Raw genomic sequence first — 72,089 nt, forward strand, 5'->3', positions numbered from 1 at the left:
TATACGTGTACAACCCTATATACTGTACACCTATACCAGTCCTTAAATGGACCTTTGTGGACCTAATAGTAATAGCTAGTAATCAATACACACCTCAAAATTCACCAACTAAGTGTGTCATCACCGCGCCAGCACCCACCCTCCCCCAGTAATAGCTAGTGATTAAACTGACTATCCCTGCTCCACACAGTGTCCCTTCCCTACACTGACAAAAGACAGATGCAGAATCGGTCAGCAGTACACTCAGCAGCACAGCAGTCAACAGCAGTGCACCAGAATACACTTTGTATATTTGAAAGAAAGTATATTCTAAGTGTATTACAACCCTATATATTGTACACCTATACCAGTCCTTAAAACGACCTTTGTGGACCTAATAGTAATAGCTAGTGATTAAACTGACTGTCCTTGCTCCACACAGCGTCCTGTCCCTACACTGACAAAAGACAGCAGCAGAATCGGTCAGTAGTGCACTCAGCAGCACAGCAGTCAGCAGCAGTGCACCAGAATATACTTTGTATATTTAAAAGAAAGTATATTCTTAGTGTATTACAACCCTATATACTGTACACCTATACCAGTCCTTAAAAGGACTTTTGTGGACCTAATAGTAATAGCTAGTGATTAAACTGACTGTCCCTGCTCCACACAGCGTCCTGTCCCTACACTGACAAAAGACAGAATGTAAAATGGCCGCCAGATCAGGTCTATTTATAAGGTAGGGGGTATGTCCAATTGTCTATGTGCTGAAATGTCTCAATTGGCTGTCCTGTACCCCATGATGGATGTATCATCATGGGTCAAAGTTCTTCACAATGTGAATGCATATGTCCGCCACGCGAACAGCACCAGAAGTCCGCCGGTTTGGCGAATCGCGAACGAGGAAAATTTGCCGCGAACCGACTGCTGGGCTAACCGCAAGGCCATCTCTACAGAAGAACACCATGTCAGAAACCATGAATCAGACTGAGACAGAAGTACAATTCACTCTCTTCATCACTAGATGCACTTGCTCCTCTAACCAGGGGCGGGCTGGGCCGGGGGGCAGGGTGGAAATTTCCCCCCAGGCCGGCACCTACATTATGTTTAAAACGGCCGCTGGCCGTTTGTTCATTTCTTTTTTTTTTTCGCTGTTTCCCTGTCTGCACTAAGGGCTGCTTGCCTGGCTCTGGCTGTCAGTGATACAAAGAGCAGAGGCGGCGCTGGCAGCATCCAATGCCTTCTCTGATCCGGCGCCGCCCACTGACCTGCAGGTTGAACCTGCGGAGTGATGTGCCTGATGGGAGGAGCAGGAGAACGTCAGAACGTCGTGGACTCGTGGTGCTGCTTAATTCCTCCTTCCATCTGGCCTGTGCGGCGCCAGCACCGCCCACTGTTCTCAGTCTTCATGCAGCCAGTCGTAAGGGCATAGGAGAAGTGAACGGCAGCCGTGGAGCAAAGGATTAAGGTGCTGCCTGCAAGCTGTATAACCTCTCTCTCTCCAGTGCAGCCACCCCCCCCCCCTCTCTCTCTCCCCCTCTCCAGTGCAGCCCCCCCCTCTCCCTCTCCAGTGCAGCTCCCCCCCCTCTCTCTCTCTCTCTCTCTCCAGTGCAGCCCCCCTTCTCTCTCTCTCTCTCCAGTGCAGCCCCCTCTCTCTCCAGTGCAGCCCCCCCCCTCTCTCTCTCCAGTGCAGCCCCCTCTCTCTCTCCAGTGCAGCCCCCCCCTCTCTCTCTCCAGTGCAACCCCCCTCTCTCTCTCCAGTGCAACCCCCCTCTCTCTCTCTCTCCAGTGCAGCCCCTCTCTCTCGCTCTCCAGTGCAGCCCCTCTCTCTCGCTCTCCGGTGCAGCCCTTCTCTCTCGCTCTCTCTCTCTCTCTCCAGTGCAGCCCCTCTCTCTCGCTCTCCAGTGCAGCCCCTCTCTCTCGCTCTCCAGTGCAGCCCCTCTCTCTCGCTCTCCAGTGCAGCCCTTCTCTCTCGCTCTCTCTCTCTCTCTCCAGTGCAACCCCCCTCTCTCTCTCCAGTGCAACCCCCCTCTCTCTCTCTCTCCAGTGCAGCCCCTCTCTCTCGCTCTCCAGTGCAGCCCCTCTCTCTCGCTCTCCAGTGCAGCCCCTCTCTCTCGCTCTCCAGTGCAGCCCTTCTCTCTCTCTCTCTCACTCCAGTGCAGCCCCTCTCTCTCTCTCTCTCACTCCAGTGCAGCCCCTCTCTCTCTCCAGTGCAGCCCCCCTCTCTCTCTCTCTCTCTCTCTCTCTCTCCAGTGCAGCCCCCCTTCTCTCTCTCTCTCTCTCTCCAGTGCAGCCCCCCTTCTCTCTCTCTCTCTCCAGTGCAGCCCCCTCTCTCTCCAGTGCAGCCCCCCCCTCTCTCTCTCCAGTGCAGCCCCCCCCTCTCTCTCTCCAGTGCAGCCCCCTCTCTCTCTCCAGTGCAGCCCCCCCTCTCTCTCTCCAGTGCAACCCCCCTCTCTCTCTCCAGTGCAACCCCCCTCTCTCTCTCTCTTCAGTGCAGCCCCTCTCTCTCGCTCTCCAGTGCAGCCCCTCTCTCTCGCTCTCCGGTGCAGCCCTTCTCTCTCGCTCTCTCTCTCTCTCTCCAGTGCAGCCCCTCTCTCTCGCTCTCCAGTGCAGCCCCTCTCTCTCGCTCTCCAGTGCAGCCCCTCTCTCTCGCTCTCCAGTGCAGCCCTTCTCTCTCGCTCTCTCTCTCTCTCTCTCCAGTGCAACCCCCCTCTCTCTCTCCAGTGCAACCCCCCTCTCTCTCTCTCTCCAGTGCAGCCCCTCTCTCTCGCTCTCCAGTGCAGCCCCTCTCTCTCGCTCTCCGGTGCAGCCCCTCTCTCTCGCTCTCCAGTGCAGCCCTTCTCTCTCTCTCTCTCACTCCAGTGCAGCCCCTCTCTCTCTCTCTCTCACTCCAGTGCAGCCCCTCTCTCTCTCCAGTGCAGCCCCCCTCTCTCTCTCTCTCTCCAGTGCAGCCCCCCTTCTCTCTCTCTCTCTCCAGTGCAGCCCCCCTTCTCTCTCTCTCTCTCCAGTGCAGCCCCCTCTCTCTCCAGTGCAGCCCCCCCTCTCTCTCTCCAGTGCAGCCCCCCCCTCTCTCTCTCCAGTGCAGCCCCCTCTCTCTCTCCAGTGCAGCCCCCCCCTCTCTCTCTCCAGTGCAACCCCCCTCTCTCTCTCCAGTGCAACCCCCCTCTCTCTCTCTCTTCAGTGCAGCCCCTCTCTCTCGCTCTCCAGTGCAGCCCCTCTCTCTCGCTCTCCGGTGCAGCCCTTCTCTCTCTCTCTCTCTCTCTCTCTCTCTCTCCAGTGCAGCCCCTCTCTCTCGCTCTCCAGTGCAGCCCCTCTCTCTCGCTCTCCAGTGCAGCCCCTCTCTCTCGCTCTCCAGTGCAGCCCTTCTCTCTCGCTCTCTCTCTCTCTCTCCAGTGCAACCCCCCTCTCTCTCTCCAGTGCAACCCCCCTCTCTCTCTCTCTCCAGTGCAGCCCCTCTCTCTCGCTCTCCAGTGCAGCCCCTCTCTCTCGCTCTCCGGTGCAGCCCCTCTCTCTCGCTCTCCAGTGCAGCCCTTCTCTCTCTCTCTCTCACTCCAGTGCAGCCCCTCTCTCTCTCTCTCTCACTCCAGTGCAGCCCCTCTCTCTCTCCAGTGCAGCCCCCCTCTCTCTCTCTCTCTCTCTCCAGTGCAGCCCCCCTTCTCTCTCTCTCTCTCTCTCTCTCTCTCTCTCCAGTGCAGCCCCCCTCTCTCTCCAGTGCAGCCCCCCTCTCTCTCCAGTGCAGCCCCCCCTCTCTCTCCAGTGCAGCCCCCCCCTCTCTCTCCAGTGCAGCCCCCCTCTCTCTCTCCAGTGCAACCCCCCTCTCTCTCTCCAGTGCAGCCCCCCTCTCTCTCCAGTGCAGCCCCCCCTCTCTCTCCAGTGCAGCCCCCCTCTCTCTCTCCAGTGCAGCCCCCCTCTCTCTCTCTCCAGTGCAGCCTCGCTCGCTCTCCAGGGCAGCCCCTCTCTCTTGCTCTCCAGGGCAGCCCCCCTCTCTCTCTCTCTCCAGTGCAGCCCCCCTCTCTCTCGCTCTCCAGGGCAGCCCCTCTCTCTCGCTCTCCAGGGCAGCCCCTCTCTCTCGCTCTCCAGTGCAGCCCCTCTCTCTCGCTCTCCAGTGCAGCCCTTCTCTCTCTCTCTCTCTCGCTCTCCAGTGCAGCCCCCCTCTCTCTCTCTCTCACTCCAGTGCAGCCCCTCTCTCTCTCTCCAGTGCAGCCTCTCTCTCTCTCTCTCTCCAGTGCATCCCCCCTCTCTCTCTCTCTCCAGTGCAGCCCCCCTCTCTCTCTCGCTCTCCAGTGCAGCCCCCCTCTCTCTCTCGCTCTCCAGTGCAGCCCCCCTCTCTCTCTCTCTCCAGTGCAGCCTCTCTCTCTCTCTCTCTCCAGTGCATCCCCTCTCTCTCTCTCTCTCTCTCTCTCTCTCTCTCTCCAGTGCAGCCCCTCTCTCTCTCTCTCTCTCTCTCTCCAGTGCAGCCCCTCTCTCTCTCTCTCTCTCTCTCTCTCCAGTGTGGCCCCTCTCTCTCTCTCTCCAGTGCAGCCCCTCTCTCTCTCTCTCCAGTGCAGCCCCTCTCTCTCTCTCTCTCTCTCTCTCTCTCTCTCTCTCTCCAATTATGGGCACAGTCAGGCTGCAATTATGGGCACAGTGAGGCTGCATTTGATGCGCACTGGTGAGACTGCATTGATCTCTTGTATCATGTCTGCAGTCTCTGACCATCTCTTGTATCATATCACTGTCCTCTGGAGTTTGGAGAGGAGTCAAGAGTGGAAATGTCGCTAAAATGGGGGTCATGGGAGAAGTCAGACGTGTGTGGACTGTGGAGAGGCCTTTCATGAACAAAAAAATAATGACGTTATGCTGTTGGGCTGGTATAATAATGCTATGGGGCTGGTATAACATTTTTTCCAGGGCTGTTTTTTATTCCCAGTCCGGCCCTGGACGTGAGTCATGCGACCACAGAGAAGGGGATTATTGCTCCGGGTCCCGGATCACTGAGCCGACAGATGTCACTCCACTCGGGTGCTGCTCGCACCTCCCCCCTGCAATGCCACTGCCTTGGGCTCGAGGTATTATGGGTCCTTAGGGGGGTTCTTTACTGTGGGGGGTCCTGCACTGTAGAGGGGGTCTGCACTGTAGAGGGGGTCTGCACTGTAGGGGGGTCCTGCACTGTAGAAGGGGTCCTGCACTGTAGGGGGGTCCTGCACTGTAGAGGGGGTCCTGCACTGTAGGGGGGGTCCTGCACTGTAGGGGGGGGTCCTGCACTGTAGGGGGGGTCCTGCACTGTAGAAGGGGTCCTGCACTGTAGAGGGGTCTGCACTGTAGAAGGGGTCCTGCACTGTAGGAGGGGTCCTGCACTGTATTGGGGTTTGCACTGTAGGGGGAGGAGTCTGTACTGTAGGGGAAGATTCGGTACTGTAGGGGGGTCTGTACTGTAGGGGAGTCTGTACTGTAGGGGGGTCTGCACTGTAGGGTGGAGGGGTCTATACTGTAGGAGGGTCTGCACTGTAGATGGGGGTCTGCATGGTAGGGAGGGGGGTCTGCGCTGTAGGGGGTCTGTGTAACATGCAGGGGGTCCAGAGCTGTGAGGGGCTGTGTAATGTAAAGTGGTGCGGAGTGCTGTGTAATGTAAAGGGGTCCAGAGGTACAAGGGCTGTTTAATGTAAAGGGGTCCAGAGGTTCAGGGTGCTGTGTAATGTAAAAGGGTCCAGAGGTACAAGGGCTGTGTAATGTAAAGGGGTCAGGAGGTAAGGGGTCCAGAGGTACAAGAGCTGTGTAATGTAAAGGGGTCCAGAGGTGCAGGCTGCTGTGTAATGTAAAGGGGTCCTTAGGTGCAAGGTCCTGTGTAATGTAAAGGGGTCCTTAGGTGCAAGGTTCTGTGTAATGTAAAGGGGTCCAGAGGTGCAGGGTGCAGTGTAATTTAAAGGGGTCCAGAGGTACAGTTGTGGAGAGGGGGGGTACACAGTAGTGACAAAAAGATATTGAAGGATGCAGGGGTATGCAGGGGACACAGTGGGTGTTTTTACATTTTATGGTGTGGGGGGGGGTGCCAGATATAGGATCCGCCCCGGGTGCCAAATGCTCTAGGTACGCCCCTGGTGTGAGCACAGCAGACTACAACTCTTACCTCCCAGGAGTCTCAGAGGCAGGCCAGGTGTGTGGCACGCCAGGGGAGGGGACGCCCGGCGTCAAGAACGTCACGTCGCACGTGACCTGCTGGGCTTATGGGGAGCAGTGGCTAGCTGCAGTCTGCAGAGAAGATGAGACCTGTTTCAGGATCATCACCCCCCCCCCCCCCCCCTGAAGAGTGGCAAGGACCTGGCTCAGTGTCTCCAGTCCTCACTCAATCAATGCTCCCCAGCCTGAAGTAAGGCATCTGTGATAACCTTCACAAAATGGAATAGAATGAGAAAATCCGCTTCAGTTGTAAATTTAATTAATAATGCATAGTCATCAAGACAATTTAAAATTTTGGCAGTGGCAGCGTGTGTGTGTTTTTTTTTGTTTTTTTTTTCTAGCACCTCCCCCCCACCAGCGGACTTAACACCCTCCCCCCCACCAGAGGACTTAACACCCTCCCCCCCAGCAGCGGACTTGACACCCTCCCCCCCACCAGCGGACTTAACACCCTCCCCCCCAACCAGCGGACTTGACTCCCTCCCCCCCACCAGCGGCCTTGACACCCTCTCCCCCACCAGAGGACTTGACACCCTCCCCCCCACCAGCGGACTTAACACCCTCCCCCCCACCAGCAGACTTATCTAACACCCTCCCCCCCAACCAGCGGACTTATCTAACACCCTCCCCCCCCAACCAGCGGACTTATCTAACACCCTCCCCCCCCCAACCAGCGGACTTATCTAACACCCTCCCCCCCCAACCAGCGGACTTATCTAACACCCTCCCCCCCCAACCAGCGGAATTATCTAACACCCTCCCCCCCACCAGCGGACTTATCTAACACCCCCCCACCAGCAGACTTATCTAACACCCCCCCCCCACCAGCGGACTTATCTAACACCCTCCCCCCACCAGCGGACTTATCTAACACCCTCCCCCCACCAGCGGACTTATCTAACACCCTCCCCCCACCAGCGGACTTATCTAACACCCTCCCCCCACCAGCGGACTTATCTAAAATGCTCCCCCCACCAGCGGACTTACCTAACACCCTCCGCCCACCAGCGGACTTACCTAACACCCTCTCCCCCCACCAGCGGACTTACCTAACACCCTCCCCCCACCAGCGGACTTATCTAACACCCTCCCCCCACCAGTGGACTCACCTAGCTGATTAAGTGGTTCAATGGGCCACTTGACTGGACTTGCCCCCCAGGCCTAAGGCTGCCAGCCCTCCCCTGCCTCTAACCACACGCAGAATCAGGCCCCGACCATTACAACCCTGGCAAACTGACAACACTAGAAATCTCAAGAGACGTTGCCGTGCTCTTGAACGGCTGTGGCGTAAAACCAAATGCCTCCAAGACTTCATCATATATAAATCTGCCCTTCTAAAATACAATTCCTGCCTCCATGCTGCCAAACAAGCCTACTTTGTATCTCTTATTAATACTTTGTCATCCAATCCTCGTCGGCTCTTCTCAACTTTTAACTCTCTGCTTCGTCCCCCACCCCCTCTACCCACCAACTCACTCACTGCCCAAGAGATTGCCAATCACTTCAAAGACAAGATTGATGCAATTCGCGAGGACACCTCCGCTGTGCGTACATCTTCCCCACCCAACATACCTGGCCCAATAGCACATTCAACACTCTCCTCTTTTGAATTGACTACTACTGAAGAGGTTGCAAAACTTTTCTCAGATGCCCACCTAACCAATTGTCCCTTGGACCCTGTTCCCTCACAACTATTAAGGTCACCCTCTAATTCTATCCTATGCTCCCTCACTCACATCTACAATCTCTCCCTCTCAAGTGGCACCTTCCCCTCCCCTCTAAAACATGCGCAGATCACCCCCATACTTAAAAAACCCTCTCTGGACCCCACCAACCTGAACAACTTAAGACCTATCTCATTGCTCCCATTCACCTCTAAACTTCTAGAACGCTTAGTCTACAACCGCCTTAGCTCCTACCTCAGTGAAAATAACCTTCTTGACCCATTACAGTCTGGCTTTCGCTTTCAGCACTCCACAGAAACTGCCTTACTAAAACTCACTAACGATCTACTAACTGCTAAAACCAACAGCCAGTACTCCATACTCCTACTACTTGACCTCTCTGCTGCCTTTGATACTGTTGACCACCCACTCCTCCTCAATAAACTACATTCCCTTGGCCTCCGAGATTCTGCGCTTTCCTGGTTCTCTGCCTATCTATCACAGCGCTCCTTCAGTGTCACCTACAACTCTGTATCCTCCTCTCCATTGCCCCTTTCTGTGGGGGTCCCCCAAGGCTCTGTTCTTGGACCCCTTCTCTTCTCTATTTATACCTCCTCCCTTGGTCACCTGATAACCGCCCACGGCTTCCAATACCACTTATACGCCGATGACACCCAAATCTATCTGTCTACTCCTCACCTCACTCCTTCAATCTCCTCTCGCATTACTAACCTGCTAACTGACATATCAGCGTGGATGTCACACCATTTCCTTAAACTAAACCTCCCTAAAACTGAGCTATTAATAATCCCCACTGCACATGCCCCCCTCCATGACTTTTCCATCAAAATCAACAATGCAACCATCAGGCCCTCCCCTCACGCCAGGGTACTCGGTGTAACCCTAGACTCTGACTTGTCATTTCAGCCCCAAGTCCAATCGTTGTCAAAAGTTTGTAGATTTCACCTCCGTAACATCTCTAAAATTCGCCCCTTTTTAACAATTAAAACTACTAAGATCCTCATTCACTCCCTTGTTATCTCTCGCCTTGACTATTGCAACTCCCTTCTCATTGGCCTGCCTCTCCATAGGCTATCTCCTCTTCAGTCTATCATGAATGCTGCTGCCAGACTTATCCACCTTATCAACCGCTCAGTGTCTGCCAACCCTCTCCTCCAATCCCTACACTGGCTCCCAATCACCCAGCAAATTAAATTCAAAATACTAACCACCACATACAAAGCCATTCACAACTCTGCCCCGAGCTACATCACCAATCTTGTCTCCAAATATCACCCAAACCGTCCCCTCCGTTCTTCTCAAGACCTCCTACTCTCAAGCTCCCTTGTCTCCTCCTCCCACACTCGTCTCCAGGATTTCTCCAGAGCCTCTCCAATCCTCTGGAACTCGCTACCTCCACCGGTCCGGCTATCCCCTACTCTTGCTACCTTCAGACGATCCCTGAAAACTCATCTATTCAGGGAAGCCTATCACGTCTCAAACTAATCTCCTACCACTTCCATAAACTCATTCCCAACAATTATAACCTTCTGTACCACCTGCCCCACCCTTTTAGATTGTAAGCTCTTCTGAGCAGGGTCCTCTTAATCCTCTTGTATTTAATTGTATTGTAACTGTATTGTCTCCCTTTTATATTGTAAAGCGCTGCGTAAATTGCTGGCGCTATATAAATCCTGAATAATAATAATAATAATAAATCACCCTTGTTTATTAATAAAAATAAAAAGGTAAATAGAAAAAGCGTAGTCAAGCATAGCCAGAGTCCAGTAACGAGATCGGGTAGTCAGCCAGGCCAGAAGTCAGGGATCCAAGTAGAGCAACAGCAAGCAGGATAAGGAGCCAGAAGGGATGTCAGCAAGTCTTTAAACAAACCACATGAGATGGTTTCTAGTGATGTGACCAAGGCAAAGGCAGAGGTGAAGTGAGCTGGAAGGCTTTAAGAAGGCAGGTCAGATGAGCATCATCAGGAACAGCTGGTAACTGTGGAGAGAGAAGAGAGCTGGCAATTAGCCGACAGCTGAGCGGCCAGCCCAGAGAAGGAAGGGCTAAGCCAGCCCTGACACACCAGCAATTGGGGTAGCTTTAGGTGCACACTGTGCAGATGCCACAATACACCAGCTGTAATTACTACAGCTGCCTGCGGATAGGATCAGCAGAGCACCAGCAATTGGGGTAGCTTTAGGTGCACACTTTGCAGATGACACAATACACCAACTGCAATTTCTACAGCTGCCTGCGGATAGGATCAGCCGAACACCAGCAATTGGGGTAGCCTTCGGTGCACACTGTGCAGATGACACAGTATACCAACTGTAATTACTGCAGCTGCCTGCGGATAGGATCAGCAGAACACCAGCAATTGGGGTAGCTTTAGGTGCACACTGTGCAAAGGACACAGTACACAGGAACGAATCTAGCTAAACGGAATACTGTGTATATATATGTATTTGGTGGGGAGGGGTGACACCAACCCTAGTGACGCCACTGCCTGTGTTCAGATCAGTAGAAAAGTGTAATTTTTTCCACTCATGTACAAGAGACCTTACAATGTCAGTTTCCCGCATACCAGCAGATGTTTACAGTTCGCTGCACTAGGAAATGTGGGAAGAGCTGCCTTCTTGAACTGACATATTTCCTTCACTAGCTTTCTCTACACAAGGTTTACACAAGCAGGATGCTATTCACAGTTTTATGGAGCTAACCTTCTGTGCTTATAAGTGCAATCAAAACAAGGCACAGAGCTGGTAAACAATAATGAATTATGGGTTGCGTTTGCAGTTTTTTTTCTGGTGGAACTCTAAGCTAATATAAAGTAAGCCTTTCACTGGGTCCCCAATTATGTGGTCAAATAATAATTGATAAACTTTGTGTGTACATACACTATATTACCAAAAAGTATTGGGACGCCTGCCTTTACACGCACATGAACTTTAATGGCATCCCAGTCTTAGTCCATAGGGTGCAATTTTGAGTTGGCCCTCCCTTTGCAGCTATAACAGCTTCAACTCTTCTGGGAAGGCTGTGTGACTGGAGTGAGTCATTGGCTGTCCACAAGATTTAGCAGTGTGTCTATTAGAAAGTTTGACCATTCTAGCGCATTTGTGAGGTCAGGAACTGATTTTGGACGAGAAGGCCTGGCTCGCAGTCTCCGCTAATTCATTCCAAAGGTGTTCTATTAGATTGAGTGTGCAGGCCAGTCAAGTTCCTCCACCCCAAAACTCGATCATCCATGTCTTTATGGACCTTGCCTTGTGCAGTGGTGAGTAGTCATGTTGGAACAGGAAGGGGCCATCCCCAAACTGTTCCCACCAAGTTGGGAGCATGAAATTGTCCAAAATGTCTTGGTATGCTGACGCCTTAAGATTTCCCTTCACTGGAACTAAGGGGCCAAGCCCAACCCCTGAAAAACAACCCCACACCAGAATCCCCCTCCACCAAATGATTTGGACCAGTGCAGAAAGCAAGGCCCATAAAGACATGGATGAGTGAGTTTGGGGTGAAGGAACTTGACTGGCCTGCACAGAGTCCTGACTTTAACCTGATATAACACTTTTGGGATGAATTAGAGTGGAAGCTGTGCCTGACCTCACAAATGGTCAAACATTCCCATAGACACACTCCTAAACCTTGTGGACAGCCTTCTCAGAATAGCTAAAGCTGTTATAGCTACAAAGTGTGGGCCAACTCAATTTTAAACCCTATGGGCCAAGACTGGGATGCCATTAAAGAGGAAGTAAACCCTGATGGGTTTACTTCCTCTTTGATTCCCTGTAAAGGTAAAGCATAATGGACTACTATGCATCGCATAGTAGTCCATTATGTGTCACTTACCTGACACAGGAGCCAGCGAATTCACCGCTGTCCCCTGTAGTTCCGAGCGTCCATCTTCTTAGTGGGTCTCGCTGCTCCGGCGCTGTGATTCGCCGGAGCATGCGCACGGGAGCCGACACTCGCGGCATATCGCCCCGATCTGCGGCTTACCCAGTGCGCCTGCGCGCTGCTGTCTACATCGGTGGCTGTCTTCAGGTAAATATCTCCTAAACCATATAGGTTTAGGAGATATTTCTTGGACCTGCAGGTAAGCCTTAATCTAGGCTTACCTGTAGGTCAAAGTGGTTTGTAAGGGTTTACAACCACTTTAAAGTTCATGTGCATGTATCATTACTCAAAACCGTTCTAAGGCCCAATTCACACCTTCATATTCCACACGTTACTAAAATGTGTAAAAAACATGCCAAAAATACACATCGTGCTTTTGGTGCCATTAATTCTTTTTTTTTTACTTTATATTTTTATTAGTTTCTTTTTCACAATTAACAATTACAAAACAATCTATTCTTTCATTCACTTGTGTTTTAAGATAGGAAAGCCACAAAAAAAAAGATAAATATAACCATACCACATAGAGAGAAAACAAAGACAACCCTAAAAATAGGAGGGAGATTATGCAACTTCAAATGACTCTATATCTCAATCTTTACCCTCAACCCTTTCTATTCCAGTAATCCCTCATCTCACATACTTACATATTACCTAACCCTTTTTCTCTCTACCCCACTGTCCCTCACATTCATTCCTTACTATTCTCACTTAATTTAACAGCCCTTTCCTTTTATATATTGCTACTTCCCCCATTCTTTTTTCTCACACCACCTTTTCCAAATCTTATTGATTTTCTTAAAAGCTCCTTGTCTAATATATGATGTCCTTTCTTTAAGAATCACCACACTCATATTTTGTTCCCATTCCCTACTGGAAGGAGGGGAAGAAGATTGCCACTTCTGGGCTAAAAGTTTCCTAGCCTGCAAGAGGCATCTCAAAATTGCTACGTTGGTATCTTTTGGGTTACCCTCTCCCTCTACCCACCCCAGTATTCATACCATGGGGTCCATATCTATGGATACCTCAAACACCTGAGCTATATTGTCTACTACTTCCCTCCAGTATCGAAATAGCTTGGGACATCTCCAAAACATATGGATTAAATCTCCCCCTGTCTTACCCTATCTTAGACATTTAGCATCATGTCTTCTACCAAGCCTAAACAATTTTTGCGGAGTGTAATATACTCTATATAGTAAGAATAAATGAGACATCCTCTGAGGCGGGGATAGAGAAACCCACGTTGCCAATTCAAGGATCCTTGTCCATTGTGGTTCTGATATATTTCCCACATCCCTTTCCCATTTCTGCCATTAATTCTTAATGGCATCCCAAACCCAGGTAGCGGTCAAAACGCGCATTGCAATCATGCGCAAAGCACACTGCTGTCACATTACAAACTTGAAAGAACAGTGTGAAAAAAAAAAATCACATCACGCAAGTGTGAATGAGGCTTTAAACCCAAGAATGAAAATGTAACATACAGTATATCAACACAATCCTTAAATGTTGTGGATCCTGCCAGTTAACTGTAAAACAAATAATTTTTTTTTACCAAAAACCTTCCCCATGGTCATGTTAACTACTTGAAAAGTGATTTTAATTTTTAGGCAAGGTTGCCAAACAACACCTTGTTTACAGATGGTTGGGTGGCTGGTTAACCTATATCAAATAACCACAGATCTCAGATCTGTGATAAAGCACAGATTCTAGACATTTCCTTTTACTGGTGTCTATCAGCTCCACATTTCAAATGATACATACTCTAAAATACAGAAACTGGCTGCAGACCATTCATCTTGCCTGAACATGGTTTTCTTGTGTACCAACCAACCTGTCTGATCCTTATCTTCCTGTGCACTACTCAACCCGTCTGATCCTTATCTTCCCGTGTACTACTCAACCTGTCTGATCCTTATATTCCTGTGTACTACCCAACCTGTCTGATCCTTATCTTCCCGTGTACTACCCAACCTGTATGATCCTTGTCTTCCTGTGCACTACTGAACTTGTCTGATCATTGTCTTCCTGTGCACTACCGAACCTGTCTGATCATTGTCTTCCTGTGCACTACCAAACCTGTCTGATCCTTGTCTTCCTGTGCACTACCAAACCTGTCTGATCATTGTCTTCCTGTGCACTACCGAACCTGTCTGATCATTGTCTTCCTGTGCACTACCAAACCTGTCTGATCATTGTCTTCCTGTGCCCTACCGAACCTGTCTGATCATTGTCTTCTTGCGCACTACCCAACCTGTCTGATCCTTCTCTTCCTGTGCACTACCCAACCTGTCTGATCCTTGTCTTCTTGTGCACTACCCAACCTGTCTGATCCTTGTCTTCTTGTGCACTACCCAACCTGTCTGATCCTTGTCTTCTTGTGCACTACCCAACCTGTCTGATCCTTGTCTTCTTGTGCACTACCCAACCTGTCTGATCCTTGTCTTCCTGTGCACTACCCAAACTGTCTGATCCTTGTCTTCTTGTGCACTACCCAACCTGTCTGATCCTTGTCTTCTTGTGCACTACCCAACCTGTCTGATCCTTGTCTTCTTGCGCACTAGACAACCTGTCTGATCCTAGTCTTCCTGTGCACCATCCAACCTCTCTGATCCTTGTCTTCCTGTGCACCACCCAACCTGTCTGATCATTGTCTTCCTGTGCACCACCCAACCTGTCTAATCATTGTCTTCCTGTGCACTACCCAAACTGTCTGATCATTATCTTTCTGTGTACTACCCAAACTGTCTGATCATAGTCTTCCTGTGCACTACCCAACCTGCATGATCATTGTCTTCCTGTGCACTACCCAACCTGTCTGATCATTGTGTTTCTGTGCACTACTCAATCCGTCTGATCATTGTATTTCTGTGCACTACCCAACCTGTCTGATCATTGTATTTCTGTGCACTACTCAATCCGTCTGATCCTTGTCTTCCTGTGCACTTCCAAACCTGTCTGATCCTGGTCTTCCTGTGTACTACCCAGCTTGCCCAATTATTGCCACACTGTGCACTACCCAACCTGTCAGATCATTGTCTTCCTGTTTATTTGACCTGATCTTCCTGTATACTTATACCTGTCTTGCTTGATCCTGGTCTTCCTATACGCTATAATATATTAGCTGAGAAGTGGCATAACCGCCAACAGTATCAGATTCCGGGGGACTGTACTGGGAACCTCACACATTCTTGATGTCCTACAGATCTGGGCTGTGTCCCATTGCTTGGCAGCTGCTAGAACACTTATTTCAGTACCCAACTTCGGCCCCTTTCCTGCTATGTTGGGCAGAGTGTCTCATTGTGCCTGATCATCCTTTCTCTACACTACTTATCTTGCCTAATAATGGCCATCCTGTACACTATCTATCCTAGCTAATCATGGTCATCCTATACATTACCTATCCAACCTTAACATTGTCTTCTTGTACAATACCCATCTTGAATGATATTGGTCATCCTGTACACTGCCTATCCTACTTTATCGTGGTCTTGCCCTACACTGCCCATCCTGCCTAAAGCCCCATACACACATAGTTCATTTCATGAAGGCAAGTGTGCATTGTCCCAGGCTCAGGTTTCCCATCAATAAGTAACATTTATATTTTTTTACATTTTAGACTAGGGTGCCTCGAGATTTTACCTACTTTTAAAGGGCAACACAAAAGTCGGGTACACTAGCCGTCTTTCCTGATAGTTGCCTTCTGTACACTACTCATTCTACCTGATAACTGATTTCCTGTACAATCCCCATCCTGCCTATGAATTGTCTTCCTGTACACATCAATCCTGCCTGATTTATACTTTCCTGAAGACCACATATCCCACCTGATAAACCACAATATACTTGTATTTTATTGGTATGCTTCTCCGGTACACCTCCTGTATGCCTAATGTCTAATTATCGTGTCTATAGGAAGTGCATGTTTTATGAAGTAGTAAAAAACCTGAAACAAACAGCTAATTCAATTTGAAAGTGTTTGAAAATGTTTATTTCACAGATTACTTACTGTACATAGTTTGACTTTATTGTCAATAAATTTACTGACACTTCCACTCATGCAGGAATAAAAATACATACACTGTACATTTCCATCACAATGTGTGCCACAATATATGTGACCTGTCCCTCACTCTGTGATGGCATCATCAAGATGGTGGCTGCCTCCTCTCTTTAACACAGTGAGCTAATCTGGCTCTTACTGCACCCCCATTTACAGCATGTGTTGGATAAACCCAATGCCGCTTCCCTTCCCCTCCTCTCCACTGCCCTGAGGGAGTCATCTGATGATGGTACTACCCCATGTCTTCCAACAGATGGTTCTCTCCAGCTCTGGGGGGCTCCATAGTCCATGATGTCACCGTTGTGTGGGCGCAAGTTGTTTGTCCATTCGCTAAACACCTCTTCTTCTCCTGAGTCTACATCGCTGGAACCTAAGTTCCCAAATATCTCCGTGAGGTCCCCTGGAATACATAGACACAATATAAGCCTCCACATGAATAGCACAATGTCACATGTCATTAAACAGAAATCATGTAGTCAGATGAAAAGCATTTCATTAAATCAACTGACATTACAAATCATTGTTTTCCTGATAAAGGAGCACTTCAGCTAAAAGTTTTATATGTGTGAGAAAGGTTCCAAATCTTTGTCAGGATGTAATGTTATCTGTATCTTCTGGTGGGGCCAGTCCCTTTCCATTCTTGTGGTGTCACTCGGGCTCCAAAAGAGACACTGCCATCAATAAAAGTACTTTTATTAGTGTTAGTAATAGTTAGAGCAGTGATAATCTACTTACACAGTATAGGGGGCCTCCTCTGCAGCCCCCAATTTTATCAAGGTGCTGCACATAATATTTACTATATGTCACTGTTGGAAGGCAACATGGTTTAATATCCTATTTCTGGTACCAATTAATTCAGTCACACTACAGAAGGCTCAGCACACGTATTACAGGACAAGGTCAGAGAGAATAGGCATGATCCAGGGGTGTTCGGAGACTGGACACATGAGACTGATAAAGAATACTACCATGACAAGCCCTTTACAAGTCCATGCTCCCATTACTGACTGCTGAGCTTCGAGGGCCACACATCAAGTACTACAGGGCAGCATATGACCCTTGTGTCTCAGTTGGGCATCGGGGGTTAGAACATCTGTCAGATTGGCCTTTCCTAGACCCAGTGTGATTGTCTACTTCTACCTTATACCAAGGAGTGCTCCCGGTTATAGAGTGGGAAGAGATAATAGATCTGGACACCTACCCAAACCCTATAAGGATATTTATGTCCTTTCAAGGCTACCACTAGGAAGTTTGTTGTCAATGGTGCATGCCGAGGAAGGTATAAATACTTGGGTTGACTATGTGAAGATGCCTTTGTTGTCCTTAGGCCTGACCTGGAGAGGGGCTGCTTTAGTGCTGCTGTCTTCCTCAGTCTGCTAACTCGTGAGAAAAAGCATGGGGGTTTTTGTGGTAAAAAGTATAGAAAGGGGAACTAACCCTTTAACCCCTTCCACAGCAGAGCTATCAGGAAATGAGGGAATAATGGAAGCCGGTGACAAAAAAAAAAAAAAATCGAGGAAGCTCTGGGTGCTTGACCTGACTGCCCTATTCAATAAGTGAGTATTCAGAGACAGGGAAGCATAGAGGCGATGCCAATGGCTCTGAACCAGATTTTTACAAGAACAGAGTCTGGAAAGAGCCCCACATGGAACCCGGTGCCTAAAGGTCACTTCAAAGCTATCCCTGCAGTGTCCAGTCCAGTAGGATCCAAATGGGGTACAGTTCAAAACCAGACTGAGGATCGCCACAATAGAAAGCTGCCGATCAGAGGTGGAACATCCAGTGGTGATATATAGAAGAATCTTGATCAAAGAATAAATTGAAGAAGAGAAAAAAAGGGGGTAGCCTTTACAACAGCAGATCTGAAGGAAAGTTGTTCATCCTTCTAGGTCTAGATTTAGGTTTTAAGCTTTCCTTGCCTGGAAGGAGGAGAAGCTAGTCTTAGATCAGAGTGCCAGGGTAGAAGGGTTGGTGTCCCGGAAAGCTGCATGAAGTTGGAACCTTGATGGGAGACTGGTAGCCCATATGGGAAAGAGAATAAAACAATCTGCTTAACAGCCAAGGTTCTACAAGATGGCTTAAAAGTCATGGCTTTTAGGTCCATGTTCTGTTTAGCTGGGAATGGCTTTGAGTATCCAGAGCCCTAGCCCCCTCTCCTTTCATTGGAATGGTGCTGAATAAACGCAATGACCATGACTTAAGTGACTGGCGCACAATGTTTCATACCCCTACCACATGCCAAGAACACAGCCATGTGGTGAAATGTCAGCCTACTTGACCTCTTGGGCCCATAATCACTTCCAAGGGGCGCTACCTGATCTGTTGATTTTGCTGTAGTCAAGATGGTGGCATATATAAACCTTATTAACCACTGGGGTCAGCTGGTGCCTAACTGTTTGGGTTGTATATTGCCTAGAAAGTTAAGAGGTATCTATGTGGTCATACCCATCTGTCGGGTTTTTATTGCTGTCCATGTCCCCTATGACAATTAACTTCATGCATAGTCACCAGGACAGGAACCTGTGGAATATCTTCGTAAGATGGACACAGTCGGGAGGTTCTAACCTTTCCCCATGATATCTCAACAAAAACATTTTGAGTCGAGTCAGAGCCATACCTTCCATGAGACAAGTTGAAGCAGTGAAACAGTTTTAGGGAGGCACAATTGTCGAGTGGTACTAATTCTGAAGTGTCCATGTGCATCTCAGTAAAGCCCTGTACATACGGGCCAAATATCTGTATGGCGGGAGGTCCAACAGAAGGGGCATGACTGAAAAAGGTCTGCCAATCAGCATGACCTCAATGCTCTGAGTCAATGACTGAGAGTGCTGACCAGGTTGTTTTGGCGGGGGGGGGGGGGGGGGGATATGCGCTGAACGATGGGTTGAACGAAAAAAAAACTTCTAGTGTGTACCAGGCTTAACACTGAGCATGGTGAAGGCATAGACTCATTGTTAGCCTAGGTTCACTTGCTGCTGAACAACCATGCGTTTTTTTGTGGCGCATTTTACATGATTGCATTTTATGTGTAGGAGAACCCCACCAACATGCATGTACATTAATTTTTCATGCGCTCCCTTTGAAATCTCTGGGGCCAAAAACTGGCTATGCTGCACCAAGAAAAAAAACAAAAGACAATGGAGCCTTTTCAAAAATTTTCACTGCACCATGTTGCATTGGCGTGAATGGGAACCACAGAGAATAATGTGATTTCCATTGTAATGCATTGCCACGCAATGATAAATGCAGGAGACATCACATAATTGCTAAGCTTCCTATCTAAGAGCTGCACCAGTCACACACGCACAGGCTTGGTTCTTTGGAGGTTTTCAAAAATGCTTGTCTCACACAGCAATTAGCTTAGGCACCTTCCTGGGTGGAAAATGGACAGTACTGGTGCTGGGATGGTTAATAAAGAGAAATTAGGCTAAACCTGCGTAAAGCAAGTACAGGAATCGTAATTGTGTCTGCATTTTCATTACGTTTTTTGTGGTTGTACTTCTGCAGCTGAGATGACTAACTCTTGGTTAATACCGAGAGAACATTGCGTGCCGATATTAACCCAAAATCATCTTATCACACAAGATATCTTTCTCATTAGAAAATTCTATCATCATCTTCCTGGCATAAAGTAGATGTAAATCCTCAGCTGGGTGACATTTAGTTTAGTAAAACACTGTGTATCAGAAACAATTGCTGGGCTTTTAGTAAATTAAATTCTTGTTTTTATCTTTTTTCATCTTTTAAAGCATTTCAGTGCCACTAATCTATTGCATCCTCTTTGCAGTCACTTCCTGTCTATGTGTATTAGAGAGGAGGCTGTGTGACACTTCTCAGGGCGGGGTTTCCCGATGGTGACAACAGTCAACCGTGATTGTGTAACTGCTGATTGGAAGCCCATATGACGGGAAAAACAGGTCAGGTGCACAGTTCTGACGAGTGTCATTTCCATTTAACCCTTTTACTGCCACCACCATATGTAGAGGGGTACAGGTCTTGGGAGTATGTCTGTTGGCTGTCAGATGGCAGTGATCCCTGGGCTTTGCAGCTGCCGCATCACTTATACACACCCCAACATGTGTTAGCTCTCCCACGTGCACCGGCAGCATGTTTCTCGGGCTCCACATACCCATCAGCATAGGCGTGCGCACAGGGTGTGCCAGGTGTGCCTGGGCACACCCTAATCATGCTGTGCTGCGCAGATTCCCCCTGCTGCTTGGCTACAGAGAAAGGGACTGGGGAATCTCTTTCTCTGTCTCTGTTTAGACCCCTGATATTTCACCAAAGCCCCCTATAAGAGCTCCTAAAAAAAATAGTAAAAAAAATTATAATAATAAATTATTGTAAAAAATAATAAATATTGTAAAAAAGTTATAATAAAAAAATTATAAAAATAAACTACTTATACCGTCCACTGCTCCACTGACACCAACTTCTGCCCTACTGACATTGTTCACTGCTCTACTGCCCTATATTATATATATACTTATATACACACACACACACACACACATATATATATATATATATATATATATATATATATATACATACACTCTGTATACACATACACATATACATACTCTCTGGCTAGTAACAGTGCAGGAGTCCATGGCCCCGGAAGGAAGAGGGGTTGAAGATGGACGTGGGCCACACAGTGGTGACATTGCAGGCTTCTTCTGCAGGTAAGTGGCACATTATAGGCTAGTATGCGATGCATACTAGCCCATTATGCTCTTACTTTATAGGGAACAAAGAGGAAGTAAAATCCACCAGGGTTTACTTCCTCTCTAAATGTGAGATCTGGGGTCAAAAAGACCTCAGATCTCACTTTTACACTTAAAGTGTTTGTTGACCCCCCACAAAAAAAAATACAGATCCTGGTCCTTTATAGCAGATTAAACAGCACAGTGCTTGTGCCGTGTAATCTGCCCCCCTCTAAACTGTACAAAAAAAAACTGACTCTGCCACTTCCTGTATGCCCTCTCTAAAAAGACCACGGTAACCGGGGCTGCTTAGCCCTGATCTCCATGGTCAAAGTGCGTCCCTCCATCATACGCCGCCCTGCTCTGCTCTCCTCTCTACCCCCTCACCCCTCCTTCCTCCCTGTCATCTCCCTCTCTGTCTCAACCCCCGCTTCTATTATTGAAAATTAAAAACCTAAAATTGGTACTGCCAGCCCCACTGTGTAAATTCTTTCTAAAAACGAGCAGTGTAAATAGCTATTTACAGCTGTCTTCAGGCCGGTCACATGACCCGCAGCCGTTTTACAGCAGCCTCCGAGACACGGCTACTGCAGGAGGAGCCGAGCGGCCACGTGATCTCTCCGGTTGACGTCAGAGGGATATCACGGTCCCTCCTGCAGAAGCCGTGTATCGGAGCTAAAAAGCAGCCGCGAGTCACGTGAACGGCCTGAAGACAGCTGTAAATAGCTATTTACAGTACTTGTTTTTAGAAATGATTTACACAATGTTGTGTGTCAGCCTCTAATAGCTGGCAATTTTAAAAAACAAGGCTTAACAAACACTTTAAATGCAATAAAATAAAAATGTTTGCAAAAAAAAAAAATTTCCCCTTTAAGACCATTGGGCGGAAGTGACATTTGACATCGCTTTCATCATCCAATGGTATGGAGCCGAGCGGGGGCCATCTTTCCCTCACAGGGGAAAGGATGCGATCTTCTCCACTGCTGACAGCTCCGGTAAGCGGCGGAGACAACCGAAGCACGGCGGGAGGGGGACCGCCCCTCTCCCGCCCCTGATAAAAGTGATCTTGCGGCGAATCTGCCGTGGAGACCACTTTTATCTGAAATAGGGGTTATGGCAGCTATCTGCTGCCATAACAATGGTATTCACTTCAAACAGCAGCCGCTGAAAGACAGAGGACGGTCCGCAAGTGGTTAAACAGAGTATATTCCTTGGTTTGTGCAAAAGTTGTAGCATCTACAAACTATGGGATATTTCATTAATTGTATTATTTATTTTACTAGTAATGGCAGCGATTAGCCACTGATAGCGGATCTGTGATATTGCGGCGGACATTCTGACATTAACTGACACTTTGTGGGAACCAGTGACAATAATACAGTGATCAGTGCTAAAAATATGCACTGTCACTGCACTAACGACACTGGCTGGGAAGGGGTTAAACATCTAGGGCGATCAAAGGATTAACTGTGTGCCTAGCCAGTGTTTATGTGTGCAGTGTGTGGTGCTTTTACTAGGGAAAGTAAATCCATTACTTCTGCACTGACAGGACAGGGCTCTGCCTTGTTTACATAGGCAGAGGCGTCGTAATATGTATGTTATACGATTAGTAAGTGAAGAATTGAACAAAAAATTGAGTAATAAAATAGGATTTTTAAAACAGCTTACCTGTGAAATCCTTTTCTTGGGAGTACATCACAGGACACAGAGCCTTTGATAATTACTAAGTGGGTTAGATAGTCATCATCAGGTGATTGGACACTGGCGACCCTAATTACAAGGTGAGTTCCTCCCCTATATAACCCCTCCCATATGGCGAGTACCTCAGTTTTGTAGCAAAGCAATAAGTATCGCAACGTATAATCCCAAAGAGGGGCTGGAGCTCTGTGTCCCATGATGTACTCCAAAGAAAAGGATTTTACAGGTAAGCTGTTTTAAAAATCCTATTTTCTTGTTCATACATCACGAGACACAGAGCCTTTGATAATTACTAAGTGGGATGTCCCAGAGCAATGCCCAAATTTAAAAGGAGGGAGCCACAGATCAGAAACACAGACCGCCATCGGACGTGAGGACCTATACCGCTGCCTGCTGCACACTGCGCCCAAAGGCAGCATCCTCATGCCCTCTTACATCCACCTGATAGAATCTAGTGAATGTATGGACCGAAGACCAAGTTGCAGCCTTGCAGATCTAAGCCATGGAGGCCTGGTGATGCACTGCCCAAAAAGCACTAACTGCTCTAGTCGAGTGCGCTTTAATCTGGAAAGGAGGAATTTTCTTGTTCAAACCATAAGCCTGAATAATAACCTGTCAAATCCAAGTAGAGATAGTGGACTTTGATGCTGCGTGGCCCTTTCTAGGGCCTTCTGGCAGTATAAATAGACAATCAGTCTTTCGTATCTGAGCCGTTGCCTACAGATAGATTTTGACTGCTCTTACAACATCTAAAGAGTGTAACAACTTCTCCTCCACGGACTGCGGATCTGGAAAAGGGATGGTAGGACCACATCTTGATTCAGATGGAATCCTGAAACCACTTTAGGCAAAAAGGTTGGGTGAGGACACAACACCACCCTGTCTTTGTGAAAAATCAAATATGGCTCCTTACATGAAAGAGCTGCTAATTCCGATACCCTCCTAGCTAAGGATATTGCTACAAGAAAAAAATATTTTTTCGTCAAAAGAACCAAAGGAGCATGGTGCAATGGTTGAAAAGGTTGTTTCTGTAAAACAGACAAAACCAAGTTTAAATCCCACGGGCACACGGGAGCCTTAACCGGCGGATTCAAGCACAGTGCCCCTTGAACAAAGGCCCAGATCAGGGAATGAAAGGCAAGCGGTCTTTGAAAAAATACTGACAAGGCCGAGATCTGGCCCTTGATAGTGCTCCAGGCCAGTCTCATTTCTATGCCTAATTGAAGAAAGGCAAGAATCCGGCTAATGGCATACCTTCTAGGATGCCACCCCCTGGATTTACACCAGGAAACATATGCCTTTCAGATTCTGTAATAGGCTGGCTTCCTAGCATTAACCAGAGTGGATAGGACTGGACCCAAGAGCCCACGGCTCTTCGGGATGTGGGTCTCAACAGCCAAACCGTCAAATTCAGACTTGGTAAGGCAGGATGGAATATTGGGCCCTGTGAGAGTAGATCTGGGCGTAGCGCAAGAACCCAAGGTCTTCCTTCTGCCATCTTTATGATCTCTGCATACCAAGGTCGCCTGGGCCACCAGAATTACCGGCTTCCCTTCCCTTTTGACCCTCTGAAGGAATCGTGGAATAAGCGGAACTGGAGGGAACGCATAGATCAGAAAGTACTGAATTGCAGAATCGCTAAGGCATCTGACCCTTGTGCCAGTGGATCCCTTGTTCTTGACACAAAGTTGTCCAGTTTCTTGTTGAACCTGAAAGCCAACAGGTCTATAACCGGGGTACCCCATTTCTGACATATGGCCCAAAATGTAGAGACCACTTTCCTAGACACAGCTGCTGGCGGCTCAGGAAATCCACCTGCCAATTTTCCACCCCTGGAATGAAGACTGCAAACAGGCTAGGAACATGCCTTTCTGCCCAAGCAAAAATATGATTCACCTCCTTCTGGGCATCCAGACTTCTGGTGCCCCCTTGCTGATTGATATAGGCCACCGCTGTAGCGTTGTCTGACTGTATCCGGATAGGACAGCCTTGCAACCTGTAAGTCCAGGCCCTGAGGGCCAGATGAATTGCTCAAATCTCCAGAATGTTGATGGGCAAGAGCCCCTCGGCCCTGGACCATTTTCCCTGGGAAGAGGCATCTTCTAGAACTGCTCCCCAGCCTACAAGGCTGGCATCTGTGGTTATGACCTTCCAAGTAGCTGGAACAAAGGTTTTTCCTTTCAGTAGATTCTCGGTTAGTAACCACCAATTGAGGCTCTGGCGTACCCATGGTGACAGGCACATTGGAAGATCCAAGGCTTGAACTCTCTTGTTCCAGGCAGATAGGATGCTGCTCTGTAAAGGTCTTGAATGAAACGTAAGCAACAGCCTTGAATGAGGCTACCATTTTTCCTAATAACCTCATACATAGTCGAATGGAAGGCTTTTTCCTTGTTTTGACTACTCAGACCAAATCCTTTATGGCTTTGGCTTTTGACTTGGGTAAGAATACTCTGCTTTGGATTGTGTCTATGACCATGCCCAAATATTCCAGCCTTTTTAGGGGCTGTAAGGAGGATTTTTCTAGATTTAGGACCCAGCCTAGGTACTTTAAATAATTCACTGTGCTGAGCACATTGCAGTCTAAGCATGCTACGGACTGTTCTACAAGTAGCAAATCATCCAGATAAGCTGTTACTGCTATGCTTCGAGCCCTTAGCTTTGCCAGAGGCGGGGCTAGAACCTTCGTTAACACCCGAGGTGCGGTAGCAAGACTGAAAGGTAGGGCCAGAAACTGGAAGTGGTGCTGCTCTACCGCAAGCCTTAGAAACCTTTGGTGAGCGGGGAAAATTGGCACATGTAGATATGCATCTTTGATGTCTATCGATGCCTGAAATTCTCCTCCCTGAAGGGTGGAAACCACTGAGTGGATTGACTCCATGCGGAAAGAATGAACGTTTAGGAACTGATTCAGGTCTTTTAGATCTAGAATAGGTCTTTCATCCCCGTTTGGTTTTGGAACCGTAAAGAGGTTTGAGTAGAACCCTGAGCCTTGTTCTTCTGGGGCTACTTCTATAATCACCCCTTGGGATAACAGGCGTTCTAAGGCTAGAAGCAAGGGCCTCCTTTTTTCTGGATCTTTGGAGACTCTTGACCTTAGAAAGCGGAATGGCAGAAGCTCCCAAAACTCCAGCTTGTAGCCCAGAAACACCGTGGAGGTTACCCATTTGTCCTGAATCTCTTCCTGACAGGCATCTGCAAACCGCAGCAGCCTTCCCCCCACTTGGCTGAGTGGGGGCGCCTCTTCATAAGGAGGCTTTGGGTCTGCTTAACAGATCTTGGACCCCAAGACTTTTTCTGCCCTTGGGCCTGACCTTGGACCTTTCCCCTAGTATTGGACTGGGGAGGCCGTCGTCACTGCCTGGAGGTCGAGCCTCCAGGGGCTGGGGAAAGAGAACGTCTGAATGAGGGATGTTTACTCTTCTTCTTAACAAAGTGGTCTTGCCCCCCGGTAATCTTCTGGATATATTTGTCCAAACCATCCCCAAACAAGCATTCCCCATGAAACGGGAACCCAGTCAAAAATCTTTTGCATGAAGCCTCAGCTGTCCAATGCTTTAGCCAAAGGGACCTACGCATGTGTACCAGAAGGAGAGTAAGGCGGGATGCTTGCTGAACAGAATCCATAATGGCATCAACCACAAAATATAAGGCCTTAGGAAGGTCTGCATAAACCTCAACCTGTTCAGTGGGGAGGAGGTTAACCAGTCCTCATAGAAAAATTTCTCCAGCAAGGGATGAATTGGGAAGGTATACGCAGCCTGTGTGGATTTCCGGGATCCCAAGGAGGAAACAGAGGATATGGCAGCCTCAGCAGAGGGCAGTTTGTATGTGGTACGCACCAACTCAGTAAAATATTGTACTTGCACCTTGAGGGCCTGAGAGGAAGAAGAGAGCTTCTCCTCATCCCCTGAATTGTCCGACTGCTCCTGATCCCCATCCCTGGATAGGGATACTTCATCATTATCAGATTGCTCATCTGATCAGGAACCTAGAGCAGAGGGAATCTATCCTGTTTTCTGCTACTCTTTAAGGAAGTTGTGATTAACCACTTGAGACCCGCGCTATAGCCGAATGACGGCTACAGCGCGGATCTCCTTTTCCGGGACGACGTCTATTGACGTCGTCCCGTGCACGAGCGGCCTATGAGACTCGCCTGATCACCGATCCGAGCAAGGGGTCGATCCCGACCCCTTATCACGTGATCAGCTGTCAGCCAATGACAGCTGATCATGTGATACAACGGAGCCGGTAATCGGCTATGTAAAAGAGCCGATCATCGGCGGCCGTGATTGGGACATCAGTTCCGATCACGGCCAGCCCTGCCAGTGCCCACCTGCCCCCTGCCAGTGCCCACCTGCCCCCTGCTTTGCCACATGAATAAAAAATGTGTCCCCCCCTGTCAGTGCCACCCAGCAGTGCCCATAGTGCCACCCAGCAGTGCCTACAGTGCCACCCAGCAGTGCCCACAGTGCCACCCAGCAGTGCCACCCAGAAGTGCCCACAGTGTCACCCAGCAGTGCCCACAATCTGCCTCAACTAAGGTGCTGCACCCCAGTGCCACATATCTGTGCCCATCAGTGTCATCTACCAGTGCCCATCAGTGCCCAGCAGTGCCGCCCATCAGTGCCCAGCAGTGCCACCTATCAGAGCCACCTATCAGTGCCACCTATCAGTGCCCATCAGTCCCATCTATCAGTGGTACCTATCAGTGCCCCTTAGTGCCACCCATCCGTGCCATCCATCTGTGCCACCCATCCGTGCCATCTTATCTGTGCCCATCTTTGCCCATCAGTGCCGCCTTATCTGTGCCCATCAGTGCCGCCTTATCTGTGCCTATTAGTGCCACCTTAACTATGCCTATCAGTGCCCACCAATGCAGCCTATCAGTGCCCACCAATGCAGCCTATCAGTGCCCACCAGTGCCGCCTCATCAGCGCTCTTCAATGAAGGAGAAAAATGACCTGTTTGCAAAATGTTATAACAAACTATTAAACATGATTTTATTTTTTATTTTTTTGCATCTTTTTTTGTTTGTTTAGCAAAAAATAAAACTCCCAGCTTTAATTAAATACCACCAAAAGAAAGCTCTATTTGTGGTAAAAAAAATGATAAAAATTTAATTTGGGTACAGTGTTGTATGCCCGCGCAATTGTCATTCAAAGTGCATCAGCGCTGAAAGCTGAAAATTGGTCTGGGACTGAGGGGGGTTTAAGTGCCCAGTAAGCAAGTGGTTAAAGTAGCAATCCTTCCTTCTAAACCACCCAATGCAGCTTTCATAGTGTCTTCAGTGACATACCCAGGCGCTATAACATTGGGAGAGGCTGCAAAGCCTGACAGGGGCAATGACTCATCCTGTGAGGCTGCCTCCTGTCTTTCAGGGGGGGGGTGCCCATAGATCTAGGTGGTGACTTCTTAGTGCCTCTTTTACCTGCCCCTGAAGCCCTCTTACGGGGAGACATAGTCCTAAGCTGCAAAAGCAGAGGTACTAGTATAGATGCAATCACTGTCCTTCCCCGCCGAATCCGCTGTAAAAGCGCGCCCCCTGCGCGCGCACACATAAGACCATCATGATGGCAGCCAGGGGTGAGGGGGGAGACAGGAGACCTCCGGAAGACTACGTGGGACCCCCCTTTCAGTTTATGTGGCAGAGCCTGTAGTGGAGGAAGTGAGCAGTTTCACATACCAGCTTCACTGAGAGTGTATCCTGGAAGGCATGTAAGTAAACACCAGGTATGTCTCCTACTCCCACTAGTGGCGGAAACCAGGTAAGACATGAAAACTACTCACAGAAGATAATTCTTAAAGAGGAAGTAAACCCTGATGGGTTTACTTCCTCTTTTTTTCCCTGCAAAGGTAAAGCATAATGGACTACTATGCATCGCATAGTAGCTCATTATGTGTCACTTACCTGACACAGGAGCCAGCGAAGTCGACGCTGATCCCTGTAGTCCGCCGCGTCCATCTTGCTGGTGGCGTCTCGCAGCTCCGACCAATGACAGCGGCGAAGCCGCGATGACGTCACTCCCGCGCATGCGCACGGGAGTCGCGTCTCGCAGCTCCGCCGCTGCCACTCGGCGAAGCCGCGATGACGTCACTCCCGCGCATGCGCACGGGAGTCGACAAATTTGGCAAATCCATTCTTGGATTTGCCGCATTTAGTGCGCATGCGCGCCGCTGTCTACGGCGCATGCGCCGTAGACAGCGGTGCCCATTTTCGGGCAAATATCTCCTAAACCATATAGGTTTAGGAGATATTGCTTGGACCTACAGGTAAGCCTTAATCTAGGCTTACCTATAGGTCCAAGTTGTTTGGAAGGGTTTACTTCCTCTTTAAGGCCCCTTTCACACTGGGGCGGTGGGTGTTTCGGTGGTAAAGCACTGCTATTTTTAGCAGCACTTTACCGTCACATTCGCAGCACTATTTGGCCACTAGCGGGGAGCTTTTACCCCCCGCTAACGGCTGAGAAAGGGTTAAAACCACCACAAAGCGCCACTGATTTCAACAGGCAGGAGCAGTTTAGGAGCGGTGCATACACCGCTTCAATGATGCTACTAGCAGGACTTTTTTTACCGTCCTGCTAGCGCACCGCTCCAGTGTGAAAGCCCTTGGCGTTTTTGTCTAATGGCCTGTACACGCGGTTGGACAAAATTCATCGTATTTTTTAAACGGATTTTGGCTCAAACTTGTCTTGCATACACACGGTCGCACAAAGTTGTTGGAAAATCCGATCGTTCAGAACGCGGTGATGTACAACAGGACTATAAAGAAGGCAGTAGCCAATAGCTTTTGTCTCGTAATTTATTCTGAGCATGCGTGGCACTTTGTCTGTCGGAATTGTCTACACACGATCGGAATTTAAACAATCGGATTTTGTTGTCGGAAAATTTTAGATCCTGCTCTCAAACTTTGTGTGTCGGAAATGCAGACGGAAAAAGTCAGATGGAGCCCACACGCAATCGGATTTTCCGATAACACGATTCGATCGCACATTTTCCATCAGAAAGTCCGACCGCGTATACAGGGCATTATATGTATATGCCCTCCATGTGCTCCTCACTGTGAAAGCCAGTTATAGGTGTGGGCAGTAGCCAGTTTTTTGTTACTGTTTGTATATATGGTCCGGGGACATACTGGGCACCTTCGCTGCCATTGTGCTCTTGCTGGGTGTCCAGTGTGCTCCTGTTCTTTTAAGGGGGCTTGGGCAGTCTCCAGGCTCACCTGTCCCACATCTATCCATTCCATGCATGTGCTTCCACTGTGGAGACGCTTATAAATTTGTAGTGTTAGGACTGCAAGCAACGCAGGGTGCCGTGACAAGGCCTTGCAGCTTTCACATGCGTTTGCAAATGTGTGCTAACTAAACCCCTGCTTTTAACAGACGGTTAGACAGGTTCATTTGGTTGGTCAGCAGACTGGTTGGTGAGTTGAACTATGGAATTGTTTTTGTCTTACACACTGGAGACACAGCAGCAGCTCTTCCACGGTGCTTTGCGGGCGCTATTTTTAACGTTATAGCGCCTGCAAAGCACCCCAGTGTGAAATGGGTCTAAGGTAAATATCTAGGATTATCTTCACCTTATCCCTGCCCCAGGAAACTGTTGAGAACAGACAGATCCAACCTTCACCCATCACGGCGGGTAATGTTGCGCCAACCTTCAGGGTTGTGGGTTCCTACTTACAGGATCCTCTTTCCTGGACCTGTAGAAGGCTCTGCCAGAAAACTTTTCATGCAACTTTTAATTTGTGCCCCAAAGTTCTGGATCTGGTTCTGTCGGAAATATTTAAAACATGTTCTATTTCTAGGTCTGTCTGAATTTTTGTAAAAAAAAGTCAGATGAGGCATACACACGATCGAAATATACGATGAAAAGATTCCGTCTGACTTTTTCTGTTGGACATTCCGCTCGTGTGTACGCGACATTAGGCGTATTCATTGGCCCGAGGTATGGACCATCAAACAGAGCTCTCTTCTTAGCACAACTCCAACGTGACCAACCACCTTAGACACTGTTGAAAAAACTGAGGTACTCTCCATATGGGAGAACATATGTGCTCCCCCTATTTCCCTCCCACACCCCGTTGCTCTTTTAACAGATCGCAGATGTTACAAAAAAAAATGAAATACCCTATTTACTCACCTAAAGTCGCAGGCATGTGATGCTCCAGTCCTGAATCTTCTCTTGTCTTCTGTTTGCAGGAGATGGGGTCCTTCCTCAGGTGTCACTTCCTATTGGCTGTCCAGCGACAGGGTCCTCTCAGGATCCAGAAGAGGAGTCTGTAGCGATGACATCAGTGCAGGGGGACTGTCAAGGGATCGGAGAGGGCACATCTGCAGTGCTAGATTAGTGGTCCCTGGAACCCAAAAACGCTGCCATCAAGGGACCCACACGGCCCACTGACATGAGTAGATCTTTCTTCACAAGGAAAGAATATTTGCCTGCTGATGGGCTTTATTGGTAAGTTCAAGAGTCACTGTGAATAGCTTCCCCCGCAAGTCACCAGAGCAGGAGGTGAGAAGAAATCTTCTAATGGGGACACTTATGCTGGTGACAACTATCTAACAGGGGATTTCCTCTCACTTTGGAGATATTACCTCTTACTTCCTGTTTTGTTTTTCAAGTGAACATAGGACACAAAAAAAAAAAGACCCCGAAACCTCACAGATGTTATAATTATTACTTATTCTATCTGAAGTATGTCATCATTCTCAGTCACCAGAGCAGGAGGTGAGACGAAATCTTCTAATGTGGATACTTATACTGATGACAGCTGTCTAACAGGGGATTTCCTCTCACTTTGGAGATATTACCTCTAATGGCACGTACACACAATCGGAATTCTCGTCGGAAAAAGCTCTGATGGTTTTCCCAACGGAATTCCGCTCAAGCTGTCTTGCTTACACGCGGTCACACCAAATTCCGATCGTTTAGAACGCGGTGACGTACAACAAGTACAACGGGACTAAGAAAAGGAAGTTCAATAGCCAGTAGCCAATAGCTTCCATCTCGTAGTTGAAGCTGAGCATGCGTAATTTTTGGCGTGTCAGAATTGCATACACACAATCAGAATTTACGATAGAAAGTTTTTCCGTCTGGAAAATTGAGAACATGCTATCAATTTTTGGCTGGCGGAAATTCAGACAGCTAAATTCCGATGGAGCATACAGACGGTTGCATTTTCTAATGAAAAGCTCTCAACAGTCTTTTTCTGGCCGGAATTCCGATCGTGTGTACGCAGCATTACTTCCTGTTGTGTTTCCAAGAATACATGGGACACAAACAATAAAAAAAAAAATGTAAAAAAAACCCTGAAACCTCACAGATGTTATAATTATTACTTATTCTATCCAAAGTATGTGATACACTTTTAACCTCTTCCCGCCCGCCCTATAGCCGAATGACGGCTATAGAGCAGGCGCTTTAGTCCGGGAGGACGTCCCTGGACGTCCTCGTGTTTACTTCCGCAATGCGCTCCGCCGCGGGCACACATCGGGGAAGTTCTGTGTTTGCCGTGTCCCCCGGAGACAGGCAAACACAGATCGCTGTAAACGGCCAATCACAGTGGCCGTTTACAGCGCGATCGGCGTGTCCAATGTGAGATGATCTCATATGTAAACATATGAGATCATCTCTCAGCGCCGTGTGAGAGGGGAGAGATGAACGGCTGCAGCGGCCGTAAGTGGGAAAATAAAAAAATAAATAAAAAAAAAGTGCCATTCGCCCCAGTGCCATCCTGCCCCAGTGCCATCCGCCCCAGTGCCATCCACCCCAGTGCTACCTGCCCCCCAGTGCCACCTGTTAGTGCTATCTGTCCCCAGTGCCACCTGTTGTCAGTGCCATTTGTCCCCAGTGCCATCTGTCATCAGTGCCACGTATAAGTGCCATCTGTCATCAGTGCCACGTGTCATCAGTGCCACATAGTGCCATCTGTCATCAGTGCCACATATTAGTGCCATCTGTCATCAGTGCCACGTATCAGTGCCATTTGTCATCAGTACCACCTGTCAGTGTCATGTGCCATCTGTTGTCAGTGTCACGTGTCATCAATGCCACTTATCAGTGCCATCTGTCATCAGTGTCATGCGTCATCGGTGCCACGTATTAGTGCCAACTGTCATCGGTGCCACGTATTAGTGCCACGTATTAGTGCCATCTGTCATCAGTGCCACGTATTAGTGCCATCTGTCATTAGTGTCATCTGTCATTAGTGCCACGTGTCATCAGTGCCACGTATAAGTGCCATCTGTCATTAGTGCCACATATTAGTGCCATCTGTTATCAGTGCCACGTGTCATCAGTGCCACGTATAAGTGTCATCATTGCCACGTATCAGTGCCATCTGTCATCAGTGTCACGTGTCATTGTCCTGGTGCTCCAGGGCCTTCAAAAGTGTAATAGGTAGTCAACAAGTTAGATGTGTAATTTATGCTCCTAGAACACCTGATGGCGCTCCCTGCATGTTGGGTCTCTCTATGTGGCCAGGCTGTGAAAAAGTCCCACACATGTGGTATTGTAATACTCAGGAGGAGTAGCAGAATTGTTTTGGGGGTGTCATTTGTGGTATACACATGCCAAGTGAGAGAAATAACCTATTACAATGACAATTTTGTGGAAAAAATTAAAAAAATGAAAAATCTTAATTTTGCAAAGAATTGTGGGAAAAAATGACAACATCAAAAAGTTCACCATTCCTCTTACTAAATACCTTGGAATGTCTACTTTCCAAAAAGGGGTAATTTGGGGGGTATTTGTACTTTCCTGACTTGTTCGGGTCACAAGAAGTGAGATAGTCCACCAGTACATCAGATGTGATCAATTTTGTGCGATTCACACCACAGCTTGTAGACTCTCTAACTTTCACAAAGACCAAATAATATCCACTAATTTGGGTTATTTTTACCAAAGACATGTAGCAGTATAAATTGTGGCCAAAATTTATGAAGAAAAAATAATAATATGCATAATTTTATCACAGAAACAAAGAAATATGCGTTTTTTTTAATTTATAGCGCAAAAAATAAAAACCCCAGAGGTGATCAAATACCACCAAAAGAAAGCTCTATTTGTGGGGAAAAAAGGACAAAAAATTCATTTGGGTACAGTGTTGCTCTCATTCAAAGTGTGAGAGCACCGAAAGCTGAAAATTGGTCTGGGCAGGAAGGGTGTTTAAGTGCCCAGCAAGTGGTTAAAAAAGGTTTTAAATGAGTTGCTATTAGGACCCATTTGCACTAGCCTGGTCCCCCGAGTTGCATTAAACGTATGCATGTTTACATGTTGTGTCATGCTCCTCTACAGGACTTCTCCAGAGCATCTCCCATCCTCTGGAACTCCCTACCCCAATCTCTCCGGCTATCTCCTACTCTGTCCACTTTTGGTGATCCTGAAAACTCATCTCTTCAGGCAAGCCTATCCTGCCTTCAGCTAACAACCGAATCTTCTATTTCTCCCATCAGTTCATCATTCACAGTTTTTACCTATTGTTCCACCAGCCCCTCCCTATTAGATTGTAAGCTCACAGGAACAGGGTCCTCCTAAACCTCTTGTATTGAATTGTCTTGTTGCTATATTGTTTTCCTTTATATTGTAAAACTGTTGGTATTATATAAATCCTGTATAATAAATTAAAACAATAATAATGTGCATTGTATTAGCACGACCCCATTCATTTGAATTGGCTGCCCGATGCACTACAGCAGACCAACAATCCTGCATGCAGCATTTTCAGCAGCACACCACGGTTCATTAGTGTAAATAGGCCCTTAGTGTAGGCTGACCAGACGTCCCCGCTTTCAGGGGACAGCTCCGGGAGTCGGGCTGTAGCGCCTGTTACCCATCCCATCAGCACTTTCTGGCTCCTCCCTCACTCCAATCAGACAATCCGCCTCAAATTGGTGCCCGCCCAACCCTGCCCACACTCCAGCCTCCTGCATGCAATGCATGCACTGTGCTCAGCCTATTTGTGAAAACCAGCCTGAGAGGGGAGGCATAATTGGTGAGTGAGCCATCCTCTCCATGAACAGTTCTCCTCTCTCACCAGACCTCTTTGCTTCTTTCCCTTCTCATTTTGTTTTCCTCCCTGTGCAGACTGGGGGGGGGGGGGGATTGTGCTGATTGGGGGGGGCGGGTTGTCCGGACTGACTGGGGGGGATGTTGTGCTGACAGGGGGAGGGAATTCGCAGACTGGGCGGGGGGGGGGGGGGGATTGTGCAGACTGGGGGGCTACACGGTGCTCTGAGAGGAGGCCTGTAATGTACACAGTACTCTGGAGGGTTCTTTTTTTTATCTCATGGAAAAAATGTGAGAAATAATGTATATATCATACAATCATTCCATAAACACACACCACATACACTGCATATATCATTTGAGGAAAATATGCTTATAAAATAGTTTACTATTTGCCAATAAAAAACAAAAAACAAAATGTCCCCAGATTTAATTTAAAAAATCTGGTCACCTTACCTTAGTGTATGCAAACCCCCTACAACGAGCATCCCTTATTCGATCATTTTGGGTTGTTAGATATACCACTGAAAACTGTCATATCTGTTTAATTTTAGCAAACAAAATAACTGTTGATCCTGCCAGAAATCCAATGCTTTTTAGCCTCAAGCAGTGTTATGAAGAAGCATGTTAGGACTTAAGAACAATGCCCATCCCCATCCTTTAGTTGGAGATGTGGAGAGGGGAAGGTGTTCTATTGTTCTCACACACTTCCTTTTTAGGGTGACAACGCTGCACCTCCATTGATACCGTACAGTGAGTGAGCTGATAATAAGGAGAAAAAAGCCTGTAAAAGAGAAAACGAATGCATCCACCTTGTCTACATCATTGGTAAGCTGCAATATAATACATTTTGTCCTTGGGTTTAGATCCACTTTAACTGAAGAGCCAGTTCATTCAAATAGATATTTCAGTGTTAAGTAGATGCTGGAAAATGAAATCACTCATTGGCCCTCCCCTATCTGTCAAGGACTCCAGAAGCGCTATCTTTTGCTTGCATTTTCCAGCTGGGACCTAAGCCTTGGAGTCTCACTACTCCTGCTGGATTTTACATAGAATGAAAACCCATCAGGAAGCATTAGGCTCGGTTCACACCTAGGCTGTTTTTGGGTGTTTTTTTCTTTAGGCCGGGTTCACACTAGTGCAAATTGGATGCGCATCCAACTCGCACAGCAGGAGATTGTGACTGGCTCTCTATGGAGCCGGTTCACATATCTCCGCAGCGGCTCCGGTGCAATTTGCACAGCGTCTTTTGGTCTGTTTCAGGTCCGAATTCAGCCAAAAATTCAGGCTGGAATCAGACCTGAAATGGTGAATGAGGACGCACCACACCCCTACTGTGAGCTGCTGCGTGCTCATATGTGAACCCAGCCTAAACCATGTTAAATGAACGCATCCCCATCTATGCTTTTTTTTTCAGCCGCTGCGTTTTTGGAAAGGGTCAGGGAATTTTTTTAAATGCAAAACGCTGCTTTTTTTTTTCTTTTTTGGTTGAATAGACTTCAATAGAGAAGCTGCAGAAAAGCATATTGTGCATTTTTTTTGTTGCGATTTTCAATAGAAAAGCTGCAGAAAAACATGTTGTGTGTTTTTCTGCTTGCTATTTACCACAATTTTGTGTTTTTTTAATCTGCCCAACAACAAATTGGCCAAAAAAAGCACAAAAAATGAGGGCTGTGAAAATTAAAGATTAATTCCTCGATTAATGGTTTTTTTGACCGGTACTCACCTCTCCGCTGACTTCCCGAGTCTTCAGGGAGTTCCGCCAGAGATCCGGTGACATCACCGGACTCCTCTCCCCCTCCCCAAGTGCCTCCATCTGCTAACGAAGGGAAGGGGGGAGGAGTACGGTGACGTTGGAGTTTCTGATTGAACGTAACATGTACGGGGGAGGAGCTACGCATGACGCCACCCGCTGCTACTCTATGGAACTAACACGATTGTGGGCTTTACTTGCTGTGTTTTTATCATCATTATGTGAGTAGTTTGTGTTTGAACACAAAAATGTAATATTATACTTAAGCGGTGAGCACTTTGATCTTTTCTTTCTACCCATGACCTGAGATTGTGAGAGAAGTTTATGGTCCGTGTTAACCCTTTTGATACCCGCATCCATGACCACCTGTTTGCACAGGGGTCCATGCCAAAAGGTGAGAGTGATTAGTTAGATCGGAGGTGGAGGGATTGTCACGCTACTGTGGGAAAAAAAAAATTACTTACGTCAGTGCTACAGTTTGAATTTAAAATGTTTGTGTGAACTGTGAAGTTAAGTCATGGATTGTGGAAACGAACTAGTGTTGGGTGATTGTATATAGTGTATACCACATTTACCACTGACTTATGCAGAGTTGCAATGCAAAGAGATCAGCTAAAAGTAGTTGGATCTGTATGTGCGTTATAATTAATCGAAATTAGTCGATTAATCGATTTAAAAAAAAATCGATTCATCGAACACAAAATTTTTAATCAGTAACAGCCCTACAAAAAATGCATAACGCAAATTACGTCCAAATCACTGTTAAAAACGCACAAAAAAAAGCACCGCAGAAACTATCAAAAGCAAATTGTATAGGTGTGAACCGAGCCTAATGCCCCGTACACACTACAGAAAATAGTTTTTGCCGCATTTTTGCCACGTTTGCGTTTTTTTTGCCAAAACATTTCTCTACTGAACGTGATTCTTCTGCGGCCAGGAGAGGAGCGTTTACCAGCCCCTAAACCCTGATAAAAACCTATGAGTACATAGACACATTGGCTTATATTGAGACAAGTCCAGGGGCTTTGGCAAAAAAAAAAAAAAATATATATATATATATATATATATATATATATATATATGCTCCTAAACTCATGTTTAGGAGCAGCAGTGTACATGAACCATAATATGTGATGTCCGCATTAGTTTTCTTTTATAGGCTTTGTTTCCTTTATTTTCACCTGGGGATCCAGCCAGTAAGTCTGTTGTTTTTTAACAGAACAAGCTCTCCTGCAAATGTATCAGTTACAGGGATGAGACAAACCATTTACCGTGACTGTGGCGCGTACAATGATCAGATTTTATTAATTTATGTAAAATCTTTACCTCAAAAGAAAGAAACTGTTTGTTGTAGCTTCTTAATTTTAGCTGGACTTTGTCTTCAATTGATGCTAGTCTGTCTGGGACTAGCATCAGGCTGGGTTTACACTATTGCGAATTGGATTCAGGTTTCCCCGCATCCAATCCACAATAGCAGGAGATTGTGACCGGCTCTCTATGGAACCAGTTCACATATCTCCAGCGCTGGTGCGAATTGCACAGGAGTCCTGTGTGTCTTTTTGGTCTATTTCAGGTCCGAATTCAGCCAAAAATTCGGGCTGAAATCAGACCTGAAATGGTGAACTAGGACGCACCAGACCCCGGCTGTGAATCGCAAACGAAGATAATGTGAACCCAACCTTACATCCAACACCCCCGCAACAATGATATTGTCCAAAGCAAAAGGTGCCCCCTGTGCTCCTTCATCCAGAGCGGAGGCACTCTAATACAGGAGGTGTGTTGCTGGCCAAATCACTAGGTAAGGGGAACATTTTTTCAAAAAGAAAACGAATGTAGCCACCACATCTAATGACTGGTAAGCTGCAATATATTACATTTATTTAATACTACTTTAAAGAGGACCTGTTAGAGCCCCATCATAGGTTCTGTTTGGAAAGTAGAGAATGTGATTTTTAGCAAACATGATGGACATACCTCCCATCATTTCGAGATGGGAATGAGGGAACCCTACTAGCAAATGTATGTAGGCATAGGACATGCCCCCTGCCACAACCCCTTAAAGGAGAATTAACCCCCAAAAAAGGTTAATTAAATGCTTAAGTGCTTTTTATTCCTTTCTATTGGTTTTTAAATGTACAAATTTTGAAAGATAAAAAGTGCATTGTATATACAACTATATAGATCAGACCAAAATGAGGGACAAATGAGGAGGAATGAGGGACAGAGGGAGATTGCCCCAAATCAGGGACAGTCCCCGAAATCAGGGACACTTGGGAGCTATGATGGTAGAGAATCTGCCCAGTTCATGTGCTTTAAGGCCCCTTTCATGAAGGACAGACTGCGGCTTCAATCCGCTGGTTTAGCAGGGGATCTGTCCGCTGATCCTCGCTGAGCAAGTGGAGGACAGGTCCGTGTCTGCTCTGCTTATGCAGAATGGACACGGACACAGACCGCTCTACTCTTTGGGTGGTCGGGTATAAATGGAATGCCTGTCAGATTACACCCAACTGCCATCCGATCCACTGGATGGAAGGGGGTCCCCGTCCATCTCTTTTTTATCTGATCGGATGTAGGAGGGTGTAAACCAGGGGTCTCAAATGGCAGCCCTCCAGCTGTTGCGAATCTACAAGTCCCATGAGGCATTGCAAGGCTGACAATTATTACCCACAGGTAGAGGCAAGATGGGACTTGTAGTTTCGCAACAGCTGGAGGGCCGCCATTTTGAGACCCCCTGGTGTAAAAGGACAATTGTTCATTTAAACCCACCACTTCATAGACAAGAATGAAGGCTCCGATTGGGTCCACCTGAAAAAATGGACAGGCAGACTCGATCGGAACGTCCGCGTGAAAGGGACCAAAATGGCAGTGAAGGATTCTCCACCAGAGACTGTCTCGTGAAAGTCACATTCTCTGCTTTCTAAATAGACCCTATAGTGGGGTTCTTACAGGTCACCTTTAAGGTTGGTTATAGCTCTAGAATGCACTAATCATAATATTGGATAACATAAGATCTGCCTTCAGTTATAGCATACCTCCCAACATTTTGAGATGGGAATGAGGGGCACCTATTAGCAAACGTATGTAGGCATAGGACACGCCCCCGGCCACACCCTCTTAAAGGAGAATTAATAAAAGAAAAGGTTAATTAAATCCACAAGGACTTTTTTTTACCACTACTATTTCTTTATATTGCTTTTTTACAAATGCAGCCATTTACAATTTGGGTGAAAGGTTTAGCACCAGGGAAACACTTTTTGAAAGATAAAAAATGCATTTTATATACAATACAGTAACTCATACCAAAATGAGGGACAAATAAGGAGGAAGGAGGGACAGAGGGACATTGCTCCAAATCAGGGACAGCCCCTCGGAATCAGGGACAGTTGGGAGCTATGGTTATAGACCCTATTATCTAATGCAGCCGTGCATGGTGGCCAATCAGCTTCTAACTTCAGCTTGTTCAATAAAGCTTTGACAAAAAAAAAAAAATGGAAGCTGAGCGGTTTCTATGCACAGCTGCACCAGATTTTGCACTGTCCAGTTTTAGTAAATCAACCCCAATGTGCCAATCTGTTCAACTTCACTGAAAGACATGTCAATCCTGAAACTAGCTCTAGAGTTTTAAAAAAATGGCAGCTTCAATCCGAAGTTTTTGAGTCATTTTACCTTACCTACCAGATATAAAAAAATAAAAAAATAAAACATTTGTGTGAAAGTTGATGAATTTGATATTGTATATTATGATATATTAGTAGTAAAATGATACTCACCCGCTTGCAGGGCTTCATTTCTCCTCCATCGGGACCCTCCGCACGTAAAGATGACAGCCCGTATGAATTCTCTGCCGCACAGCTTCACTCCGAAAGCAGGAACCCGGACGTTGGCGTGGGCTCCACCGTGCCAAGCCAACAACCAAAGGATCATCAGTAGGGCTGGCGTCAGGCGCTGCATGCTTGCTGGACTCTGCCTGGAGCACACAGGTGGCAGGAGGGAGACTGAGCACCATCTGCTACTGACCACCTTCTTATAGGCAGTCAGTGCGGACCTGAGGTACGAGATAAGGACCCTCGCTCGCCACCACCCCCTCCCCAGACCAGCCCTGAGAACAGAGATAACCTTTCAAAAGGATAATCAAGCGAGAATTATTCAAGGCTCGTCAGTGGCAGCAATCACCCTGACACATCCAGAAAATCACCTTCACCAACTGATGTACAAGAGGACGCAAACTCATCTGGACAGCATTGGAGGTGGCACGTGGGAGCGAGATTACAATGGCGTTGCTTACATTACTTTCCAGCTTCTGAATCTAGAAGTTTTAGTTGGTGCATTAAAGATGATTTAAAGCTGAACTCCAGGCAGATACAGAAAAAAACACAATTTAAAGCAGTAATAAAAGGAACTTCCTTTTTTTTTTGTTAAAATAATAAACATAGTATTCTTACCTGCTCTGCGTAATGGTGCCTCTGAACCTTCTCTTCTGGGGTCACCTACCCACGCTCCAAGCGTCTCTTCTTCTGAGTGTGCCCCATAGCCAGCTAGTTGGCTATGGGGGCACATCTGTGGGCTTGATCCTGAGCCAGGCTGTGTGCCTCTATTGACACACACACAGCACGGCTCAGCTCCACCCCCTGCTCTCTTCTCACAGGATTTGATTGACAACAATGGGAGCTGATAAATATTAATGTGACACCCAAGGCCAACAATTGTAATGTACTGTATATATTAACCAAAAAGAAAAAAGTTGGTCCATATAGGCCAAACATGGAGTCTGTATAAAACCATACATTTTATTGTATAAAATATATTTGTTTAAAAAACAAGGAAGAAACTTCCATAAAATATTTAGAAGGAAAATATAATAGTCTCCTTTATTATAGTTATAGTCTATGTTATTTTTACTGTATTTCCCTTCTATTAAAGTGTTACTAAATCCACAACAGTAAAATCAGTCTGTACATGCAGTAAAGAATGCTTGTTAAACTCACTGTGGAACCTAAGGAGTTAATCCTCAGCATTGTGTAAAAAAAGCTGTTTGAACCTGTATGTACAGATCCTCCCCTTCTTGCATTGTCCCGAAAACATCTCCGGATAAGACCAAGTTAGTGGAGTCAGTCTGCGCATGCTCAGTTTGGTGTGTATTGCTAGAGAGGTTTTTTTTTCTTGAGAGAGCACAGGGCCAATCGGCACTGTCCAGGCAGAGGGTCAGGGGTCCTGCATCCGGATAGGACAGCCAGTGCAGTATGAAAACTCCTCCTACAAGCTTTACCAGGCACTGATAGAAGTCACAAGACTGCTATATACTGCTGATGAGAAAATATATTTAGCAGTTTATATTTACTAAAATAATTGCATTTCCATGTTCCGTGTACTATGGGAGACCAGAGATAGTGAATGCAGGGTCCTGGGTTTAGTAACACTTTAAGAGCCCGGCTTTGTTTAAGTGATATGGGTTCTTTTTCCAATCTTTGGTGTATATGGTTGACCACCTGGGAAATTCCATTGAGGCACTTATCATGCTTTAGTTTGTATTGAGCTATACTGTGGGTGCAATTAATGTCCTTATGGGAATATATACATATTTTTTTATATAGATCCTTTCCATGCTCCCTTTTTGCCCCGGTGCTCACCCAGGGGGTTCTTTGCATGTTTGGTGCTAGCTTACCCTGGTATGTCCCTCGCAGCATATGTACACATATGTTTTTTTACTTCAATGCATCCTGATGAAGCTGATTTTGGCGAAAAGTGGCGACACATGAATACCCTATAATCCGTACTGAAATTATCAAGCATTATACCAATTATTGTGGTATATAGACAGTCAGTTCTAGCAGCACTATTAAATCTTGCTTTTATATTATGTATGGAAGTTTCTTCCTTGTTTTTTAAACAAATATGTTGTGTACAATAAAATTAAGGTTTTATACAGACTCCATGTTTGGCCTATATAGTATGACTTTTTTCTTATTTTGGTTAACAATGAGAGTCAATGGCCCCTACTGCTGACAAGCCTCCTGTGTAAATGGGGGAGAGAAGAGGAGTGCTGCTGCAGACTGAGAAGCTCTGGATCCAGAGAGGGCTCAGGTAAGTATTAAGGTAAGTATTTAAGGGGGGGGGGGCTGGGCCTGAGAAAGGCTGACATTGAAAGGTTTTTTACCCAAAAGGATAAGTTCACCTTTTGGGAAAAAATAATAAATGCACATATTTTTGCAGGAAAAAAAATAGCATTAAATATTTTTTGCCTAAGGAGCCTGGAAAGCATTGCATCCCTGATGAGTGGATCAAGGGTGCAATGCCAGACTCCTGCAAACAAGCAATGCAGCTTTCAGCCATACCTTCATACAGGCTGACTGTTTACAAGCTGCAGGGCTTGTGAATAAACTACGAGGCTGCTCATCAGCGACCTTACAGTCCATTCTGAACTACAAGCCGTCAGCCACAATGGCTGACGGTAGTTGTAGTTCATTCATTCACAGGAAACTGTGATTTAATGACGCAGCCGCGTGGGTGGAGCCACGTAATTTTCAAATACTGAAAGTCGGCAGAGCAAGAAGATCCCCCGCTCGCTGTCACAGGGACGAGGGGAGAGGCTGCAGCTGTTGGAACATGTTACATGTTCCACCCTAAATACGGGTGGAACATATTCCAATAGGTGAACTTATCGTTTAATGCAGAGAATGCTTTAAGGCAAAAACTGTTTGATTTGACCCACTTTAACCACTTACAGACCAGAAGATTTGGCTGCTTAATGACCAGGCCATTTTTTGCGATATGGCGCTGCGTAGTTTTAACTGACAATTGTGTTGATGTGCGATGCTGTGCCCAAACAAAAATTGATGTCCTTTTTTTCCCACAAATAGAGCTTTCTTTTGGGGGTATTTGATCACCTCTGCGGTTTTTAGTTTTTTCTCTATAAATATAAAAAGTGACAATTTTGAAAAACACTAGGGGGCAATCAAGGGGTTAAATGTGTGTTCCCTAGGTGTGTTCTAACTATGAGGGGATAGGACTGACTGGAGGAGGAGACATATCGTTGTTACTACTTACTGATGTTGGAGCTAATCTGACATCTGCACCGGCCACCACACCACAGCAGTGGTTGATAGACATGAATAAAATGTTGACATTTCAATAAAGTTTGAAAAAATAAAAAGGTAAACTGTGCCTTGAGTTATTACAACCAGAGATACCACTCCCGCTGGCAGAGAACAGACACTGGCCTGCACACTAAAATATATTTTTTCCAGCAGTAGTAGTGAGCCGTGAAGAGGGGAGGATGACACAACAGGGCAATGGATTGTGGGACTTGTAGGCCAAAGAGGAACACTGTACAAAGCAAATTAATGGCTGCAGTACTTTAATACCCAGGATTCTCTGTGCCAAGGGGAGGAGAAATACAGCATTTTCCTGGGCAAAAGAGAGACCAGCAGATGGAGTAGTACAGACCTGTTGCTGGGATCTTTGCAGGACACTGGGCAGACAGTGTGGGTGGACCTGTGCTGTGTTTGCCTACTGCCAGGGCCTGGGCTTGAATCTGGGACCTCTGCTATGTCTGGCAATGCCTTTTTACTGAGCTACCAGAGATGCTGGACAATACCCTGTCTGATCCATTGGACAGCCTTGCCTTGACTTCTGCTGAAACTTGAACTCTTTGCTCCTCCCACAAACTTCCTTGTTCAAGCCATGTTTTTGCACTTCCTGTTTGCCAGATTATTGTGCTCTCTCCAGCCAGTATCTTGCTTTTGTCTTTCCTGCTGTCATCCGTATCTTTACTGCAACTCGTTACTGGCCCTTGGCTTGTTCCTCGACTATGCTTTAGCTCGATCCCAACCTGCAACAACTTATTACAAACCTTTGGCTTGTTTACTGATTATGCTATTGTTTGATCCTTACCTGCTATATCCGCTACTGGACCCCAGCTTGCTCACCTCCTGGTGGGGTGATCCTGGGAACTACGACCTGGTACTAAATCGCAGCTCCACCCATTTCCACCATCAGGAGCTCTGGTGAAAACTAGTTAGTACTTAGACTCCGTACCTCAGATGAGCCTACATTATTTGCCAGGGTAACCTGCTTGTATACCTATCCTGCTGGTTGTGGTTGGTGGGATTCCCTTTACTGCTATAGCTACTGGTCTCTGAGCCTGACTCCTGACCATGACAGAATAAACTGGCTCAAACGTGGAGGCCACTATAGCAAATGCCGTGACTCCTTTTAGGCAGCGAATTGCAGAGCTTCAAATTTCCAAACTGCAAGTGTGGTAAAAGGGCAACAGGAGGAAATCCATGCTCTGCTGAGACAGTTGCTAGACTTAAGTTCCTGAGATGATGCTAACGCTCGTATGCCTCTACCATTCAAGAGGTTTCCTTAACCAATGTTACAACCTGCTGCATTTCCTTCTGAGAAAAGGAAGGTAATGTTTGTTATCAATCTCCTGACTGGAAGTTCTAGCTTGGGCCTCCCATTTATAGAACAAGACAGCGCCACTCTGAATAATTTTGAGACTTTTGTGAATGTGATGAACCAGTTATTTGACAATCCCAGCTGCTGCGCTACTGATGAAGCAAAGTTGCATAGTTTGTGGCAAGCTAGGCACTCTATTGCTGGGTACACAGCTGAGTCAGTTCTGCCAAGGGCTTTCTAAGCAGGTAAAAGATGAGCTCACCAGTGTGGAGATTCCTAATGATCTTGAGGCTTTCATTCAATTATGTATCCAAATCGATCAGGGACATACAGAAAGGAGGAAGGAGAGACTGGGGATGTTTGGGAGTAGTGGTGGCATGCATTTCTTTGCTAGTCAGTGTGTTTATAGGGATCCAAAAGTTTTTCCAGAATCTAACACTCCCAAACCCATGCAGGTTGGCACTATTAGATCTATTTTCACATAGCAGAAATGGAGAAAACGCATTGTAACTTGTGTCTATAAGTTAATGCCTTACTGTCTCATTTTGTCATCCCTGTCAAATTTATCACTGAGGGCCATGAAATTCCTTGCTGTGCTATGCTGGACTCCGGGGTCAGGGGAAGTTTATGGACATAGATTTCAACCCCAAAGCAATAATATTCAAACAACAAATAAATCTGCCCCTATTGATATGGAGAATGTTGATGGTTCAACTTTATCGTCAGGACCTTTTACCCATGAAAAGGTTCCTCTGGTACTCCAATTTGAGGCTAAAACTTGGTGGCTCTACTGATGAAGGCATCATAAGTTGATGTGGTAACTACCCACTGATGTGAAAACTTGCCTCCAAAATACCATAAGTTCCAGGATGTCTGTGGTAAGAAGAATGCCGATCAATTACCGTCTCATCTCCCATATGATTGTCCCATTGAGCTGCTTCCAGGAGCAGAAATACCCTTTGGCCACCTTTCTAATCTGTCAGAACCTGAATTAAATGTACTCATGGAGTGGCTTGATGAGAATTGGGAGAAGGGCTTCATTAGACCCTCAATTTCTCCTGCAGGGGCAGCCCTGTTCTTAGTTGAAAAGAGAGATTCCACCTTAAGTCCATGCATTGAGTTGAATAAAATCACTATTAAAAACATTTATCCACTTCCTTTAATTTCTGAAATGTTGGAAAGACTTCGCTCTGCCAAAGTCTAGACTTAAAACTAGATTTCCAACTTACGGGGGCGGTAACCTTGTTCGCATTCGTCAAGGAAACTAATGGAAACCCGCCTTTAGAACCAGATATGGGCATTTTGAGTCCTTAGTTATGCCTTTTGGACTCTGCAACGCTCCTGCAATGTTCCAACACATCATTAATGATGCCTTTTGAGATCTATTGGACCATTATGCGATTGTTTATCTGGTCGAAATTCTCATCTTTCCTTATACCCTGGAGGAGCATCACAAGCATGTTTGCACTATCTTTCTATCTTTGTAAGGTTAAAGAAGAACCGACTTTATATCAAGTTGGAGAAATGTGAATTTAAATGAACTCAGATGCAGTTCTTGGAATATATTATTTCTCCTAAAGGATTTAGCATCTATCCTGAGAGGTTCAAAGCAGTGGTGAATTGGCCTGCCCCTGGAAATGTTAAGGAAATTAGATTTTTTTGGATTTGCCAACTTCTACAGAAAATTCATTAGAAACTTCTGTAAAGTGATAGCACCAATTACACAGCTGACAAAGAAAGGGATGCCCTTTCTGTGGTCACTTGAGGCACAGGCTGTTTTTAGTAAGCTAAAGACTCTTCTCACTTCTGCACCAATATTATTTTATATATAACCTTTTATATAACATTTAATAGTGGAAGTGAATGGCCCAGACTGCCTTGGCAGCTATCTTTTCTCAGCAAAAAGGAGAAAAGATGCAGCTTCAGCCTGGTGTGTACTTCTCTCGCTTATTGTTGTCAGCTGAAAAGAATTATCACATTGGGAATAAGGAGTTCCTGGAAATTAAGGAAACCTTTTCTGAATGGAGGCATCTGCTGGAAGAAGTTAAGCATCCGGTAACTGTTCTTACTTAACATAAATAACTACAATTTATTTGTTCTGCCAAAATGATGTCTTCTAGACAAGCACGTTGGTTGCTTTTCCTTTTCAGGTTCTTTTTCAGGTTTAATTTCATTATCTTGTATCGACTTGGGTCAAGGAATGGTAGAGCCTTATTATAAAGCCTTATTGAGGATGTTGACAGCCTCTCCAGGAAGGCAACTCTGAATTTACAATCCTGCCTCAAAAGAACTTCCGGGGGGCCATGAGTTCCAAGACACTCTTGAGTCTCCTCAAAGAGGGGTATGAGACCCACTCCTCAATCATCCTCCTAAGGACATTAACCTTGGATGCAAGAACGACGTTTGGACTCATGCACATTGTCTCTATGTACCTAAATCCGCTTGGGTTTAACCCCTCAAATTGGTACATGACTCAACACTTGCGGGGAATTTTGGGGTTTCTAAAATTGAAGAACTTTTGGTCGCCTGGCTATAAGAAAGATTTCAAACACTATGTGACCTCGTGCCTGAGCTGTACATGCAATAACTCCCTGTACATGCAATAACTCCCTGAGCTTCTCTTTTGGGGTTGTTTCAGCCACTCCCTGGTCCATCAAGCCCTCCCTCAAAAGAAATAACCAGTATCTTGTTCGTCATCAACGGTCTCACGAAATTGGCTCATTATATACCAGTTAAGGGGATACCTTCTGCTGAACAAACTGCAGAGTTAATGGTTCAAGAAGTATTTAAACTACTTGGAATTCCTGTTGATGTGGTGGCTGACAGAAGAGTACAGTTTACTCAGCTATAGGTGTAACAGTTAATCTCTCCTCTGCTTTTCATCCTCAGAATAATGGTTAGACCAAGAGCACCAATGAAACATGACTGCTGAGGTGCAATGAGCCCAGGAACGATAAACTGTAAAATCTGTATAACCACCTTTTAACCCTTGCCCCTTCATCCCAATGAATAACACACATACAACTGTTAAATTGGAAAGGGCAAGGCCACAGCTTTATTTAAATCCAACACATAACATCTAAATACTTCAAACAGTACCTGTCACAGTTATACTGTGGGCACATAATTCCAAAGGAGGGGAAGGAGATAAGAAGGGGCCTGTCCTTATCATAAGTGCTGGACAGCCATTTCCATCAAGAGCTAATCCCCATAACAGCCATTTTATGCTGGCAAGGTCAAGAAACCGCAGCAAGCTGTGACATACCAATGAAAATAGGGTGGGAGGGTGGGCAGCTCTTCCACACCACGCTTCCAGAAAGATCCAGACTTCTTGGGGGCAATACTTTTGTTGAGCTCAGGCCCAGCCCAGTCCTCTTCCCAACCAATCTTAATGACTTCTTGGTCACTTTACCGCCCTGGTCATGCCCCCATCAGTCAGGGCTCTCTTTTGCTAAAGGGGTCAAGAGTACCTTCAATGTTTTGTCAGTTATCTTCAGGATGACTTGGTGGATTATCTTCTTACAGCAGAGTATGCTTATAACAATTCTAAACATAGCTTCACTTCTCAAAGTCCTTTTTACCTAAATTGGAAATAAACGTTTTTTTGCACTTGTACCTACTGGTAAGTCTATAATAAGGCTTACCTGTAGGTACTGTGAATATCTCTTAAAGCTGCACTGATGTCACCGGCGCATGCACTCTGAAGGGACGGCATATCTGCACCATTCTTCAGAGCCCCGTGCCGCAGTCCGTGACCTCCTGACAGTATGAAGTTTCACCCTGTTTTTCACATATGACTACTCAAGCCGTTTCATGAAAATCCTTTTTCTGGAAGAATTCTTCCACCTCCTCCACCTGTTGAAGTACAGGGTGAATAAGAATTTGTGGTGGAAAAAAATCTCGATTCCAGGATTCAATGGGAAGGATAATTCTTGAAAGTTCTTGGGAGCTTAACCACATGCCGACCGGCACACGCCGATGTACGTTGGCAGAATGGCAAGGACAGGCAAATGGGTGTACAGGTACGTCCCGGTTGGAGCCTCCGTGAGTCAGATCGCGGGTCCCGCGGACTCAATCGCCACAGGGATACCCACGATCGCCTCACGGGGAGGGAGAACGGGGAGATGCTAATGTAAACAAGCATCTCCCCGTTCTGCCTAGTGACAGTGTCGCTGATCTCTGCTCCGTGTGATCGGGGCAGAGATCAGTGACATGTCATGGACAGCCACGTCCCCCCACAGTTAGAAAGACGCCCCTAGGATACACTTAACCCCTACACTGCCACCTAGTGGTTAACTCCTTTACTGCCAGTGTCATTTACACAGGAAATTACACTAGCAGGAAAGGATTCATTCATTGCTGTATAAATGACAATGGTCCTAAAAATGTGTCAAAAATGTCCGATGTGTCCGCCATAATGTTGCAGTCATGATAAAAATCGCTGATTGCCGCCATTTAAAAAAAAAATTATTAATAAAAATGCCATAAAACTATCCCCTATTTTCTAAACGCTATAACTTTTGCGCAAACCAATCAATAATCGCTTATTGGGATTTTTGTTACCAAAAACATGTAGAGAATACGTATTGCCCTAAACTGAGGAAAAAAATGTTTTTTTATATATTTTAGGGGGATATTTATTATAGCAAAATGTAAAAAATAATCATTTTTTTTCAAAATTGTCGCTCTTTTTTTTGTTTATAGCGCAAAAAATAAAAACCGTAGGGGTGATCAAATACCACCAAAAGAAAGCTCTATTTGTGGGAAAAAAAGGACGTCAATTTTATTTGGGAGCCACGTCGTACGACTGCGCAATTGTCAGTTAAAGCGACGCAGTGCTGAATCGCAAAAAGTGGTCTGGTCTTTGACCTGCAAAATGGTCCGAGGCTTAAGTGGTTAAAGGAGAATGTTCATGCCCCTAGATTAACAAGAGAATTCCACCAGAGGTTTCCTAAGGCCGCGTACACACGCGCGGACTGTTCGCCCAACCTTGTCCGCTGAACAGTGTTTGGGCGGACAGTCCGCTCGTGTGTGGGGCTTCAGCGGACAGTTTCAGCGGACAGTTGGACGAACAAGGTCTTACGGAAATTCCGAAAAACTGTCCGCTGAAACAAGGTTTCAGCGGACTGTTCGCTCGTGTGTAGGCTTGTTCGGCCAACTAAGTCTCGCGCATGCTCAGAAAGGATTTCCACGTCGGAAGGTTGCATTGCAGTGTATAGGACGTCGTATTTTTCGTCCCGTCGTACGTGCCGTTCACGTCATCGCGCACGGTTTCAGCAAACTGTTCGTCCGTCGTGTGTGGCCATGTCCGTCCATGCTAAGTTTGAGCGGACTGTTTGCCGAAACTGTTGGACGGACAAAGTTGGGCGAACAGTCCGCGCGTGTGTACGCGGCCTCACAAACCTGGCCCTAAGACGTCTGGGGGAAGTCCTGGGAGGAGGGAAGTACTGTCAGGGTCTGGACTTCAACCTTGAACCTCTGCTGTATCTGATAATGACTCTTCTCGCTGAGCTAACTGAGATGCTGGACAGCACACTGTCTGATCAATTGGACAACCATGCCTTGTGCCTTGACTTCAGGGCATATACAGCTAAGTATATATATACTGCACTATCTATAAAGTGCAATGTGCATATACATAAATAAACAATTCATTATATAATTAATTCAATAAATAACCAATAGTGTACCAAAAGCACCATAGAACACAAACATGTCATATAAAGTCCTGAACAATAAAAACACAGTCTAGTGTATTCCGTGCAAAAATACAAAAAAATTTAAGTATCTTTACTATTACTCGTTACTGACCCTTGACTTGTTCCTCAACTACGCTTCAGCTTGATCCAAACCTGCAGCTACTTGTTACCCACCTTTGGTTGTTTACTGACTACACTTCTGTTAGATCCCTACCTGCTATATCTGCTACTGGATCCCGGCTTGCTCTCCTCCTGGTGTCTATTCACACACAGAGCGCAGCTTGGCCTAGCCCCATTCTCTCCTCATTGGCTCAGTGGCTGTTATTGACAGTAACAGGAGCCAATGGCTTATGCTACTGAAGAGTGAGAGTCCCAGAAGAAATTCTGCTCTCATGCCCATTGCTGGATCAAGATGGCACGGCATAATGTATGCAGTCCAATATTGCGCATGCGCAGACATTTTGTTAATCTAAAAGACCTGGCAGAGCTGAGCATGCGTGAAAGCATGTGAACCCCCCTGCACACGTGCATTAACTTGTTGCCACCCACAAATTGAATGTACACTGTGCCGCAGATATGCCTCCATGTATGACACAGTTTTCTGTCCTGGGAGCGTGCCCACTGTGGGCTCTCAGTCTCTAGAAGTGATCAGGAGCCAGCTGTCATGTCATCATGTGAGTATAGTGACAGCCAATCACAGTGGTCACGGGATGAGGCAAACCTTCCCACCTCCTGGGCATAAAAGCTCAGTTAAAGTGGGAGTAAACGCCATGCGTGACTTTTACCTGTAGGTAAGCCTATCATAAGGATTACCTATTGGTACATTAAAAACTCCTAAACATGCACCACTTAGGACATATTAACTTTTGGTAAAGCTGGTGACGTCACCGGCGCATGCGTGCTGATGAATGGCATACCATGCCATTCCTTCAGAGTCCTGTGCCATAAGCGGCGACTATCACACACATGCACAGTAGTGATGTAATCGCGGAACTCTGGCCACTCACACAGTCGGAGTCCACAAACCCGGAAGGAAGACCAGGTGAAGATGGGAGCACCTTCAGAGGTGACAGCACGCAGCTGGAGGGCTTAGTTCTAAAGTAAGTTTCATACAAAGTGCTAGTATGCATCACATACTAGCACATTATGGAATTGCCTTGCAGGTTCTTTTTTTTTTTTTTTTTTACACGCAGTTTAATACTGCTTTAAAAGAAACACCAGGTCTAGCAGGAAGGGGTTTAACAACAGGTCCCTATTAGTCTATGGGACCTGGCAGAGCGAAATGTCGGGACAGGATGGCAGCACGGGAACACAGCGACAAAGAAGAACATTGGGATAGACTTCATGGACTAGTAGATATGTATTTTTTTTATTTTATTTCAATACAGACGAAGCAAAGCTTGCCGTGTACGAAACGCCAAAGTGTCTCAAACTAAACCATAGCAGTCTTATAAAAAAAAAATGTCACCATTGTTTCAGTGTATTTGTCCATCTTCCTGTTTTGTTTCAGGATTTACTTTAAAGAAGTCGAAGAATGTCCTCAGATGCACACACATCGCTCCCCACACACATTGCTATGCAGCTGAACTTTATTAATCAGCCTTTCATTAGCCACACCGCCAGTGACACAGATTTCTTTGTTTGGTATAATGTCACAAGGCAGAAGATAACATCGTACAGACGCAGATAGTTGCCTCGCATCGCTCCTCATTGCCCTAACATTTTAATAACAAAGGCTTCTGCTGTCACCTCTGGGATCTGATCTATGATTCCCAAAGCCTCTTGTGGCACCAGACGTGTTGCACTGAATACAAAGCAGAATGTTCCTGTTTGTTAAATTGGGTTCATGAATAGAATTATCCAATTACTTCCTTGTGGGTTAGTCCACCTAAAAGCTATATTTTATTTATTGCTAAAGTTTGGTGGGTGAGTCAGTCACTGGCTTCTTGTATCTGTGAAGGCTTAACAGGTCCAGTTTACAGGTGTAATGGCGGCCATAAAAAGTTTGATAAATTATCGATTTTTTTTCCAAATGATCTGTTCTGATAGGAATATTTGATCTATAGTTGACAACCCATTAAGTCAATATGCCACAAATGGAGGAGTGGATTTTGATCAATGGTGGAGATATGATCGTATCTTAAAACCATAAGTTGTTGTTTGCACTTCTGTTTCCACCATGCAATCCCATAATCTCATCAGGTCGAACTCGAAATATGAACATGTTCATGGACAAAGTATCTCAGTGCTGCCAATTAATGCAATCAATGATTTTCCATCCTTACTCAGTTTGATCAATTTTGATCTAAATCAACTGAAATTGGAATTTATGGCTAATTGATTGTTGGCCGCTACAATTGTTTTGATCAAATTGCACATTGTTTCAATATTAAAATAGAAGTGTGTATGGCCACCATAAGTGATGGTGTTTGGGATAGTTTCCTAGGTATGTGGGATTCTATTCTAAAGAGTGAAGAAGAGTCTCTGAGGTTGTTAAGTAGACCTGGCCAATGGATTTTTACATGGGTGCTGCAGACTCAGGGAGAGACAAGAGACCATGGTTTGTTGCGTTGCATGCTGGCTCCATTTGGGGTGTCCTGTAAAACATTTTCCTTCTAGGAATAGAAAAAACAAATTATGTGCAGGTAAAAAGCAGACATCAGTAGAATTGCTCAGGCAAAGCTGTCAAAATGGGACAGAAAGGAAGATTATCTTCTAAAGTCTATGGACACCTCGGTTCTTTATAGGTGCTGTTTTAATAAAATTGCCTGGGTTTAGCGCCCAATGCTGACACATACTTTCTATGGCCGACAGGTTGTGATCACCCCTCCGAACAATTGAGTTTAGGTGTTTATAGTGAAGGGTACTATTAATGCTACAGCCTACAAATACATTTTAGACAATTTTGTGATTCCAACCTTGTGGCAACAGTTTGGGTAAGGCCATTTTCTGTTCCAGCATGACTGTGCCCTGTGTACAAAGAAAGGACTATATAGACATGGTTTAATGAGTTTGGGGTGGAGAAAGTCAAGTGGCCTGCACTTCACCACTACTGAACACCTTGGATTATTGCTGATTGTGGACCAGGTATTCTCATCCAATAACAGTACCCAACCACACAGATGCTCTTTTGGCTAAAGGGGTACAAATTCCCACAAACACACTCCAAAATCTTTTGGAAAGCCTTCCCAGAGAAATGGAATTTGATATGTCTACAAAATGGGGCAACTCTATATTTTTGGAATGAAAAGTCTAACAAGCTCACTTACGTGTAATGGTCAGGTTGTCTGCCCACTTTTGGCCATATAGTAGAGTCTCCTACATTTACTTGTTCAATTCCAATTGCTTTTGTTGTACTGTTCTATATCCTTGTTATTTATACATGTAGCACCCTCCTCTAGTTAGGCTGCTAGGCTTAATTTTGTTTTTGACTTCACTGCAGTCAGTGGAACAGTAATCTATTGCTTTTGTCTGGTCAGGACTTTCCTACCTGGGTATTTGATTTATCCAACCTGCTTCTGGGACTAGTTTCCATAATAAAGGGCAGAGAGAATCAAATGACCAGTATGAATATTTATTGTCCCAGCCAATACCTGGAAGGAGGTATCCAGAAAGTGGTTGGGGAGGTAATAAATCTTTGGGAGGCCTTGCTAGAGGATTCTTCCTCTGTCAAGAGGGCTCCAGTTTTCTTGAGGCTGCTGCCCCTAAAGGCAGCTTTACTGAATCGAGAATTGCATTCTGAGCTTCAGCTTGCTTTAGGCTGAGGTCCTGATTACAAAGGATTTTTCCTACAGTCTGGGCCTCAGCAGGATCTGGGCTGTGGGCCTGGGGAAGACTGGCAAAGGATCATTGCTGGAGGCACTGCCAGAAGCCCTGGTCTGGAGAAGGATCTGTTATCTTGGTCAATGCAGATTTTCTGGTGGAATCTGAGTGGCGTAGAGCTTCTAGGACACTGTGAGTAAGACCTGAATTGGAATTTCATGTGTAAAGAATTTAGTGTAAAGATTGTCCTGCTGTTGATTATTATTATTATTATTATTATCATTTTGGAGTATCCTGTGACCCTAAACCCCTCTCCTGTTCAAGTTCTTCAGCAATAAATTCTAAAAAGACATCTCCTAGATTGAACCTGTATTGTCGGTGTCTGTGAGACTGTGCATGTGACTGCCAGCTTCTGTACCATGTGTGAGACCTGGGTATATTCTCAACGGCTCCTTTGGGGGTGAGCGATACATAGTGTAGCACTGGAGCCCAGGCTGCTAGTTTTGTCCCAGGTTCTATTCCCTATAAGGTACATGGCAGCCAAGCACACAGCAGCTTCACAGTCTCACAACTCAAGAAACAGGCAGAGCATTTCTTTTTGTAGTTTAATGCTGATTGAACTTGGCTAGGGTGAGCCTTGGGATACTCCAAATTTAGTGCAAAGGGCAACAGAGGACACTACTTTTCTTACCATAATCGAACCCCTTGTCACTAGGTGAACATACAGCTCAGGGAGCTCCAAGGCAACAATCCTGAGCCACCAAATTGTGGAACAGTCTCTAGAAAAGGGTTAACAAGGACAATCAGCATGATCTCTCACTTTCTCGGGCCTTTACTCACTGGGTCCTGTGTACCTGGACGCTTCTTCCATGTAGATTCTGTATTGTGAGTCTCCAGGCCAGGTCCCAGTAGACTTCATATAACTGTTCCAGCAACAATACAAATGGGTTCCTTGACCCTCCCTGAGTTGGGACCTCAATGGCCTCCTGAAAACTCCACCTATGTGACCCTCCAGGCTGGGTCTTCTCCAAAAGGACAAGTACCCTGCTGCTCTATGCCCCACCCTTTTTATACACACCCCTGACCCCTAATTCTTCCTCCCAGGGATTGGCTGAGGCTGTATGATTGTGCAAGTCCAGGATCTGCTTCTTCCAACCTAAAATAAATTCCAATCAAAAGCAATCCAACTTTGCTCCACTGGCTACAGAGGAGTCCAAAACTAAATGTGCTTTAATCCTACTGGCAAACTAACCAGAAGGGTGCTACAATTGTAGAACAGTTTTGTAAGTTTCACCACTTGACGACCACGCACTGTACATCTACTGCGGCAGTGTGGGCCCGCTCTTGGTAGAGTCACGTATATACAGTATATGTGATTCTGTTCTTCCGGGTAGGGGGCACCTGCGCGCACTGCTTTTGCTGTGATTAGTCACAGCACAAGCTTATTAGTGGGTGCTAGCCAATGGATGTCTGCTGGCACCCAATGATCAGTGAGGAGAAAGACAGAACAGAGCTCTGCCTATGAAAACAAGGCAGGGCTCTGTCCAGTCAGCAGGGATTTTCTGGATTTTGTTTCCCTGCAAAAAAAATAAAAGTAAAAAAATAAAAATTATTTTTTTTTACAAATAAATATGTGAAAAGTGTGACGTGCATTTGTATTCAGCTTTCGCTGAAATCACAGCTGCAAGTCTTTTTGGGGATGTCTCTACCAGCTTTGCACATCTAGAGAGTGACATTTTTGCCCATTCTTCTTTGCAAAATAGCTCAAGCTCTATCAGACTGGATGGAGAGCATCTGCGAACAGAAATTTTCAAGTCCTGCCACAGATTCTCAACTGGATTTAGGTCTGGACTTTGACTGGGCCATTCTAACACATGAATATGCTTTGATCTAAATTATTCCATTGTAGCTCTGGCTGTATGTTTAGGGTCATTGTCCTGTTGGAAGGTGAACCAGTCTCAAGTCTTTTGCAGACTCTAACAGGTTTTCTTCTATTGCCGCGTACACACGATCGAATTGTCCGGCGTACTTAGTCCGGCAAACAATGCAGCGGATAGTCCGGCGGACGTTCTACCGAACGGACTTGGCCACACACGGACACACAGAAAGTCCGTCGTTTGCTAGCGCGATGACGTACAGCACGTACGAAGGGACTAGAAAAAGGAAGTTCAATAGCCAGTAGCCAATAGCTTCCTTTTCGTACTTGCTTCTGAGCATGCGTCATTTTTAGTCAGCCGGACTAGCATACTGACGAACGTATTGTCCGCTGAAACCCAAGTCCAGCGGAAAGATTGGACTGCAAAAATACTTTCTAAGTCCGCCGGACTTTACGCCGAGAAAGTCCGCTGAAGCCCACACACGATCGAATTGTCCGGTGAAATGCGTTTCGGCGGACTAAGTACGCCGGACAATTAGATTGTGTGTACACGGCATAAGATTGCCCTGTATTTGGCTCTATCCATCTTCCTATCAACTCTGACCAGCTTCCCGGTCCTGCTGAAGAAAAGCATCCCCACAACATGATGCTGCCACCACCATGTTTCATGTGGGGGTTATGTGTTCAGGGTGATGTGCAGTGTTAGTTTTCCGCCACACATAGCCTTTTGCTTTAAGCCAAAAAGTTACATTTTAGTCCCATCTGACCAGAGCACCTTCTTACACATGTTTGTTGTGTCCCCCACATGGCTTCTCACAAACTACAAATGGGACTTCTTATGGCTTTCTTTTAACAATGGCTTTCCTGACACTCTTCCATAAAGGCCTGATTTGTGGAGTGCACAACTAATAATTGTCCTAAGGACAGATTCTCCCACCTGTGGATCTCTGCAGCTCCTCCAGAGTTACCATGGGCCACTTGGCTGCTTCTCTGATTAATGTTCTCCTTGCCCGGTCTGTCAGTTTAGGTGGACGGCCACGTCTTGGTAGGTTTGGAGTTGTGCCATACTCTTTCCATTTTCAGATGATGGATTGAACAGTGCTCCGTGAGATGTTCAAAGCTTGGGATATTTTTTATAACCTAACCCTGCTTTACACTTCTCCACAACTTTATCCCTGACCTGTCTGGTGTGTTCCTTGGCCTTCATGATGCTGTTTGTTCACTAAGGTTCTCTAACAAACCTCTGAGGGCTTCACAGAACCGCTGTATTTATACTGAGATAAAATTACACACAGGTGAACTCTATTTACTTAAAAGGTGACTTATGAAGGCAATTAGTTCCACTAGATTTTTAGTTAGGGGCATCAGAGTAAAGGGGGCTGAATACAAATGTACGCCACACTTTTCACATATTTATTTGTAAGGAATTCTGAAAACCATTTATCATTTTCCTTCCACTTCACAATTATGTGCCACTTTGTGTTGGTCTATCACATAAAATACAAGTAAAATACATTTAAGTTTTGGGTTGTAACATGACAAAGTGTTGAAAATTTCAAGGGGTATGAATACTTTTTTAAGACACTGTACTGTATATACCATAGATTGTAGATGCTTTGACTTTTGCACAAACCAATCAATATACACTTTTTGGGATTATTTTTTAACCAAAAACATGTAGCAGAATACGTATTGGCCTAGATTTATGAAGGAATTCGATTTTTACATTTTTTTATTGGATATGTGTTATAGCAGAAAGTAAAAAAAAAAAAAAAAAAAAAAAAAATATATATATATATATATATATATATATATATATATTTTTTTTTTTTTTTCAAAATTGTCTGCCTTTATTTGTTTACAGTGTAAAAAATAAAAACCCCAGTGGGGATCAAATACCACTAGAAGAAAGCTCTATTTGTGTGAAAAAAATGGACATAACTTTAATTTCTGTACAGTTTTGTATGACTAAGCAATTATTAGTTAAAGTAACGCAGTGCCGTATATCGCAAAAAATGGCTAGGCCATGAAGGGGGATAAATCTTCCGGAGGTAAAGTGGTTGAACCCATTTACATTTACAAGTACTCTATCCACAGTCAGATTCATTCTAGCATATTGCTGTATATCCTCCTGTATTGGTCCATGTAAATCTGACATGACTGGACATAGATGGTATTAATTTGACACAGTTTTCCTCATTTTAACATACTGTAAGATCAGAATGTTCAGTTGTGTAGTTGTGTTCAGAAGCATTTTCACATATGCCACACAAATCTTTTTTTTTTTTTTCAAATTCAGTTCAAATTAGAAGCATAGATGACCGCTTTTTAACAATTTATTAATATCTTTATTAGATTTTTCTACACGAGAAAAAAGATTGAAAACATGCATAGAAAATAAAAAATATTTAGGGTAATGTAACCTTTAAATCCTTTAAGGCTGGGTTCACACTTATGTGATTTAGATGCGGCTTTCCCCGCATCCAATTCGCATGACATAAGACTGTGACTGGCTCTCAATAGAGCTGGTTTACACAGCCGCGGAGTGGCCGCAGACCCCACTGGAAAAGGGTCCTGTGCGTCTTTGGCTCTGTTTCAGGTCCGAATTCAGACAAAAGTTCAGAACCCCACTGCGAGCCGTGGCCGCAGCTAGTGTGAACCCAGCCTAAATCTGTTCTCCCTGCTCCTGGGTTGTCACACCTGCTATGCTTATCATAAGGGGCTCCCATTGTCCCAGTTAGATTTCATTTTAGACCAGGCCTTTTCTGGAACTTTCTTTTTTTAAATATATATATATGTAGCTCCTGAAGAGCACGCGCCATGTGTTTTTGTCATTTAATATTCCTTGAACCGCAGTTTGGTTTTGGGTTCATTTACAACAAATTTTGGTCTCAGTACCAGTCTAGCTGGATTGCATTGTGTTCTGCTTGACCATAGGTGGCGCTGTCATCTCTGGCAGGTGCGAGAATGCAGTCCAGTTAGGTGCATTGAGTGCCAATTATTTCTCGGAGCCAGCCCAGTGGGAGCATCCTCTTGCTGTGCATTCTGGGAGAGGATACTTAAGGTGCTGACGTCATGTGCTTCGGGGTTCCGGTCCAGAAGTGCTTTCTGTCTGTTTGGCCCTGGTCCTCCTGACCAGACCCCAGGGCTCTCATGTCCTGGGGTGTGGATCCATCCAATTCCAAGTCTCGGGGCAGGCTGGCCTGAGGCAAAGTAACTGGAAGGAGGATTCGGGGGTGGTTCGGTGCCGTCTCAGTTGTGGAGAGGCCCAGCAACTGAAAGATGCAACCAGGGGAGGACTCTTTGGGAGAAGGCCATGCGGAAGGATGGCTTCTCAGAAAGAGCCTGGAGGTTCCGTTGAAGGACCCTAAGTGAATTTACACTCGTATGGTATCGCCCGACCGGCTGCAAGATCCTGGTACCGTATGAGGGCTCTCTAAGTTATCTACATCCTTCAGTTACAACAAGTGTTCTACAACAAGTCTGTGGCAGAGACTTTATTCACCAGCGTTCTACAACAAGTCTGTGGTAGAGACTTTTCTTTGTTTGAGCACTCTATCGGCTGCTAGGCCTAATGAGAGAAGGACTACCGATAAGGGTGAGGATCCAGCTGTGAATGGCTATTCTCTGGATTTTCTAATGTGAGAGACTTTTCTATTTGACTAAGAGTACCTGGACTTTCTACCTAAACCCTCTAACCCTCTTTGAGAGACTGTGTTTTGTCTACTACTTCTTTGCAAATAAAAATCCCTCAAGCGGATCTGGTGTCAGTCTCTGCAATTCTTGGGCCATCTACCTCGGGAAACCCCTAGACATACACGAGGTCAAGAAGGTAACAGTGAGCCCAATCAAATCAGCCGCTCCTTCAGGGGTCAGTGCTACATATATATATTGTGACAGCAGACAGGTAAAATCACCTGGTTGCATCCAGGATGGAAAATATGTATGCCCTAGATTCAGGCTTTATGCTGACTTATACCACTAGGGGGAGTGCTGAGAGTCCTGCAGGTGAAAAGTTAATGAGCCCAGCCAAAGTAAGTGGGCTCATTAAAGTGGGGTACCCCCTAAAAAAAAAAAATTAAAAGTCAGCAGCTACAAATACTGCAGCTGCTGGCTTTTAATAATCGGACACTTACCTGTCCCGGGTTCCAGCGATGCGGGGGAACAAAGCCCCCCCTCGCTCCCCGCTCCGCTCGCGGCGCCGTCATGCATACTGTGGGCACCCGGCTGTGGCTTCACAGCCGGGCACCCACTGCGCATGCGCGAGCGGCGCAGGGCGCCGTGATACGCCGTACAGTCACCTGGGACACGTGACAGGTCCCAGGTGAATGTGCGGCGCGAGGGGAAGTGATGTCACCAGCCCGGGCAATGAAGAAGGCAGACTACGAGGGACCCCCTAGCAACCGGTATTTAGAGGTGAGTAAAAATTTTTTTTTTTGCCAATTATTTTTTTTTGATTTTTTTTAAGAATTTTAAGTAGTTTTATTTTTTGGGGGGCAACTCCACTTTAAGACCTCTATAAAAAAAAATAGCATGCTTAGGGAGATGCTCCACCCTGGAATCAGTTCTGTGTTTGTGTAGACTGGGGAGTATGGTAACTGTCCTGTGCGGCGAGTAAAGGCCTGTGTGGCAAACTTCTAAAACAAGGAGATAGGGACTGGGGCAACACAAGGTTTTTTTTAGCAGAAACCATGGAGAATAAAATGTGATTGTTGTAATATTTTATGTCACACAATATTTGTGCAGCGGTCTTTCAAACTTATTTTTTTGGGGGGAAAAAAACACTTTAATGAATAAAAAAAAACACAATAATAGTTACGCCAATTTTTATTTTCCTTTTTGTATGCGTAATTCACTTTAAAATTGTGCACACTTGTGGGATGGCGATGTAGCACCGGTACTCCTAATGACTACACGCTATGTTTGTAAATTTAGTTTTTGCCCAAAACTATAATTAAGTTTTGGGGTTAATTGTGCTAAATTGTGGTTTGGCATCAGTTTGGCTGGGCTCTATTAAGGTTCTGCCTGATCATAGGTGGGGTTCGCACTTGTGAGTGGCCTTAGAACGCAGTCTGGTTGGACGCATTAGGTACCAATCTCTCTCTCGGAGCCAATCAGTGGGAGTTTGTCTCGCTGTGTATTCCGGGAGAGGGTACTTAAGGTGCTGAAGTCACGTGGTTCGGGGTTCCAGTCCAGAGGGGGAACTTACGAACATGGGTGTCTAGTTTCCGTACGGGTAAAGCATAGCATCCGCACAGTTTTTCAAGATTCTATTCACTTCATGGTGGGTGACCTAGGGGCTCTCTGAGGGCCTGCCCCTCTTGTGAATATTTAAATATATTCCAAAGCTGCCATGTCTTGGAGTATAGCTCCTGTCTATGTTGACTCGTCAGGACGAGGTCTTCCATCTTATTAATATCTTCCACTTTCCTAATCCAAGTATCTAGAGTGGGCGGGACCAGGGACTTCCAAGCAAGGGGGATACATGCCTTCGCTGCGTCTACTAAGTGCCGTATCAAGGATTTTTTATAGGAGCGTGTGGGTATGTCGGTTGCATGAAGTAGGAAGAACGCCGGGTCATTGGGGATTACATGATCAGTGAATTTCTGTAGTATTCGGCGAATCCCCCCCCAGAAACTCTGAAGTCTGGGGCAGGACCAAAAAATGTGTAGCAGAGTTCCTCTTTCCTCCCGGCAGCGCCAGCACACATCTGCCACCGCTGGGAAGAATTTGCTCAGCACCGCTGGGGTTCTGTACCATCTCGTAAGGAGTTTGTAATTCATCTCCTGTATTTTGGTACAGATAGACGATTTGTGTGTGAACAGCACAAATTTCTGCCACCATTTCTAAAAGTGATCCTGCAGCGAATCCACCCACTGTACCATTTTTTTATCAGATGCATAGTAAAAAATGATACCATGGTTATGGCAGCTAGCTGCTGCCATAGCACTGGTATTTAACATCAAAGTAACAATGTATTTTTACTAAAGGCGAGTCGGCAAGAGGTTAGAGTGCAACAGATGTTGTAGAACACACAAAGGTATTAGAGGCTAACCAACAGAAAAAGGTAAGAAAAAAAGCTAGCATTATCTTGGGTGTTATTGTTCCATAGTGTAGTGAATGGCAGCTTCCAGAAAGCAGTGGATAAGGAAGGTCATCTTCTATGTTTTCTATGTCTTCTCCCACTTACAGTAAAAGGAGGATGTTTTATCTGGCGCTGAATTGACAGCCAAGTTTAATCATGTTTATGGGTTTCTGGGACTTCCAAGCTAATTATTTCTGGTAACATTCCCTTCCACTACAAACTTCAAGTTGTTTTTTTTTTTTTAAATCTGTTTATTGAATTTAATAACATTCAACAGAAAAAAAAGAAACATACATACATACTCAGGTCACGACAGAGTAGACTTGCCAGGGTACCTACAGAGGTGCAATAGAAGGCAGATACTTATACAAGTTGAATCAGGGAGCACAAAACTTCACAAAGGCCGCAGCCGGTTTACCTTCAAGGGCAATAGGAACATCGCGGGGCTAAAGCATGTGTTCCAGGAGCAAATAATGCGTGCACAGTTACATATTCCTAATTGTTAACTGGAAATACAGGTTAAGAAGGAGTTGAGTCTGAGGCTGTGGAGGAATCTGCCAGCCATTTGGACCAAACCTTATCAGATTTCTGAGTGCAACCCCTATTGGCATAACAATCCTTATATAGAGGCAGACTATGGTTGACCAGGCGTTTCCAGAGAGAGATAGGAGGAGGAGCGAGCTTACGCCAACTAAGGGCTATGGCTTTTTGGGCATAAAAAAGAAGTAGCCCGATCAGAGTACAGCTTGCCACCGTGGGGATTATCTGCTCTATCAGGCCCAGCATACAGATTGCCATGGAGGGTTGGATAGAAATGCTGGTGACCTGCTTGATGACCTGTAATATCTCTTTCCAGTATTCAGCAATGGCCGGGCAGGTCCAGAAAATATGAGTGAAATCACCCGGTACTGTTCCACAGCGCCAGCAGCCAGGGGGGGAGGCGGGGTTCATCATGTGCAGTCTGTGTGGAGTAAAATATGCATGATGGACCATCTTGAATTGTATTAGTCGGTCTCTCAAGGAGACCAGAGATCTGAAGGGGAAGTCCCACAAGTCGTCCCAATCGTCATTGTCAAAGTCGGGGATGTCAAGCAGCCATTTATTTCTGAGCTTGTCTAAAAAGGGAAGGGAGGTCATTAGTAAATGATTGTAGAGTTGCGAGGTGGGCTTATTTGCACACTTGGATCTAAGGAGGTCCTCCAGCGTGGATTGGGTGATCTGGAGGGGAGAACTGGAAAATTGGTGGCCGAAGGCGTGAGAAAGTTGCAGATATCTAAAAAGATAGGTTTGCGGGACATTGAAGTCGGAAACCAATTTGGGGAACGGAACCAGAGATTGATTGGAGACTACTTGGACCACTGTTTTAATGTTGAATTTAGTCCATGCATGGGGTTCAGGCAATTTGTAAATATGATCAAGGGTGGGGTTCAACCATAGGGGGGCAGCTGGTGAGAGTGCGTTTTTAGGGTATTTTTCAAGTTTAAGGCCCGCCCCCCCAAGCCCGGAGTGTGGTGCGCATAGAGGGGGTCAGCGAGTAAGGAGCCTTGGGGCCCCGAAAAAGTAAGAACTTCAGCGCCTCCAGCGAGTTCACCACCGCCGCCTCAACCATGGTGGCGGAGTTTGAGACATCTGGGGAAAGCCGCCAGGCCGCCGTGACTAGCTGGGCTGCTAGGAAATACTTGTACAGGTCAGGGCACGCCAGACCCCCCTGGGAGGTCGGACGTACCAGTGTCGACCATCCGTATCTGGGGGACTGAGTTCCCCAGATAAAGGAAGCAAATAGACTATGTAGCCGGGTAAAAAAGGACTTGGGAATCCACTGCGGAGAGTGACGCAGAAGATAGGTAAATTTGGGCAGGATTTTCATTTTTATCAGATTTATCCGGCCTAGTATCGACAAGGGCAGTGCCTCCCAAGCCTTCAGTCTCCGCCTCGTCTCCTGCATCACTGGGGATAAATTCAGGGGCAAGAAGTTCCGACGCCTGTCTTGACACCACCACCCCAAGATATCTAAAACTCTCAACCCATTGTAGACGTATATCGGAGGGGGCAGAGGTACGCGCCGCAGGATCTATAGGAAACAAAAGGGATTTGTCCCAGTTAACTCTAAGGCCCGTGAAAGTGGAGAATGAGTTCATAATCTCCAGTGCACCCATGGGCGAGGAGTCTGCATCATTAAGAAAAAGAAGGAGGTCATCCGTGTACAGGGCGACCCTCTCCTCCAGCCAGCCAACGCGTAGGCCCCTGATATGTAGGGAGGTGCGTAGGGCCTCCGCCAGTGGTTCCATGGCGATGGCAAAAAGGACCGGAGAGAGAGGGCAACCCTGCCGCGTGCCTCTGCACAGAGGGAAGGGCCGCGACAGGCCTCTCCCCAGCTTAATAGCCGACTGTAGAGCGTCTGCAACCATCCAATAAACAGCAAGGGGAACCCCATTCTACGGAGGACCTCCCACAGATAAGGCCACTCCACCGTGTCGAAGGCCTTCTCTATGTCTAGGGAGGCCACGACCCGAGAACCCTCATTGAGGTGTTGTGCATGTATATTGGTAAACAAGCGTCTTAGATTGATATCTGTGGCTCTGTTAGCCATAAAACCTGTTTGGTCCGTCTCTATAACAGATGGCAGTAGGGGCTGTAGTCTCATGGCGAGCAATTTAGTAAGAATTTTGAAATCGGTGTTAAGTAGGGCAATCGGCCTATAAGAGGCACAGGATGTAGGGTCCTTAGGGGCTTTGTGGATTAGTATTACATGTGCATGACTCATGGAGTCGGGAAGGGCACCCTCCGTCAGACAATGGGAATATAGTTGGGCCAGCTTGGGGGCAAGGAGAGCTCCGTGAGTTCTGTAGAACTCCACAGGAAGACCGTCCGGGCCAGGGGATTTTCCAGCAGGAAAGGACCGGATGACCCCCAAAACCTCCTCCGAGGTAACGGGTCTCACCAAGGCCTCCCTCTCAGCATCCGAGAGCCAGCCGAGTGCCAGGGGGTCCAGCCAAGGTGCCAAGTCCTGTGGTCTGAAGTCCGAGGGCAGTACGGAGGTGTAGAGGGAGCTATAATAATGTCGAAATGCGTCTAGTATGTCCTGGAGAGAAGAGACCGACTCACCCGAGGGAGACACTATGTTGGGTATTACCGTCAGGGGAAGGTCATGTTGCGTTAACATTGCGAGGAGGCGACCGTTACGATCCCCCTGTTCAAAGTATCTTTGCTTGTTACGATAGAGATCCAGTCTGGTAAGTTCCGCGAGATGTAGGTGCAGGTTTTGCGGCATTAAGGACGTCAAAGCTAAAGTCTGTGGGGTCGGCCGTATAGGCTGCCGTCTGGGTATCTACCGTGTTCTGTAACTCAGTCGTGGTAGCCGTCTGTTCCTTACAGGTCCCAGCTATCGAGGAAATATACTGCCCCCTCGTAAAAGCCTTAAAGGCATCCCAGGTAATCTCCGGGGAGGAGGATCCCGTATTAAGCTCCCAGTATTCAAGTAAGCGAGGTGGAACAGTCTCGGAAAGGTCGGCGTGGGAGAGCCAGTGGGTTCCCAAGCGCCAGAGAGTGGACGTACGAGAGGCGGGGGAACGGATGACTAGAAGGAGGGGGCAGTGGTCTGACAGCCCACTAGGTAGGTATGTAGCGTCCCGCACGTCCGACATCATGACCGGATTAGCAAATGCTAAGTCAATACGCGAGGAAGTTTTGTAGGTGGCAGAGAAGCAGGAGTAGGCCCTGGTCAAGGGGTGCTTCCACCTCCAGACCTCGTCCACCCCCATCGCCTGTGCCCAAATTGATAAGTCTGCGGAGAAATGTTTGGGGGGGGCTGGTCGGTCCAAGTCCGGAGCTAGTATGGCATTAAAATCACCCATAAGTAATAACCTGGCAGGGCAATATGGGGTGACCCGCTCTAGAATAGCGTACAATGTGGATGTCGAGAAGGGAGGAGGAATATAAATATTTACCACGATATATCTCGTGCCCCAAACTGTAAAAACCACAATCACGTACTTGCCCTGAGGGTCGGTGTGGATCTGTTCCACTACACATGGAAACGATTTGCCGATCAGCACCGAAACCCCCCTGGCATAGGTGGAGTATGAGGCATGAAAGGCTCTCTGGATCCACGGCTTCCTCAGAGCGAGTAACCTGCTGCCCACAAGGTGCGTCTCCTGGAGCAAAATCACATGGGGGGAATGCAATTTAAGGTACTTAAAGAGTACTGATCGTATAAATTTGGAGTTAAGTCCTCGGACATTCCAGGATACGATATTAAAAGTGGACATGTCACGAGTAGCCATCAGGTGCTTCCATCATGGTAACAAGGAGACGTGCAGTAACAGTAAACTCGTGCCACCAGAGCCGCGTGGATCCAGAGAACCCCAGAGAGGAAGAGTCATGACCTAGCATTAAACATACAAACAAAAAAACACATTTATAAACAAAAAACAAACATACCCTTGGTGACAGCCAAGCGTCAACCCTGCCCAGATCTGATGGCATCCCTAAAAACTGGGGAGCGATCAGATTGGGCCTATACCCAAAAAACAACAATTTAACCCTTTAAACTTGTCTGTGGAACAGTTCAATGCTGGGTGTGGGAATTTGTAGAAATACTCCGGTAGGGGCAAGCTGGCACAAGGTGGCACCGCTCCACGCTACGCCTAGTTCATCGGAAATGTTCCCAGCTCGCGTTGCCCTAAACAGTAGGGAGAGGAAAAAAAAAAAAGAACGGAACAGGGGGGGCCTGTATCCCCACCCGGCAAAAAGGGCCAGGTGCTTAATCTTCACTGTGGATGGAGAGTACCAAGTTCCTCGCTCCACACGAACCAGCTGGACCGTGGGGGATCAAAGCGGATCACTCTACAAGGTACTATTGAGGTTGCTTCGGTACTCACAGGAAGGGTTCAGTAGGATACAAGAGGCAAGGATGAGGGAAAGTCGTGCATCTAAAATAAAGTTTTGAAATGGATCTTCATCGCAGGGTGGTCAGCCAGTCATCGGCATCAGTTGGGTTGTCAAAAAATCGGGTTGTGCCATCATGTTGGACTCGCAGGCGGCTAGGGTAGAGCATACCATATTTTATATTCTTATCCCGGACTTTTTTACGGACTTCGTTGAAGGTCAGGGGCGGACTGACCATTCGGTCACTCGGTCGCCGACCGAGGGCCCCGAGGTGGGGGGGCCCGGCTCAGTCTGCCCCTTGAGGTGCCCGCATGATCGCATCTTAAAATGCAGCATTGGAGAGAGAGTGAGACTAAGACTATACCCCCGAGGAACCAGTGTGAACACATCCTTGCTAGCACTGGCATTTGCTCATGCAGAGCGAGAGGAGAAGAGCAAGCTGGCCGGGAATGGAATAGATGATCTTAAGACTTAGTGCGGGGATAATTGCAGAGACAGGCGCTCTGGCCACCTCTCTCCCCCGAGGAATTCAGCAGAGGGGGCGGGGCCACACACATCACTGCCGCACGGGAGATATGGAGCTGGAGCCTGCAGAGTGCACACAGAGGACAGAGCTCACAGGCACACAGAGTTAACTCCTTGTGGAATTGGCCACCCACACTGACCTGCCTTGTGCACAGCAGCAGGTCAGTGTGATAATGACAGCACAGACAGCAGTTACAGTTAGTGTAGTATGAATGTGTTCTTTTTCCTTTCCTCTTGCCATGTGTCCTTATTACCAGGTGCTATTCACTAGTGCACACTGATATCTGTTACACTGAATGCCACTCAGTGTATAGATATCAGTGTTATATATAGGGAATAGCACTTAGCCTTGGTTCACATTGTAGCAATTTGGCATGCGATTTAACATGTGAAATTGCATGGCAAATTGCCGGCAATGGCACTATCTGAATCAGTGTGACGCTGCATTTGCAGCGTCACACTGATTCCCAAAAGTATTTTCTGTACTACTTTGGGCGACTTCTGGGTGCGATTTCCATAGACATCTGTGCAGCAACCCACACAGATGTCTTTGAAATCGCTGCCAAACTCATACTGAAATGCGGTTCTGAAATTGTGCGAGTTAAGCTGAACTCGCACACTTTCTTTCCCACTGTCAGTGTGAACTTGGGCTAAGTGAGGCCGCGTACACACGCGCGGACTGTTCGCCCAACTTTGTCCGTCCAACAGTTTCGGCAAACAGTCCGCTCAAACTTAGCATGGACTAACATGGCCACACACGACGGACGAACAGTTTGCTGAAACCGTGCGCGATGACGTGAACGGCACGTACGACGGGACGAAAAATACGACGTCCTATACACTGCATTATAGCTTTCGGCGTGAAAATCCTTTCTGAGCATGCGCGCAACTTTGTTTGACGAACAAGCCTACACACGGGCGGACTGTTCGCTCAAACAAGGTTTCAGCGGACAGTTTTTCGGAAATTCCGAAAAACCTTGTCCGTCCAACTGTCCACTGAAACTGTCCGCTGAAAGCCCACACACGAGCGGACTGTCCGCCCAAACACTGTTCAGCGGACAAAGTTGGGCGAACAGTCCGCCCGTGTGTACGCGGCCTGAGTGTTATTCCATATATATATATTGACTGAAATGTATACACTGGGTGCTTATCCCTAAGACCCCTTTCACACTGGTGTGCTCTGCAGGCGCTATAACACTAAAAATAGTGCCTGCAAAGTGCCCTGAAAGAGCCGCTCCTCACACTCCAGTGTGAAGCCCCGATGGCTTTCACACTGGAGCGGTGCACTGGCAGGACGCTAAAAAAAGTCCGGCTAGCAGCATCTTTGGCGCGGTGAAGGAGCAGTGTATGTACTGCTCCTCCACCGCTCCTGCCCATTGAAATGAATGGCACAGCACAGCTATACCGCCAGCATAGCGCTGCTGCAGCAGCATCGCTTTGTGGTGGTTTTAACCTTTTCGGCCGCTAGCAGGGGGTAAAATCCCCCCAGTGGCGGGCAAATATCGCTGCTAAAACGACGGTGCAGTGGGGCTAAAAATAGCACCACTTTGCCGCCGGCGCGCCCACGCCGCCCCAGTGTGAAAGGGCTCTAACACTGTCATCTGTACACTAAGAATGTCTCTTACATTGGTGGTCAGTAGAAGAATGTTCCTTACATTGGTGATCAGTGAGAAGAATGTTCCTTACATTGGTGATCAGTGAGAAGAATGTTCCTTACATTGGTGATCAGTGGGAAGAATGTTCCTTACATTGGTGGTCAGTGGGAAGAATGCTCCTTACATTGGTGGTCAGTGAGAAGAATGTTCCTTACATTGGTGATCAGTGGGAAGAATGTTCCTTACATTGGTGGTCAGTGGGAAGAATGTTCCTTACATTGGTGGTCAGTGGGAAGAATGCTCCTTACATTGGTGGTCAGTGAGAAGAATGTTCCTTACATTGGTGATCAGTGAGAAGAATGTTCCTTACATTGGTGATCAGTGGGAAGAATGTTCCTTACATTGGTGATCAGTGGGAAGAATGTTCCTTACATTGGTGATCAGTGAGAAGAATGTTCCTTACATTGGTGGTCAGTGAGAAGAATGTTCCTTACATTGGTGGTCAGTGAGAAGAATGTTCCTTACATTGGTGATCAGTGGGAAGAATGTTCCTTACATTGGTGATCAGTGGGAAGGATGTTCCTTACATTGGTGATCAGTGAGAAGAATGTTCCTTACATTGGTGGTCAGTGAGAAGAATGTTCCTTACATTGGTGATCAGTGGGAAGAATGTTCCTTACATTGGTGATCAGTGAGAAGAATGTTCCTTACATTGGTGATCAGTGAGAAGAATGCTCCTTACATTGGTGGTCAGTGAGAAGAATGTTCCTTACATTGATAGTCAGTAGAAGAATGTTCCTTACATTGGTGATCAGTGAGAAGAATGTTTCTTACATTGGTGATCAGTGAGAAGAATGTTCCTTACATTGATGATCAGTGAGAAGAATGTTCCTTACATTGGTGATCAGTGGGAAGAATGTCCCTTACATTGGTGATCAGTGGGAAGAATGCTCCTTACATTGGTGATCAGTGAGAAGAATGTTCCTTACATTGGTGATCAGTGAGAAGAATGTCCCTTACATTGGTGATCAGTGAGAAGAATGTTCCTTACATTGGTGATCAGTGAGAAGAATGTTCCTTACATTGGTGATCAGTGAGAAGAATGTTCCTTACATTGGTGATCAGTGAGAAGAATGTTCCTTACATTGGTGATCAGTGGGAAGAATGTCCCTTACATTGGTGATCAGTGGGAAGAATGCTCCTTACATTGGTGATCAGTGAGAAGAATGTTCCTTACATTGGTGATCAGTGAGAAGAATGTTCCTTACATTGGTGGTCAGTGGGAAGAATGCTCCTTACATTGGTGATCAGTGGGAAGAATGCTCCTTACATTGGTGATCAGTGAGAAGAATGCTCCTTACATTGGTGATCAGTGAGAAGAATGCTCCTTACATTGGTGGTCAGTGGGAAGAATGTTCCTTGCATTGGTGGTCAGTGGGAAGAATGTTCCTTACATTGGTGGTCAGTGGGAAGAATGTTCCTTGCATTGGTGGTCAGTGGGAAGAATGTTCCTTACATTGGTGGTCAGTGGGAAGAATGTTCCTTACATTGGTGGTCAGTGGGAAGAATGTTCCTTACATTGGTGATCAGTGAGAAGAATGTTCCTTACATTGATAGTCAGTAGAAGAATGTTCCTTACATTGGTCACCCCACCGGTTCACCCTAGAAACAATCAGACGATGTGGCCACCTGCTCCCGTACCATTGTTGCACTTTAATGTACATTTTATTTTTCTTTAATACCTATAATAAACATTTATTTTGAATATAGTGTAGAGAAATTATTTGAACGCATGCAATGTGGGCAGTGCAATATGTAGGTGGGGCTTTGTGTGGATGTAGCTTGAACGTGGGCGGGGACACATGGGCAGATACACAGGGGGCCCCATGTTCTCCTTTTGCCCGGGGGCCCCATGAGCTGTCAGTCCGCCCCTGTTGAAGGTCTTCCTCTTTCGTTGCAAATCGGCTGAAAAGTCGGGGAAAAGGAGAACGGAGGTGTTGCCATAATGAAGAGTGGGGTGCTTGCGGGCCTCGGAGAGAATCTTGTCCCTGTCACGATAATTAAGGAATCGGACCAGGAAAGGCCTGGGGGGTCTTCCCGGGACAGCGCGGCCGGTGGGCACCCGATGAGCTCGTTCAATCACATAGGTAGGAGGGACATTTGTAAGACCCAGGAGATTTTTAAAGAACTCCTCAGTGAATTCCGCCGGGTGATCCCCCTCCTCTCCCTCGGGCAGACCTAGGACTCTGACATTGTTGCGCCGGAGGCGGTTCTCTGCATCATCTGACTTAGCGACAAGGGACTGCACCGTGCGTTGTAGCTCAGCAATGGAGGAGGCATGGGAGGTAGTAAGATCTTCAGCGGATATTCTGTTCTCAGTTTCAGTCATTCTCCCTCTTATCTTGTCAAGATCATTCCTGATAAGGTTACACTCCTCGGCAAGGTGATCGATGCGCACTAGCAGCGAGGTCTTGCTCTGCTCGATTGCCGAGAGGATCATGGCAGTGCTGTCCTGTGACGGAGGGGCCGACCCCCCCGCCGCCGAAGCCTCCCCAGGACCCATCTCCATCTCTGCGAGTAGGGCCTGGAGTCGACCAATCAGTGCAGGGTCTGGCTGCGTCGGGGAGAGCTGTGGCCGCAGGGGCGATGAGCCCCGTCCGGAGGATTTGGCGTCCTTCTTCCCTTTTTTGGACGAGGGGGACATTTGGTGGGGATCTAATGGGGGGCCCCAGCCAAGGAGCAGCACGTGCCCAGAGCCACTGCCAGGAGACCACAGGGCGGCCCAGATGCTCAATGCGCTATGGGCTCAGGTGAGCACAGTCTATGCAGGCTGGAGGGCTGCAGGGATCCTCAGACTGACAGGTATCGTGATCTGAATGCTCCAAGGAGGGGGATCCTGGCAGAGAGGAGGGGGACTCACGCAGCCCCCAACAACCCACCCCCTGGAAAGCAGCTGCGGGATATAGCAGGTGGGGGGGCAGAAGGATGTGCGGCCTCGGCCCGTCCACGGCGCACCTCCGCAGGGAAGTGCCCCAGGAAAGACTGGTGTCCCGCAGGCTCCACTAGGCCACACCAGGCCGTGGCCGTCCCGAGCGCCCCCAGCGGCCCCCGCAGCCCGCCAGAGCAAACCTGGAGGACGGAGAGGCTGGTCGGAAGGCAGGGGGACTGTTTTTCCGGCCGGACGGAGCGTCCTACACAGGGCGGCCGCCAAGGAAACAGCGGCGTCCGGCAGGCCCCGCTAGGCCGCACTAGGCCGCGACCGCCGCGGGCTTCCCCAGAGGCCAGGTAAAACACACCGCTGCAGCCAGTAAACGGAGAGGCAGGAGGGA

At 46.6% G+C, this 72,089-nt stretch overlaps 1 protein-coding gene and 1 long non-coding RNA gene across 2 annotated transcripts; one reads left to right on the plus strand and one right to left on the minus strand.

Annotated features, from left to right (window-relative positions):
* Positions 1–1,230: 1,230 nt before the first annotated feature.
* LOC143961214 (uncharacterized) lies at positions 1,231–35,007 on the plus strand. The gene is made up of 3 exons (XR_013270433.1): positions 1,231–1,447; positions 30,371–30,629; positions 34,898–35,007. It is a non-coding gene; the product is annotated as an uncharacterized LOC143961214 (long non-coding RNA).
* On the minus strand, positions 15,666–39,939 carry RLN3 (relaxin 3). Its single transcript, XM_077470441.1, has 2 exons — positions 39,702–39,939; positions 15,666–16,165 (listed from the first exon to the last, which is right to left on the minus strand). Exons 1-2 carry the CDS (start codon positions 39,880–39,882, stop codon positions 15,876–15,878), a joined length of 471 nt encoding a protein of 156 aa, XP_077326567.1. The 5' UTR covers positions 39,883–39,939; the 3' UTR covers positions 15,666–15,875.
* Positions 39,940–72,089: the final 32,150 nt, after the last annotated feature.

Source organism: Lithobates pipiens, unplaced genomic scaffold (genome assembly GCF_037356315.1).
Source record: "Lithobates pipiens isolate NorthernLeopardFrog02 unplaced genomic scaffold, aLitPip1_a1.2 Scaffold_8, whole genome shotgun sequence".
Lineage (NCBI taxonomy): Eukaryota > Metazoa > Chordata > Amphibia > Anura > Ranidae > Lithobates > Lithobates pipiens.

Coding starts and splice junctions, on each gene's coding strand:
- RLN3 (XM_077470441.1), bottom strand. CDS start 39,882: ATGCAGCGCCTGACGCCAGCCCTACTGATGATCCTTTGGTTGTTGGCT. Junction 16,166..39,701: donor AAATGAAGCCCTGCAAGCGG/GTGAGTATCATT, acceptor TATGTATTCCAG/GGGACCTCACGGAGATATTT.